The sequence below is a fragment of the Capricornis sumatraensis genome, chromosome 22 (assembly GCF_032405125.1).
Source record: "Capricornis sumatraensis isolate serow.1 chromosome 22, serow.2, whole genome shotgun sequence".
Lineage (NCBI taxonomy): Eukaryota > Metazoa > Chordata > Mammalia > Artiodactyla > Bovidae > Capricornis > Capricornis sumatraensis.
This window is the reverse complement of record NC_091090.1, coordinates 30,828,579-30,890,905: the sequence shown is the minus strand read 5'-3', so window position 1 is coordinate 30,890,905 and position 62,327 is coordinate 30,828,579. Positions and strand designations below refer to the sequence as shown.

At 47.2% G+C, this 62,327-nt stretch overlaps 2 protein-coding genes across 2 annotated transcripts; both read left to right on the top strand.

Moving 5' to 3' along the window:
• Nucleotides 1–23,675: 23,675 nt before the first annotated feature.
• LOC138097942 (butyrophilin-like protein 1) lies at nucleotides 23,676–39,012 on the top strand (the record flags this gene model as incomplete). The annotated part of the gene is made up of 7 exons (XM_068994164.1): nucleotides 23,676–24,045; nucleotides 25,401–25,682; nucleotides 25,798–25,998; nucleotides 26,269–26,289; nucleotides 26,382–26,408; nucleotides 27,440–27,466; nucleotides 38,971–39,012. Coding segments are annotated over 7 exons (963 nt in total), but the record flags the coding sequence as incomplete, so codon positions are not given.
• Nucleotides 39,013–41,884: 2,872 nt separating this feature from the next.
• On the top strand, nucleotides 41,885–58,897 carry LOC138097941 (butyrophilin-like protein 1). The gene is made up of 11 exons (XM_068994163.1): nucleotides 41,885–41,925; nucleotides 44,568–44,662; nucleotides 46,590–46,997; nucleotides 50,901–51,182; nucleotides 51,299–51,499; nucleotides 51,777–51,797; nucleotides 51,892–51,918; nucleotides 52,982–53,008; nucleotides 58,113–58,139; nucleotides 58,585–58,758; nucleotides 58,878–58,897. Exons 1-11 carry the CDS (start codon nucleotides 41,885–41,887, stop codon nucleotides 58,895–58,897), a joined length of 1,323 nt encoding a protein of 440 aa, XP_068850264.1.
• The last annotated feature ends 3,430 nt before the right edge of the window (nucleotides 58,898–62,327 follow it).

Sequence of the window (62,327 nt, the reverse complement as noted above, 5' to 3'; positions counted from 1 at the left end):
ACAGAACCCACAGGACCTCGGTCCTTGCTGGGAACTTCGTTTTCTCCTTCTGTGGAATGGGCAAGATGCTGGGCGGGTTTGGGGGGAACTCTTGGGCTTCTTTTGGAGGAGAATGTGTAAGATTGTCATCGATGATAAATGACTGCTGGCTCTACTAAACTTTGCAGTCTGGATTATCCAGAGCAAACACTGCATTTGGGTGAATTCTCCTACCTCCACAAAGCCCTCCCTCCACCCAGATGTCCCTGGGATGCAAGGAATGCCGGTGCCTGAATTAAAAGGTGGAATAAATAAAATCACAAAGGAGAATTCAGGGCCCTGACTCAGCCAGCCTTCTTGAGTCAACTCAGGATGGCTTTGGGTTCAGCCACACACCCAGTTCCTCTAGTAGCTCAGGGAACTGAGAGTCCAGGGTGGCCAGAGGTGTCATCCAGAGCTGTGCACAGCTCCTGTGTTAAGGCCCCATGGCCCAGACTGGCGCACCCTGAGTACCTTTCCTTGCCAATGAGTATACTTTCCCAGCATGGTTCTTTTTTTTTTTTTTTTTTTCAATTTTCTATTTTTTAAAACTCTTTATTTTGAAGTAATTTAAAACTCACAGAAGAGAGGCAAAAATACCACAAATTATCCCAAGATATTCTTCACTCAGATTCACCAGTTGATATAATTTGACCACATTTATTGTTATTTCTCTAATTACACGTTAGTGTTTTTTTTTCTGAAGCCTTTGAGAGTAAGTCATATATATATATAATATGGGCTTTCCTGGAGGATCAGACGATAGAGCGTCCTCCTGCAACACAGGTGACCTGAGTTTGATCCCTGTCTTGGGAAGATTCCCTGGAGAAGGGAATGACAACCCACTCCAGTATTCTTGCCTCATGAATTCCATGGACAGAGGAGTCTGATGGGCTAGAGTCCATGAGGTCACAGAGTCAGATATGACTGAGCAACTAACACTTTCACTGGGAATAATATATCCTTTTCCTCATAAACACATTGGTGTGAATTTCTTTAGAACAAGAACCTTCTTTTACAAAACCATGATACAGCTATCAAAAGCAGGAAACTTAAATTGATATACTACTATTATCTAATCTATAGTCCATGTCCAAAATTTGCCACTTGCCCCATAATGTCCTTTACAAAGTTTATTTTTTCTTAGTCCAGGATCTAGTCTAAGATCATGCACTGCATTTATTTGTCATATCTTTTTGGTCTCCTTTATTTTAATAGGATAAAAAGATACAGTTTATTTTTCTTTTTATTAATTATAGTTGATTTACAATGTTGTATCAGTTTCATGTGTATAGCAAAGTGATTCAGGCATCTGTTCAGTTCAGTCGCTCAGTATGCCCAACTTTTTGCTACCCCATGGAGTGCAGCACACCAGGCTTCCCTGTCCACCAACGACCGGAGCTTATTCAACCTCATGTCCATTGAGTCAGTGATGCCCTCCAACCATCTCATCCTCTGTCATCCCCTTCTCCTCCTGCCTTCAGTCTTTCCCAGCATTAGGATCTTTTCCAGTGAGTCAGTTTTTCACATCAGGTGGCCAAATTTTCAGGCCAAAGATTCAGGTATATGTATATATATATAATTTTTCAGATTCTGTTCCCTTATAGATTATTACAAAGTATGGAGCATAGTTCTTCATACTACACAATAGGTCCTTGTTGGTTATCTATTTTATATTGAGTTGTGTGTATGTGTTAATCCCCAACTCCTAATTAATCTCTCCCCGCTTTCCTCTTTGGAAACTATAAATATGTTTTCTATGTCTGTGGACCTATTTCTGTTTGGTATGTAAATTCATTGAGTTGGGAAGATCCCCTGGAGAAGGAAATGGCAACCCACTCCAGTATTCTTGCCTGGGAAGTCCCATGGACAGAGGAGCCTGCTGGGCTACAGTCCATGGGGCCACAGAGTAAGTAGGACACGACTGAGTGATGCAACAAAACTCACATTAAAAACACAGTTCCTTAGGCGTTGTCTTTTATTATACTGATACTTTTGAAGAATACAGATCAGTTATTTTGCAGACTGTTCCTAAGTTTTGGTCTGTCTAGTATTTCTTCAGTTTATGCATTTTTGACCAGGAATCCCACAGAAGTGATGGTGTGTCCTCAGAGTGCATCACACCAGGGGACGCATGAGCCAGCATCATTCTTAATGGTTGCCTAGCATTTCACTGTTTGGGAACCCTGGTTCACTGAAACCAGTTTCCTATTGTAGGGCATTTATGTGGCTCTCAATCTTTAAAACTACGAGAAACCATGCTGTAATACACGTTCTTGAACATATGTCTTAGAATGGTTGTCTAAATATTTCCTTAGGCTAAATTCCTAGAAGAGAAACTACCGAGTCGAAGGGTCAAAGGGTGGACTTAAAAAATATTGTTTGGCTTTGAGAAGAATTAGGACATATATTTAGTTGTAAGTCCCCTTCCTTTTTCAATATGACATATTTTAAACACTCACTGAGCGCCGAAGAATTGATGCTTTTGAACTGTGGTGTTGGAGCAGACTCTTGAGAGTCTCTTGGGCTGCAAGGAGACCCAACCAGTCCATTCTGAAGGAGATCAGCCATGGGATTTCTTTGGAAGGAATGATGCTAAAGCTGAAACTCCAGTACTTTGGCCACCTCATGCGAAGAGTTGACTCATTGGACAAAACTCTGATGCTGGGAGGGATTGGGGGCAGGAGAAGGGGATGACAGAGGATGAGATGGCTGGATGGCATCACCGACTCGATGGACGTGAGTCTGAGTGAACTCTGGGAGTTGGTGATGGACAGGGAGGCCTGACATGCTGCGATTCATGGGGTCACAAAGAGTTGGACACAACTGAGCGACTGAACTGAACTGAACTGAGGTTAAATAGTGTCCGGCACTAGTCACATCTTTCTAAAACAAGCCTTTCATGACCACGCACAGGACAGATGTGCACCCCCAGTACTATTATTTCTTGTGTATATTTTAAAGATCTTTCCCCATTTTGAACTTAGATTTTAAAGGGGATCTTTTTCTGTCTGGTTATAAATAGAGAATAGCCATAAAGAGCTTCACTGAAAACAAAACAATGTTAGTAAGTTTTAGATTGCTTATATTCCACTTATATCTACTTATATATATATAAGTAGACTTTGTTTTAAAGTTTTTTGTACTTAAGGGTCATTCTTTAGAAAGCAGTACAGGACTTTATACTATCTTTCTTTTTTTTGGACGGGGTACCCCACGTGGCTTGTGGGATCTCAGTTCCCCAGTCAGGGATTGAACCCACCCAGGCCACAGCAGTCCTAACCACTAGGCTACAGGGAAATCCTAGGACTTCATACTTGGCAGTAATGTCTGCATATGTCCTTACTTTCACCAACCCTGGGAGTCAGAATCCATGCCACCTTGGTAGATCAAATAATATCTCATTGTACAAACTATTATGTATAAAATAATCTACAGAGGATATATTGTACAACACAGGAGATAGAGCTAATATTTATAACAGCTATAAATGGAGTATAACATGTAAAAATTGTGAATCACTGTATTGTAGACCCTGAACCTGGGTCTCCGGCATTGCACACAGATTCTTTACTTTCTGAGCCACCAGGGAAGCCAATTTATATAATATTGTATGTCAATTATCAGTCAATAAAAAAAGGAAAAAAAATTATTTGTTGGTTTGTTTGTTTTGGCCATGTCACAGAGCTTGCAGAATCTTAGTTCCCCGACCAAGGAATGAACTGGGCCATGGCAGTGAAAGTGCTGAGCCCTAACCACTGGACTGTCAAGGAAGTCCTTTATTGTTGTTTTAAATTGCATTTTGTGGTAGGTTAACATTATTTTCATCTGTTTAATGGCTGTTCATGGTTCTTCTTTCATGAGTTGCCTGTCCTCTATTCTGTCCCGCTGTTCTATGCATGCCATTTTCATTTTCCCATCACTTTTCTTGGTTGAGGAGACAGCTGTGGGTGTAGAGACCTCAAGCAGAAGAAATCTAGTATGAAAAGTTCCTGCTTTTGCGCTGTCTGGGTTGCTGACTTGGACTGAAGAGTAGATTTTAATCACAAGACGGGAAAGGAAAATAAGAAGACACCAAGCTTCTCATGCAAACGGAAGAAGACCTGAGTGGAAAGAGCTTAAACTCTCCATTTTTGCCATCTTCTTGACCTCACACTTTTTGTGGAAACTAGTCTGGGGCATTAGGCTGGAACTTGAGAGAAAAAAGAGGAAATGGTAACAGAGTCAGAGAAAGAGTGGTTAGGTAGAAGGGGAACCTATAGTGCGGTGGGCAGAAGCTAAGTTTAAGGACAATGTCAAGCAGGTGCACAACCCACTTCTTGCTTATCTGTGCCTAAGATCTTGGGTTAGACAATGATGTTTTTACATATGACACCAAATGTACACGCAACAGAATAAAATACTAACACTGATCTTCATCAAAATTAAAAACTTTTGTGTTCCAAATGGCACCTTGAGAAAGTGAAAAGACAAGCAACAGAATGGGAGCAAATGTCTAACATCATATATCAGATAGCATCACTGACTCAATGGATATGAATTTAAACAAACTCTGGGAGATAATGGAGGACAGAGGAGCCTGGTGTGCTCCAGTCCATGGGTCACAAAGAGTCAGACATGCCTTAGAGACCAAGCAACAACAATTCAGATAAAGGACTTGTATCTGGAATATGTAAAGAAACTCTTATGAGTCAATAATGAAAGTTTAAAAATGGGCAGGGAATTCCATGGTGGTCTAGTGGTTAGAACTCTGGGCTTTCACTGCTGAGGGCCTGGCTTCGGTCCCAGGTTGAACCTAGCAAGCTATCTAACCACTCCTCTGCCTCTGTCCCAGCTCACCAACAGGGGAATAAACCTTCCTAAAGAGATCAAATTGCCAACATCCGCTGGATCATGGAAAAAGCAAGAGAGTTCCAGAAAAACATCTATTTCTGCTTTGTTGACTATGCCAAAGCCTTTGTGTGGATCACAATAAACTGTGGAAAATTCTGAAAGAGATGGGAATACCAGACCACCTGACCTGCCTCTTGAGAAACCTATATGCACGTCAGGAAGCAACAGTTACAACTGGACGTTTAACAACAGACTGGTTCCAAATAGGAAAAGGAGTACGTCAAGGCTGTATATTGTCACCCTGCTTATTTAACTTCTATGCAGAGTACATCATGAGAAACGCTGGGCTGGAAGAAACACAAGCTGGAATCAACATTGCCAGGAGAAATATCAATAACCTCAGATATGCAGATGACACCACCCTTATGGCAGAAAGTGAAGAGGAACTCAAAAGCCTCTTGATGAAAGTGAAAGAGGAGAGTGAAAAAGTTGGCTTAAAGCTCAACATTCAGAAAACTAAGATCATGGCATCTGGCCCCATCCCTTCATGGGAAATAGATGGGGAAAGAGTGGAAACAATGTCAGACTTTATTTTTGGGGGCCCCAAAATCACTGCAGATGGTGATTGCAGCCATGAAATTAAAAGACGCTTACTCCTTGGAAGGAAAGTTATGACCAACCTAGATAGCATATTCAAAAGCAGAGACATTACTTTGCTGACTAAGGTCCGTCTAGTCAAGGCTATGGTTTTTCCAGTGGTCATGTATGGAGGTGAGAGTTGGACTGTGAAGAAAGCTGAGTGCTGAAGAATTGATACTTTTGAACTGTGGTGTTGGAGAAGACTCTTGAGAGTCCCTTGGACTGCAAGGAGATCCAACTAGTCCATTCTTAAGGAGATCAGTCCTGGGTGTTCTTTGGAAGGAATGATGCTAAAGCTGAAACTCCAATACTTTGGCCACCTCATGCGAAGTGTTGACGCATTGGAAAAGACTCTGATGCTGGGAGGCATTGGGGGCAAGAGGAGAAGGGGATGACAGAGGATGAGATGGCTGGATGGCATCACTGACTCGATGGACGTGAGTCTGAGTGAACTCCGGGAGTTGGTGATGGACAGGGAGGCCTGGCATGCTGCGATTCATGGGGTCTCAAAGAGTCGGACACGACTGAGTGACTGAACTGAAAGGAGGTCAAAGACCTGTACATGGAAAACCATAAGACTGATGAGAGTAGTTGAAGATGACACAAACAAATGGAAAGATATATTGTGCTCATGGATTAGAAGGATTAATGTTGCATTTTTGTTTTGTTTTTCTGTCTCTTTTAAAATTAAAAATAATTGGAATGTAATTGCTTTACAATGTTCTGTTCATTTCTGCTGTACAACAACGTGAATCAGCCATAAATATACATATATCTCCTCCTTCCTAAACCTCCCTGCCACCTCTGCTCCCCCATCCCACCTCTCTAAGTCATCACAGAATATAGAGCTGCATCCCTGTGTTATACAGCAGCCTCCCGCTGGCTATCTATTTCACACATGGTAATGTACATATCAGAGAAGGCAATGGCACCCCACTCCAGTATTCTTGCCTGGAAAATCCCATAGGTGGAGGAGCCTGGTAGGCTGCAGTCCATGGGGTAGCTAAGTTGGACATGACTGAGCAACTTCACTTTCACTTTTCACTTTCATGCATTGGAGAAGGAAATGGCAACCCACTCCAGTGTTCTTGCCTGGAGAATCCCAGGGACGGGGGAGCCTGGTGGGCTGCCGTCTATGGGGTCACACAGAGTCGGACACGACTGAAGCAACTTAGCAGCAGCAGCAGTGTACATATGTCAATGCTGCTCTCTCAACGCGGCCCACCCTTTCCTTCCCTCACCGTGTCCACAAGTTCATTCTCTACGTCTCCATCTCTAAAGAATTAACTGTTACAATGGCCATACTACTCAAAGCAATCCACAGATTCAATGCAATCCCTATCAAAATACCAATGCCATTTTTCACAGAACTAGATCATATAACTATGAAATTTGCGTGGAAACAAAAGATCTTGAATATTCAAAACAATCTTGAGAAGGAAGAACAAGCTGGAGGTCTCACACTTTCTGATTTCAAACCATACTACAAAACTACAGTAATCAAAACATAATGGTTGGTTCAGTTCAGTCACTTAGGCATGTCTGACTCTTTGTGACCCCATGGACTGCAGCATGTCAGGCTTCCCTGTCCACCACCAACTCCCACAGCTTGCTCAAACTCATGTCCATCGAGTTGGTGATGCCATCCAACCATCTCATCCTCTGTCATCCTTCTCCTCCTGCCTTCAGTCTTTCCCAGTGTCAGGGTCTTTTCCAACAAGTCAGTTCTTTGCATCCGGTGGCCAAAGTGTTGGAGCTTCAGCTTCAACATCAACATCAGTCCTTCCAATGAATATTGAGGACTGATTTCCTTTAGGATTGACTGGTTTGATATCCTTGCAGTCCAAGGGACTCTCAAGAGTCTTCTCCAATACCACAGTTCAAAAACATCAGTTCTTTGGTGCTCAGCTTTCTTTATGGTCCAACTTTCACATCCATACATGACTATTGGAAAAACCATAGCTTTGACTAGACAGACCTTTGTCAACAAAGTAACATCTATGCTTTTATGCTTTTAATATGTTGTTTAGGTTGGTCATAGGTTTTCTTCCAAGGAGCAAGTGTTTTTAATTTCATGGCTGCTGTCACCATCTGCAATGATTTGGAGCTTCTTGGACTTTTGCCTAAGATCAAGTGTAAATATAATGGTATTGGCACAAAACAGATACTTAGATCGATGGAAAGGGATAGATAGTCAGGAAATAAACCCACAATTATGTGATCAATAAATCTATGCCTTCTTTAGGCAAGAAAGTGCAATGGGAAAAAAGCAGTTTTTTCAATGAACACAAGAGTATTAATACTGTGATTATGGGGTTGAATTTATTTCAGAAAATGTTACTATTTTTTAGAATAGCACACTGAAATTTGTGGGGGTAAAATGACAAAATGACCAGGATTTGCTTCAAAATAGTTCAGGGAAAATTAAGGGATGGATGAGGTAAAAGAGAGAAAGCTGAAAATTCTAGAATATGGGTATGAAGAGTTCATTATATTGTTTTTACCTATTTTATGTTTAAAAATTTTCATAATTATGAAAAAGAGCCAGATTAGAGCCCAACTACTTAAAATGTAGTTTTCAAACTAGGAGCATTGACATCACCTGGGAGTAGAGATGTCAGACTTAGCCAATAGCAATATAAGATACTCAATAAAATTTGAACTTTAGATAAACAATAAATAATATTTTAGAATAAGTAGGTTTCATGCAATGTTTTATTTATACTAAAAATTATTTGTGAAAATAGCTTGGCAGGGTCTTGTTCTGTTTTAAAATAAAACTAAACATATAATTTCTTGGCTTGGCTAAGAAATTAAAAGACACTTACTCCTTGAAAGGAAAGTTATGATCAACATAGACAGCATATTAAAAAGCAGAGACATTACTTTGCCTATAAAAGTCTGTCTAGTCAAGGCTATTGTTTTTCCAGTAGTTGTGTATGGATGTGAGAGTTGAACTATAAAGAAAGCTGAATGCCAAAGAATTGATGCTTTTAAACTGTGGTTTTGGAGAAGACTTTTGAAAGTCCCTTGGACTGCAAGGAGATCCAACCAGTCCATCCTAAAGGAGATCAGTCCTGAGTATTCATTGAAAGGACTGATGTTGAAGCTGAAACTCCAATACTTTGGCCACCTGATATGAAGAACTGACTCATTTGAAAAGACCCTGATGCTGGGAAAGATTGAAGGCAGGAGGAGAAGGGGACGATAGAGGATGAAATGGCTGGATGGCATCACCAACTCAATGGACATGAGTTTGGGTAAACTCTGGGAGTTGGTGATGGACAGGGAGGCCTAGCATGCTGCAGTCCACGGGGTTGGAAAGAGTCGGACATGACTGAGCGACTGAACTGAACTGAACTGAAACATGTAATTACTTTATAACCCAGAAATTGCATTCTTAGGCATTCATTCCAGAGAAATGGAGACTTATGCTTACACAAAAACTTGTACAAGAATGTTTATAGCAACTTTATTCCTAACAACCCCAAACTGGAAACAACCCAAATGACCTGCAAAGGGTGAACGGTTAAACAAACTGTGTGTCTCCATACCACAGAAGCAATATAGTGTCTAGGATATTTTAGACATTATATTATTTCTATGATAAATATTTTATTTATTTATTTTTTAATTGGAAGCTAATTACTTTACAATATTGTGGTGGTTTTTGCCATGCAGTCACATGAATCAGCCATGGGTGTACATGTGTTCCCCATCCTGAACCTCCCTCCCCATCCCATCACTCAGGGTCATCCCAGTGCATCAGCCCTTATCACCCTGTCTCATGCATCAAACCTGGAGTGGTGATCTATTTCACATATGATAATGTACATGTTTCAACGTTATTCTCCCAAATCATCCCACCCTCTCCCATAGAGTCCAAAAATCTGTTCTTTACGTCTGTGTCTCTTTTGCTGTCTTGCATATAGGGTCATCATTACCATCTTTCTATATTCCATATATATGTGTTACTATACTGTATTGGAGTTTTTCTTTCTGACTTACTTTGCACTGTATAATAGGCTTCAGTTTCATCTACCTCATTAGAACTGATTCAAATGTATTCTTTTAATGGCTGAATAATGCTCCATTGTATATATGTATCACAGCTTTCTTATCCATTCACCTGCTGATGGACATCTAGGTTGCTTCCTATTTCTATGATAAATATTTTAGTATCTTTTAAGGATAAGGGCCCTTAAATATATCCACAGGACTTCCATGATGGTCTAGTGGTTAAGAATCCACCTGCCAGCACATAAGGGACATGGGTTTGATCTCTGGTCTGGGAAGATTCCACATGCTGTGGGGTAACTAAGCCTGTGGGATAACTACTGAGCCTGGGAGCTGCAACTACCGAAGCCTGCGAGCCCGTGAGCTGGTGCTCCTCAACAATAGAAGCCACCGCAGTGAGAAGCCCGTGAGCTGGTGCTCCTCAACAATAGAAGCCACCGCAGTGAGAAGCCCATGAGCTGGTGCTCCTCAACAACAGAAGCCACCGCAGTGAGAAGCCCGTGAGCTGGTGCTCCTCAACAATAGAAGCCACCGCAGTGAGTAGCCCGTGAGCTGGTGCTCCTCAACAATAGAAGCCACCGCAGTGAGAAGCCCGTGCACCGCAGCTAGAGAATAGCCCTGACTCACCACAACTAGAGAAAGCCCGTGCATAGCAGCAAAGATCTATCACAGCCAAACGAAAACAAAAAATCCATATCCATAGTGTTATTATGATGTCTATCAATTTTCAATAATTCTTTAATATCCTAAAATGTGCAATGTTGAAGTTTCCCAAATTTTCTAATAAATACATATGCAGTTTGTTTGGTTGAATCAGGGTCAAAACAAGATCCACTCATTGCCTTTGGTTGGTGTGTCTCTTTAGTCTCTCTGTCTTCTAAGAACTGTTTTTAAGAACAGTTTTAGTTTCATAGAAAATTGAAGTCATAGTATAGAGTCAAGGACCCTGCAGCGTGTTCACTATTATTAACATCTTATGAGTAAAGTACATTTGTTATAATTAATGAATCAATATTGATAGATTATCATTAAAGTTCATAGTTGCTTTGGATTTTCTTAGTTTTTACTTATTGCTCTTTATCTGTGCCAGGATTGCATCCCAGATATCACATTACATGTAATTGTCCTATATCCTTGGGCCCTTCTTGGCTGTGACAGTTTTGCAGACTTTTCTGTGTTTGATGATCTTGACAGTTTTGAAGAGTAGTGGTTAAATATTTTGTAGGATGCCCCTCTTTTAATATTAGTTTGGTGTTTTTCTCATGGTTAGATTGGAAGCTTAAGTATCCTTTAATCTTTCTTTCCTTGGCATTTATTTGTTGAAGAAATGGCTTGTTTCCTGTAGAATTTTTCACATTCTAAAATCTGCTAATTGTAACCCTGTGCCATTTACCATTTTCCTCTGCCTCCCTCGTTTTTTCCCTGTAAGCTGGTAGTAAAATTTAAAGGCTTGATATGATTCAGAATCTATTTTTAGGCACGGATACATCATAGGTAGTGTTTGTGCTGTGTTTTTCCACTAGGAGGCATATAATTCTAGTTGGCAGTCATTGATAGGCATTGCCCGGGTCCATGGTTTTATTAGGGGTTGTAAACTGGTGATATTCTAATTCTATCACTTTGTCTCTGTTATTTTATTTATACAGAGAAATTATGCCTCAATTACTCTTTCAGTATGATTTATTTGGGAAAGGCATTTACTTTACTCTTCATTTTACCACGTTTCAGAATAATGAGTTCATTCCCTAGTATTCTCCAAAGGTAACAAATGAGTTTTTATTTAGTATCATTATGAATAAATCCATTTAATGTGTGTTAATCCCTCTCAGTGATTATTTTGACTGATGCTTAACTTGTCCCATATTTGGTGAGTTTGAGCCTCAAGTTGACAAGATTCTAATACCTTTGATAGCCTTCTTGCCATCAAGATCATCTCATACATATATGGCTATATATATTGTTTTAGTGGAAATGGTACAAAAGATTTCAATTTGGGTGCAAGGGAAGGTTTTTACTTATTTATTTTTTAAGATAGGAAGTATAACATGTTTGGTAATGGGTATGATTCCCCGCAGAGGTAAAGGTGAAGGTGTGGGAGATGGATTTTTGCTGAAAGAATATCTTTGAGTAGGTGAGAGGGGATGGGTCCAGTGCCTGAGTGGAGGGTTGGTTATCAGTTGAAAGTGAAGAGGAGGGAGGGTGTGTAATGAAGAAAAAGGAAATGTGAAATAATTGCCTTGTCAGTGTGCGATCGAGTGGCCAAGAAAATGGCCAACTTGAGGTTTGTGATGATAAATACCCCTTGTTTTTATCCAACCACTTCAACTGCTTGGGTGCAGGGATGGAGGAGGTGGGAAGTTAGATTCAGCCAGAACTGGGCTGTTGCCAGGCTGGTATGATGTGGGAGAGTGAGGGAGACTGAGCTTGCAAGGTGGCCATTATAGCAATGGGTCATTAAATTTAAGAGGGGTAAGATTGGAACAGGGCAGTATCTCATATCAGGGGCAAAGGGGTGGGAAGTCTGGAGAGTAGAATAATTGTTGGCGAGAGGGCCCACGAGAAAGTGACTTGCAAAGAACAGGGGTTTTGAGCATAGGGTGGGAGGCTTAAAGCTGAGATTATGGAGAGGTTAATTACTGGTCCAGGTAATGAGAAGACCAAGGGATGACCATGGGGCGGGGGCTGCAGCACAGGGGGGACAGCATCAGTGGAGGTGAGGAGACACAGGGGTCAGCGTGTGAGGCCGGGGTGCTGGGTGGATTGCCTTGGTTGATGAGAAATCACCAAGAATGGGAGAAAGAGTGGGATGAGGAAAAGACAATGACCCAGAGGCTGAACTGTTCAGTGACGGTGGAGGAAAGGCGGTCACATCCGGAAGGCTGCTAACTGCTGGCAACTGGAGCAGCTGAGGGTGGTCTAGAAAGGCTGCAGCGGAGGGCCCCAAGATGTGTGGTGTGGGCAGGGAGTGGTCTGCCTGCAACCTGTGATGGAGGCAGCTGGAGGTGTTAAGACCACCAGGCTGGCCTGGTCTGCTCATAACCCGCCATTCCTGGCTGTTTGGGGTAGTAGGTAAATTCTCTAGTTCACGGCTTGTGCTGACCTTGAGGTTGGCAGTGACTCCTTTGTGTCCCGGGCCCCAGACTGGTGCAGTTGAGGGTCAAGGGCTGCCCACCCATGGCCCACATTCCTCATGGGGTCTCTGAGCCTGACCCAACTCTGGGTGGTAGGAGAGAATCTGTCTGCACTCAAGGATCTCTGGCCTCCCATGCTTTACCTTCCAGAGGTTCCCCATCCAGGTGGGAGATTCTGACAGTTACAAGTAGAGCCCTGTGTGTGATGGGAAGTGGTGTGAACATTAGCGGTGGAAGCCCTGGGGAGAAGCCCTGTGGCTCTCTATCCCACAGCTCTGGCTACCATCAGATGGTCCTGGAGCCCACAATGATGTCTCCAGCCCAGATCTCAAGGTCTACACGTTCAATTGCGTCCTCCACATCTTCTTGCTGGGATGTCTAGTAAGGAAGTCCACAGAATCGCGTCTAAATCCAAACTCTTGCTTCCCTGCTCCAGCAGCTTTCCCTGCACCACCCTCCACCCTCCAGCACCCATCCTGACAAAGCTGTTATCTTATTGCTCAGGCCAGATAGCTGGCAATCATCCTCTTTCTCTCACATTTCATATCCAGTTCACCAGCCAATCCAGTCACCTTTGCCTTCAAATTAATCCCCTCCTGACCCCTTTTTATGCCCATTTCGAACATGGCACAACTGGTCAGAGCAGTGGGGCCCAAATGGGACTGGCAGAGGCTCTGCCCCTCCCTGGTCTTGCCTGGGTCTTTGCTGTGGCCTTCCTGCTGCTCTCCTGCTTCCAACCTTCTGAGTCTCTTCTCCAAATATTAACTGAGTGATGCTATCAAAGAGGAAGCCTTGTTTTTCCTGGGGTATGAAATGCCAGGAAACAGACATGTTGGTAGATGAAATGATATGAGTCCTGAGATTTGCTTCACAATAATCCAGTAGGAGGGGGAAGTGGGTGGGAGTAAACATGGCTGAGGCTAGGAGGTGGGCATTTATTATACTGTCATCTTTATACTGTTCGGTCTACTTTTCATAAGTTTAAAACATTTTATAATAAAGGTAAAGGCTGATGGAGGCCGTCTTGAAGCACAAGCCGACTGAAGGAAGTGCAGGTCTGGGGTCCACAGAGCCCGAGACAGTCCAGGGCCGTGGCCTTGAGCCCTCTGCTCCCATCACAGTCATTGTGCATGGTGGGGCCGGTGGGGCTGACTGGCCTGTGCTCTCTTCAGAGAAGGAGGCAGGGGTGCCCAGAACTGCGGTGGGTTTGGGGTCCCCACGCCTGCATGCTGGAAAGGAGCGTCTTCTGCCCTGTGAAGATTTATAGGGTGCTGATAAGCCTCCTCAGGGTGATGGCTCTCTGTGTGTGTGTGTCTGTTAATCTGAAATCCTGCAACCTTGCCAGTTCACATTAGTCCTTGGAGCTTTTTTGTTTTAAGAATAGTTTATTTATTCTATTTTTGGCTGACTAGTTCTTTGTTTCTGCCTGCGGGGCTTTTTCTAGCAGGGGTCACTCTCTGTTGCAGTGTGCGGGCTTCTCACCGCCGTGGCTTCTCTTCTTGCGGAGCGCAGGCTCTAGGCCTGCAGGCGTCAGTAGTGGTGACACCCAGCTTATTGCCCCCTGGCATGCGGGATCTTCCTGGACCAGCGATTGAACCCGTGAGGGAGTGAGGGAGGGGGAATTTGCTTGTAGCTTCTCATTGGGTTTGGCCAATGGTAGGCACTAGGGGGAGACTCATTGTGAGAAGGAGAGAGGATGGGGTATTTCTCTCACATTGTGTCCCTGTCAGTGTCCAGGCTCCTCCGTTTGTCCTCTCACGTGTGTGTGTGTGTGTGTGTGTGTGTGTGCACGTGGGATGGGGGCTATAAAGCTTCCCAGTGCCTCAGACTCCCCTTTGTTCCCTTCGCCCAGCCCTCACTCATAAACAGCCTCTTCTTTACAGCTGTGTCCTTGAACTTCTCAGTGGAGCTCTGCTTCCCGCTGAGACCCTTCGTCTCTCATTCTTCTCCCTCCTGTCCTCAGAGGGGCTGGACCAGGACTGAGTTCCCCCGGGCAGGGCTGGGGGTGGTGGGGTGGTGGGGAAAACACTCCCTTCTCACTCTGGACTGTGCTCTTTCTCAGCAGAACCTGGAGGGTAGAGTTCGCAGCTTCATCTTCACCTCCCTGCCTTCTGGGATTCAGCCTTTAACTTCTCCCTCTGCCCAGCAATCTGAGTCTTTTCAGCAAGAAAGATGTCTCTTCTGAGAGGTCAGGCTCTGATCAGCCATTTTCAGCTTGAAAGTGAAAGTGAAATTCGCTCAGTCATGTCTGACTCTTTGCGAACCCATGGATTACACAGTCCATGGAATTTTCCAGGCCAACATACTGGAGTGGATAGCCTTTCCCTTCTCCAGGGCATCTTCCCAACCCAGGGATTGAACCCAGGTCTCTTGCATTGCAGGCAGATTCTTTACCAGCTGAGCCACAAGGGAAGCCCAAGAACCCTGGAGTGGGTAGTCTATCCCTTCTCTGGAGGATTTCTCCACTCAAGAATCGCATTGGTGTCTCCTGCTTGGCAGGCAGATTCTTTACCAACTGAGCTATCAGGGAAGCCCAATTTTCAGCTTAGTTCCAGGATTTTGGAGTTTGGGAATCAAAGCTGAAACAGAGCACTTCTTCAGCAACTCTGCCCAGGGCCTCCGTTGGGTGTATCTTATGTTTGGTGTACCCGAAGGTTCTCTTGTTTTGTGATTTTGTCCACTTCACCATGAGTCCTGTCAGATGGCCAGGGTGTGAGGCTGCCTGGGCCTGCCTTTTTGCCTTCCCCAGATGCCTGCCGTGGCTGTCAACAAATGCCCAGTGAGCCAGTGATTGTGGGGAGTGTGTCCTGAAGTTTCTATCAGGGATGCCGGGAGAGGGAAAGGGGAGGGGGCAGGTGAAGGAAGAAAGAATTCTGTTTGGAGGAAATGGCAGACCCAAGGCTGGGCCTTTGCAGAGTCAGGGTGTGTGTGTATGCGTGCGTGGTCTCATGAACATGTATTTAGGAGGGGTTTGGCGGAGGGGTCCATGAAGGGGGAGATCCTCCCTTCTCAGACTTCAGGGGAACAGTAAGGCTGGGGAGCCTTGGGGTATAGACTGATGAGTGGGGATTGGGGTGGACAGAGATGCTGATGTCGTGACACTGTCCTGTGGGAACTCAGTTTTGTTCTTAAAACAATGCTATTTTATTAAAAATAACCAAATAAAATAAAAGTAATAAATAAATAAGAGCTAACTCTTCAGTAAGTCAATAAGTATTTGAATTAATTCTCCCCACCCCAGGACTCTCCCTCAGGTCCCTAACTCTAAACTCTGCAGCAAGCCAGGGACCCCCTCATCTTACTTCTGTGACAGACACACTTTGCGCATTATTTAACTTCATATGCGAGGAGCTCTGTAGCCTGCAGTCTTTTGTGTCTGGTTTCCTGTGTCCGTGTCCGTTTCTCTAACATTCCTGTCTGCGTCTCCTTTCCTACTCTCCCTCAGCGTCCTTCGCCAGAGAAGCCCTTTCTCAGTCCACCGCATTGGCCACAAGGGGGCAGCAGAACCCGGCGGAACTTGGGCTGACCCAGAGGAGCAGCCTGGCTCTCGGCCCCGGGTTTCTCCTCCCACCCAGGTAGCGTCCTCTTTCTGGGCTGCCTCTCAGGCAGCTGCTACAGGGTGGTGCTGCTGCCTCCCTCTCTGAATGAAACCTGCTGCTTTAGAGAGGATTTCTGGAGCGAAATTTTGGAGCTTGGGTCTCTAGACTTTCTAGATCATGCACTCCTTTCAGTAACGTGTTTTAAACATATGCCTAACATAGACAAGTGTACAGATTATAAAAACCAACACAAATAACGTATTAAAAGAGATCAATTAGAGCATTTATAGTAGAACTTCTAACATTTCTTCTGCCTCTCTTCTTGCCCCCAGATTCCTAGGGCACCCCTGGGGCGGGTTTGCCCCTTACTGAGAGCTCCCGTTGAGGTTTAGGGGGGCCTGGAACCTGTGGGTTTGACACACAAAGGCACGACCCTGGGCAGGTCCCTTTCTGAGTCTTTCATCTCAGCTGTAAAATGAAGAAAATAAGACTTTCCTCTGAGGATTATAATAAAGTATGCGCTGTTCAGAGTAAAATTGGCACTGGGTGAACAGTGTGCCTGAGTATTTGGTGACATCATTAGACGGCAGGGCCTGGCCTCAGGGCTTTAGCCCACAACTCAGCCTGTGGAGATGCCATGAAGGAACAGGGTGGGCATCCTAGGGACTGTTAGAACCAGCCTCTCAGGGTTTGGTCAGGCCTCTTCCGCCTCTATTGCCCCAGACCTCTCTCCTCGGATTCTCTCAGGGACGGAGGCCAAAGGGCCAGGACTTCAGTCCTTTCTCAGAAGTTGGTACTCAAATGCCTCCAAGCAGGACTTGCCTGATTTACCCTTGGCCATGGATGGGCTTGACCTATGGGATTGGGAGAGTGAGTAAATACTTCCCAGGTCACTGAGTGAGTCACGCATGTGGGCAGTGCAGTAACTCATCTCTGCAAACTGAACTGAAGTCGCTCAGTCGTGTCCGACTCTTTGCGACCCCATGGACTGTAGCCTACCAGGCTGCTCAGTCCATGGGATTTTCCAGGCAAGAATACTGGAGTGGGGTGCCATTTCCTTCTCCAGGGAAGGAAATTTTGCATCTCTGCAAAATTCACTGGCATCTCAGTGACTGGGGAACGTGCTTGACACACTCTGGGCAGACCTGCCAGGGCTGAATGCCAGGGGGATCCTACCCCTACCTTTTTGCTTCTTCCCTCCCGGCCTCCCTCCCTCTCTTGCACTATCTTTTTCTGGTTCCTTTCCTTCTAATCTTTTATTTTCTTTTGTTATTCATCGAAGTAATAAAACTTATAACATTTTCTATAAGACTGTCTCCCTTCTTTACTTTTACACATCTCAGGGCTTGAGTGGGAGATACGTCCCCTGGAAGGAATCTCAGACTTTGGAATCAGAGTGCGTTGTCTACTCAGAGGGTGGTGGGGTTGGTGCTGTGGGCCAGGTGGGCTCTGCAGCTGATCTCTGGTGGGCTGGGCAGCGCTCACTCTCAGGAAGGACTGAGGGGCCTAAGGGTGTCCTGAGCTGCCTTTGCTGGATATTCTAGTTCTGGAGATGACAGCCTGTTTTGGGAGGGGCTGTTTTTACTCAGAGGAGGGGCAGAAGTTCAGGTTCAGAGGAAGGTCTTGGCCCCAGCTGTGCCCTTGTGCTCTGCCCAGCAGACTTCCAGGGCAAAGCCTACTCACCAGCCAGGATCACTGTGCTGAGAGAAGAAAGGAAAAACCGTAAAGTCAAAACAACCCATCACTTAGTGTGTGCTTGTGTTTGTGTGTCTTTAAGTAAATAAGCAGAAAACAGTTCTTCAGCTTTTTCCTGCAATACAGTGAACTTTTCACCTTAACACTGTCAATTAATTTATTAATCATCTCTTTAAGAAAAGGGATTTAATCCTTTTTATAAACTGTCACGTTTAAAAATTACAATTCATTTTACATTCACATTTGTTTTATGGGTTAGATCCGTTATGTGTGTTAAAAAGGAAAGTAAAATATTAATCCCACTAACATTAGTATAATTTGTAATTTGAAAAAAGGGCTTCCCCATAGCTCAGTTGGTAAAGAATCTGCCTGCAGTGCAGGAGACCCTGGTTTGATTTCTGGGTTGAGAAGATCTGCTGGAGAAGGGATAGACTACCCATTCCAGTATTCTTGGGCTTCCCTTGTGGCTCAGCTGGTAAAGAATCTGCCTGCACTGTGGGAGAGCTGGATTCGATTCCTGGGTTGGGGAGATCCTCTGGAGAAGGGAAAGGTTACCCACTCCAGTATTTTGGCCTGGAGAATTCCATGGACTGTACAGTCCACTAACATTAGGATAACTTGTAATTTGAATATAATTAGGACAACCCCACTAACATTAGGATAATTTATAATTTGAAAAAGAAAAATCATTGGTGGCCAGTGAGCAGTCTTTTTGTTAAAGCAGCTGGCACAGGACCCTGATGCCTTGGCGGGAGCGGGGGTGGGGGGGTTGGCAGTGAAGGTGGCCGCTTTTGTCCATCTTGCCACTGTGTTCAAGTGTCCTTGCAGTGTGCTAAACATTCCCTCCACTTTGTCATTCCCGCCCATTCCCCCTCCCAACATGGACTCAAAGGGCTGGTGAGATAAGCTTTCTGGTCAGAAAACCTTGGGACATTTCTGAGTCCAAGGTCCCTGCTTGCTCCTGCTTCCTGTGAAGTTGTGTGGAGCTGGGGGTGGGCCGGGCTGGCTTTGAAGGCTGGGGGAGGACGTGGGGGGGGGCAGTCTCCCTGCAGCTCTAACCCCTCCCTCCTCTGTGAGGGGTCTGGACTAAGTGTCCTCAGTGACAGGACTTACTAATAATAAGAGGTTCATGACCTTGGCAGGAAAATGAACTGGAGGGGGTGGGGCTGGAGATGGGGTGGGAGACCCGCGAGGAGATTACTCCTCGAGACTGTGGAGAATTGACAGCGGTCTGGAAGTATGTCCTGGCCATTGACGTGAATTTGTGAAAAATCTTAAACATTTTGGAAGCACACTGGGTGGGAGAGTGGGGTGTGAAATACGCCCCTCAAGTTTCTGGCAGAGAAAACTGAGTGAACACAGGTGCCCTTTACCAGGTAAGGAAAATGTAGGATGGGATGAGCTGGAGAGGAAGAGCCAGTCTCCTTGGGTTCGTTTGTTTTTTTGTGAGACCAGAGGGTCAGGCCTTGCCTGGTATTCACTGGGACTGGGCCAAGAGGGGGTCTGGATGGCTGCACCCAGGCCATGGGTGATACACAATCTTAACAAGCCTTAGGGCACTGTCTGTTCAGCCTGAAGCTGGTCCTGGAAGCTCCTGATATCTGAGGTTAACCCATGGGGGGCCAGGTTGTGAGAGCTCCTGGGTCTTCTGTTGGGGAAGAAAAATCAGCCAGGCTGGGGGCCATTCCCTGCACAGTTTACCAGCTGACATGGAATCGTTTCAGTGGTGCAAACAGACCAGGCAGGGGCTAGATGTTAGTCTTGGCTGGCAGGTTAGAAGCCTGTCAACCTGGAGTGGAGCGCTTGTCGAGAACGGTTATCGAGTCTGTGGGTCTCTGTGTCCCCCTCAGGGTTCTTCAGCTTTACTTGAATCCACTCTCTTGTTGCTGCTCCGATCATGCTGTTTCCTTCTTGATAACCGGGTGACTGTCCAGAGGGCAGGGCAGAGTCTGCGGGGACTGCTTTTTCCAGGTTTCACTTTCCAATAGTGAAGGAACCAGAGAAGGGCGGACTGAGGTGTCTGGGATTGTCTCTGAGGGTCCCACGGTCTGGTCTCTGCAGACACCCCGGGCCGGGCTCTGCTGCTTCTCCACTCTCCTGGGACCACCTGCCCCCAGACACGAGGAACTCAGACTTGGATCTGGACCAGGATTGGGGCTCTGAGTGACTAACTTCAGCTGCGAATTCTGAGGGCAGATTTGGGGTCTGCCAGGGTCCCTGAACCTTCTCATGCTGCTGAGTTTAGAGACACTTCTGAAGTCCCGGCCTTTCAGAGCAGGTAAGTGGGTTTTGAAGACACTTGTGGGCAAGAAGAGCAAGCAGGGAGCAGCAGGGCTGAGGAAGAGGCTGAGCAGGTGGCGGGGCTGGGGGCAGGGTGGGTGGTGCTGGATGGTGGAGGGGCTCTAGGGAGACCCAGGACCACCACAGTGAGGGGTGTGCCTTCACTCATTTGCTTCAGTGTTACTGCTATAGCACTTACTAGTAATAGGTTGTTTTCTAATTCCATGTAGTGACTATAAATATAAATTCATGTGATTCTCATGAAAACCTTGAGATGGAAATGCCGTTAATATCTTCATTTTGCAGAAGAGGAATAACACGAAGATGGTTGAGAAACTTGGCAGACAGGGGCCCAGTCTTGGGTGGAGGACTCAGCGCTTAGCCCCTAGTATCTGTCCTTCCCAGGACCCTAAGCTGCCTCCTCCCCTGCCTCAAACATTCAGTGTTTTGGGGTCTTTTCTCTGATGAGGACTCATTTTTTCTCTTTGGGTGCTCTGTTTCCATAGGGTCTCCAACCCCAATGCAGAAATCTTTAAATTCAGTGCAGATGAGGATTAAGCTGTCTGTGGGGACTGACTGGGCACCTGGGTGCAGGCCTTGTCCTTGGTCCCTGCAGGAAAGGGCTGGGTGGGGTTGAAATGCAGGTGAACTAACCCAGCAGCAGAGGCAGCACACAGTGCCTCTGAAGGACCCACAGTCCCCTTGAGGAGGGTGTTTGTGGGGCCCCAAGTGGGAGCTGGCCTGTACTTCACATTGAGGAGCTGAACCTGGGTCTCTGTACATAACTGAGATGGGGAGATGCAGGATGGTCCCAGCTTGGGGCCCCTGGTGCTGGGAAAGGAAGCACCTGGTGTTCTGGGCAGAGTGGGCTGGGCTGCAGGTGTCATTGGGGTGGGAAGGGAAGGAGGGCGTTTTTCCTAAGCAAACCTTGTGGTTGTTTAGCCCCACAGAGGCTTCCATGGGGCTGGGAGGAGCCCAGGCTCAGTGCTTTCTGGGTGGCAGAGTTGTCAGGAGCCCAGCACCTCATCAGCCCAGGGATCCAGTGGCGGGCTCTGCTCCTGCAGGACTGTTTCTGGCCCTGAGCCCTCCTCCCCACCGGGGTCCCTGAGCTCTGGGCCAGCCCTGGGTCTGCCTCCTGCCCTGTGTCTCCCCAGCTCTGAGGAGATGGAGGACTTCTCCCGCGACTCTGGGCTCTGCCACCTCACCATCCTACTCCTCCTCCTCCCGCTGCCCACTGGGGGGTCCACAGGTGAGTGTGTCCCCACTCCCTTCCTGTGTGGGTCCCCAGGAGCTAGGCTGGCTCTCTCCACCCACAGTGGGTGGGCATTTGAGGAACCCCTTCTCTAGAATAATTATGATGCTTCCCTAGGTAGTAATTGTAATTATATAATTGAGAAGAGTCTCTAAACCATAAAATAAGGGACCTTGACAGTTTCTAATGTGAAGATTATGATGTTTTCAAAAGTCAACTATCAGGACTTGCCTGGGGGTCTAGTGTTTAAGACATCATGCTTCCATTGCAGAGGCATAAGTTTGTAGCTGGTTAGGATGCCTGGTCATGCATGCCTTGCAGCAAAAAAGGCAACTATGAAAAATGTTACCACGGGAGAATGGATACACATATGTGTATAGCTGAGTCCCTTTGCTGTCCACCTGAAACCATCACAACATTGTTAAATGTCTATGTGTTGTGTGCTAAGTTGCTTCAGTCATGTCCAACTCTTTGCAACAGCATGGACTGGGCTCCTCAGCCAGGCTCCTCTGATCACGGGGATCCTCCAGGCAAGAATGCTGGAGTGGGTTGCCATGATCTCCTCCAGGAGACCTTCCCAACTCAGGGATCAAACTGAGGTCTCCTGAATTGCAGGCGGATCCTTTACTGACTGAGCCACTAGCTATCCTCCAATATAAAATAAAAAGAACAAAAATGTGACAGTAAGAAAGTGAAAGTGTTAGTCACTTGGTCATGTCGGACTCTGCGACCCTGTGGACTGGGGGCCGCCAGGCTCCTGTGACTGCGTGGATTCTCCAGGCAAGAATACTGGAATGGGTTACCATGCCTTCCTGCAGGGGATCTTCCCAATCCAGGGATTGAACCTGGGTCTCCAACACTGCAGGCAGATTCTTTACCGTCTGAGCCACCAGGGAAGTCCATTAGGTGCTGTACTTGAACAAAACAGACAGATCCTATCTTTATAGCACTTACAATGTAGAAGGAGGCTGTGAGTAAGAAATGCACAGAAGACTGTAATTGACAGTTTGTTGTAAGAGATGAGAGGAGGGGCAGTGGAGTAGTGAGGGTGGAGGGAGGCAGCCAGGGGTGGGGAGGTGGGAAGCAGGAGCCAGCATGTTCAGTGAGAAGAGAACAAAGACCTGGAGGAGGGGGTGAGTCTGTGACCGTTCAGTAGAAGGATGGTTTCTGCAGGAGAGAACAGCCGGTGCAAAGCTGCCTGCGTGCCTGTAATGCTCAAAGGACTGTGGAGGCAAGTCTTGGCTGGAGCAGAGTGTGTGAGAGGGAGAAAGCAGGAGTAGGAGTCAGGGAGGCCCCGGGGGTCAACCCCAGCAGGCCTGAGGTCCACTGAGGGGACCAAGGAGCCATGGCAAGGCTTTGAGCCGAGCAGGGACAAGGTGTACAGCTGTTAAGAGTGGCCTGTCCTTCATGGTGAGGGGCTGATCGTGGGCTCTCACCCCATGGGAGTGGGGAGAGGAGACCCAGGGAGCCCAGTGTACCATTGTCCTCCAGGTGAGAGACGATGGTGACTCAGGCCAACTCTGAGCAGCTGAAATCTTTCTTCAGAGATCCGGCAGGGCTGTCTCGCACAGGGGTCATGTTGTGACCCATCCACCAGGTCTCAGAAGGACAAAGGCTCTAGGAAGATGTTAGTGGGGTAAATACGGGTTCCTGTGGGTGATGAGAAGAAAGGCAGCTTTTTAACGAAAACAGCATTTGGATCTGGGTTTTAGTGCACATTTGAGCTGAGGAGAAAGTCTTGAACACACATGATAAAGTTAGGGCTTGAATAGAGTAGCTCCTGGGTGTGGCTGATGATCAAGAATTTCTGACCTAGACCCCGGGTATGTACTTTGTTCAGGGTTCAGTCCTGCCCAAGGAGTGTGGGGCAGGATAGAGCTGTGGTTCTCCAAGTGTGGTCCATGGAGCAGCAGTATCAGCCTCCCAGTGACTGTTTACAAAGGCATTTCCTTGGGTCTACCCCAGACCTGCTATATCAGAAGGTGTCCTGGGGGTGAAGGGGGTCCCTGCCAGTTGTGATTCCCTTGATCTCATGACGATTCTGTTGCATATTCACGCTGAGGGCCTTCACAGAACGGCCTGGGGCCAGGAGAACAGGAGGGTGAGGGATTCTCCTTGAAACTGTTTCTCTGTCGCAAAAATGTGACCAGAGTTGTTGCCCAGATTCAGTCATCAAGCTCAATCCATCAGTCCCGTGGTCATCTCATCCGAGCCTGGGGCCTTCCCACCTGATGCTGTGCGTCCCCTGCCCTCGGTCTGCCTCTCTCTCTCTCTGCTGTCTCTGTGTCCACAGACACGTTCCGGGTGATTGGCCCTTTGCACCCCATTGTGGCAGTGCTGGGAGGAGAAGCTGTACTGCCATGCTCCCTATTTCCAGCTGTGAGTGCAGAGGACATGGAGCTGAGGTGGTTCCGCTCCAAGCTTTTGGAAGCCGTGTTCGTCTATCAGAACCGACAGGAGCAGAAGGAGGAGCAGATGGCTCTTTATGCAGGGCGGACCTCGCTGGTGGGGGACCTCCTCAGCCAGGGATATGCTGCCGTGCGCATCCAGAGGGTCCAGGCTTCTGACAATGGGCTGTACACCTGCGTCTTCAGAAAAGGACACTTCTATGAAAAGGCTGGTTTGGAGCTGAAGGTGGCAGGTTGGTGACTTGGGTAACTAGATTAGAGTTTTGGGGTGTTGGAACTGGGAGGGATCTGAAAGATATAACTCAGCCCCTTATTTATCACAGGAGGAAGGGAGGCTCTTTGATCCATTCATTCATTAAATGCAAATATATATAGTCCCTCCTACGTGTCTGGGCTTCTCAGGTGGCTCAGTGGTAAAGAATCCACCTGCAACATTCTATCCCTGGGTCGGGAAGATCCCCTGGAGGAGGAAATGGCAACCCACTTCAATATGCTTGCCTGGAGGATCCTATGGACAGGGGAGCCTGGAGGGCTACAGTCCATATGGTCGCAAAGAATTGGATCTGACTGAAGTGACTGAGGTTGCACATACTGTGTTTGGTCCTGTTCTAAGCACCTTGGATGCATCAGAGAACCTAACAAATATCCCCATTGTAATGAGTTTATATTCTCAAGTGGATGATCAAGCAGTCACAATGAAGAAACAGATTATAGGTGATGTTAGAATGTGGTAAGTGCTGAGGAGGAGGAGCCGAGTGGAACAGGGGAAGGGGATCAGGACCGGCGTTGGGAGTGAGGCCAGGCTGCAGTGTCACACAGTGGCGCAGGCTGGTCCTGATGGAGGATGTGTTTCTGAACATAGACTGGAAGGAGGGATTCAGCGTCTTGGACATCTGGGGGTTGCAAGTTCTAAGGGGAGGGAACACCACCCTTAATGCCCTGAGGAGGCTGTGCGTGGCTGGTGTGTTCTAGGGACACCTGGGGTCCTCATGGCTGGTGGGAGTGAGTGAGGGGGCAGGCTGTTCAGAGGGGACCAGAGCGAGGCAGACAGGGCTCTGGATATAAAGATGAGTGGAGATGTGGGAATATTTTCATAATCAAGCCATCAGAGATGGGGCCAAATCACATATTAGTTCTGGAATTAGGAGTTTGAAGTACATGTGAGGAGTCCATGTGGAGGTAAACCTGAGGATAGAAGGAAGCGGAGTTCAGGGCACAGGGGTGTCAGCTGACCTAACTTTCCTGGTGATTTACAAAGATAGGCAGTGGGTGTGGAAGCAGACGCCCTGGGAGAGTGTGAGGTGAGGAGAGTCCAGGATAAGGGTGGACCTGGGACCACATTCCTCCCCCTGTTCACACGGCATCAGCCTTTCCACCTGCACGACTGGGGAGAAGGGCCCCAGCCCTCTGAAACCCTGGGGATCCCTATGCTTCTTCCTTCTGTTCGCCGAGGCAAGGCCACCTCCTTGTTCCCTGTGGGACCAGGCTGCCCCCAGAGCCCCCAGAATGCCAAGTGCAGGGCACCCCCTGGAGTTGTGCACACGTAGGCACTGCTGGGTCCCTGGGCTCTGCATCTTGTCTCCCGCAGGTGTGGGCTCTGCCCCTCAGGTGCGCATCACAGGGCCTGAGGAAGATGGGGTTCGCGTGGTGTGCATGGCCTCGGGGTGGTTCCCGAAGCCTCAGGTGCAGTGGAGAGACCTCAGCGGAGAGAAGTTCCTGGCGTTCTCCGAGGCCCACACCCAGGATGCTGAAGGGCTGTTCAGCGTGGAGGCGGCGCTGGTGGTGCGAGACAGCTCTGTGGGGAACGTGACCTGCTCCATCCTCAACCCTGTCCTGGGCCAGGAGAAGGCCATGGCCATTTTCATCCCAGGTCAGAGGGGCTCCTGGCTTCCAGCAGGCTGGAGGAGGGGACCGGGTGTTCCTGGGTGTTCCGGGCTGGGCTGTCCTTGGCGGGGGTCCTGACGGGGTGTCTGGCTGGGCTGCAGAGCCCTTCTTCCCCCAGGCCTCTCCCTGGAAGGTGGCTTTCTCGGTGAGCCTGACTGTGCTGGTGATCTTGCTCCTTGGGGCTGGATGTTACACCAAGAAAGAACATTCCATGAAGGTGCAGGAGATGCGAGAAAAGGAGACTCTGTGCCAGACTAGAGAGCAGGACTGTCGGACAAAGGAGGAAGTGCTGAAGGACGCAGGTAAGGCAGGACAGGGGTCAAGGCTGGTGAATGTGGCAGCTGGTGCTGAGAGGGAGGAACTGACCACAGGGCCTGAGTCCAGGGCTCTGGGGAAATCTCAGTCCAGAGCAGGTGGCTGGGGAGACCTGGGCAGACAGCTGGAGCCGTGGAGGCTCCGATGGGTCTGCAGTTGGAACGTCTTCGCCAGGGGTTACACACAGAGAGGTGGTGTTTGTGAATCTTTTTCTTAGGGAGTGGAGTTCATGGTTTTTTGTTTTCACTTTCTTTCAGCTAAACTTCAGGAAGAACTAGGTAAGCTGTACTTTTCCTCTTGAGCTCTCTGCATCCCCTTCACAGGAGACAGTCTGGTTCTTAGCTCACCTATTTCCTGTGTTGCTTTTCAGAGAGGAGGAAATCCACTTACCTGGCTGGTGAGTGACTCTCCAGATGTCCTTGGGTCTGTCTTACCTGTGCCAAGGTGTCCCTTTCCTTGTTTGTGTCTAGACATGTGGACCCCCTTTTGTGGGGTGGAAGTGGAGGCTGGGGGAGGCAGAACCCGGCTCCTAGGCCTCTCCCAGACCTGGGCTGGCAGGAAGCTTGGGTCTGATGGTGACCTCAGAGTTTCTCACGCCCCCTGGGTGGTATTCTAACTGTGATCAACCCGAAAATTACTGATAGCTTTGTAGCCTGAATGCATCTGGTTTTTGATCAGCTCCTGAGGGCCAAAACCACATGCCCTGAGATTTCACTGAAGGAGCTACACAAACAAACGGTGATTAAGTTTGTGTGTGGCCTCCTTCCTCTATCCCAGCACACCATCCAGGGAGAGTCTCTTCTCTCCAGTTCCTCAAGATGGTGATCAGAAAGTGATTGAGGGGATGCCTAGGCTGACGATGCATGGAAAAGTCATGGGCTGCCCAGAAAAATGACATGTATCTCTAGAATGATTTCCTCTGGGAATGCTTGGCCAGTTTTACCTTGGAGTTGACCTTGTGTCTATGTTCTTTTAAAATTCCTGCTTCATGTCAATTTTTCATATATATTTTTTCCAGAAAATACTGATGCAATAATTAATTGTTAAAATTGTGGAGTAATGTATACTTTTTTCCGCTAAAATATATTCAAACAAGCAGCTTCTGAGCCTGAGTAGCAACATGGAGTAGCAGGTGAGACAGGAGTTTTGAAGGATTTTGAGGGAGGAGCAACTAGGTGAACTAGCCAAATGTCACACAGCAGTGGGACAGCGGTGGAAGTCAGTCCAGAGTGCCGCAGGCTTCTGACCTGTGCTCCAGGGGATTCCCCACCACAACCGCTGTCTACACGTGGCTGGAGGTCACCTCCTCTCCAGCCGCTCCCCCACTGTGCTTAGTCTCACCTGCAGAGCAGAGGGGAGGCAACGGCCAGTGGATTCCTGAACAGGTTTCTTCTGGCTGAGGTCTCACCAGAGTGTGTTCCCTTTCAGCCTGGAGGAAGGCCTGGCTGTATGCGGGTAAGTGGCGCTGAGTTCCTGCGGCCTCCCCTCCCAGCCTAGACTCTGCCCCCTTCTCCCAAAGGGGACCCCACAGCAGGATGGGGTAGTGTCCCTGGTCTTCTTGTCACCTTCGTAGCCTCCACCTGGAGACTGCAGGGACTCCTCAGAACACAGATGTGCCTCCATCCTGCCCGTGCTCTGCTGCAGGCACTGTCAGGGTTAGCAGCACCCTCCCCAAACGCCTGTTGCAACTGGGACTTCCGGTGACAGTGACAGAGGAGGGGTCAGTGGTGAGGAGGGACGGCAGCAGGGAATGACCGTGTGGACCAGGGATCGCTCATCTCTGGAAGATTTCAGAAGTCATGCTCGCTTGCTTATGGGACCCTTGGTTTGAATCCTTCTCTCTTTGGCTCTAGTTTTAGTTTCCCCGTTTCTCCCTGGTCCTCTGGAATATTGGTCTTCTCTCTGCTTCCTCATGCTCTGACCCCATGTCCAGGCTGGCTTTCATCCTCCAAGCCTCCTTGGTTGATGAGGAGCAGGTGTTCTGACTCTGGGGTCCACCACCTCTGGGATATTTATGAACTCCAGGGATGAGCATGTGAAATATCTAAAATTATATGGAAAATCCCAAGTGCATTTTTTTTGCCATAAAACCAAAAGTGTAACATATGATGGATTATTCACGACATCATCTTCCATTTTAGGAGAATATTTGTCTGAAGGGCTCAGGCCTCTCCTCCCTTTTTCGGGGTTAATGTAGAAGATTGGAAAAGGAGGCCGTGAGAGAGGTTAAATTGCTTATTGGAGAACGGGTAGGGGAACGAATCTCGGAAGAAAGATCAGGAGGAGGAGAGGAGATGTGAAGGAAGTATAGGAGCGTGTGGGGGAAATGCCCTGTAGAGGTTTTGAGTGGACAGAGTGACTGAAGAGAGGCCAAAGATCACAAGTTCAAAAGTCACAGCCACGTGGTGTGAATCTGAGAAGTGCACTGAGAGTTTGCAAGGTTCATGACATGAAATGTGATGGACTCCTTGAGTCCTCTTTAAAATATTTCAGAGAAACTTGTATTCCTAAGCCCTTTTTAGGTAACCATATAATGAGTTTGGCTCTGATCATGAGACCATCTGCACCTCCCAGAGGAGCTGGGGCAGGTGTGTGGTTGCAGGGATGCCCGTGCAGTGAGGGTGGTCTCAAGGACCCTTAGCAGTGGGGTGAGTGAAGGCTCTGTGCCCTCTGAGCCTATGTCATAGGCCCTGTTCCTGCTTGGAATGCTCCTGTTTAGGGTCAGGAATACAGACTGTGAGAGACAGTGGGGAACCCAGGGGGTGAAGGAGGCCTGGGCACCAGATGGATGAGAACCACCACCAACATCTTACTGATTCTTGCAGGGATTTCTTTCTAAACAATGACGATTGTGTAGTCTTCTTTTACCATCCTCACCTTCTCTGCCAAGTTTAAGTCGTGTGTATTTTAATGTATATCTATTTTAATGTATACCTTTTATTCTATACCTTTCATTAAAAAAAAGAAACTGTACCATGAAACTAGAATCAGCATTTTTTAGTATTTTCACCATATGCCGTGTCTATAGGGATGGTTTTGTTCCTACAGAAATGGAAGGAGAAGTTATTCGTGTTTCTTCTTTCCAGCGCATGTCGTGCTTCCTTATTTGAACGTCTCTCTCCCTCTCTGGAAACCTGTGCATGGTCTTCTACCTGGGTCAGATGTCTCCAGTGCTGTGCGCTGAGCTCTCTTCTCTCCTGGCACATAGTCATGGTCCCAGTTCAGCTTAGCCACTTGTATTCTCTCTACCCGTGGCTCAGAGACCACCTGCAAGCTCAGCCCGATCTGTTCTTCACTAGTGAAAAAAATTTTATCTCCCTAATTCTTTCTCTAGAAAACCTATCTTTCATTATAGATATGTGGCTAGGGCCTTGAGAAAGAATAATTTGATAGGCAAATATGGCAAAGATCTTTCTGTTCAGGTCAGTCTCCAGCTTCTCAATCCTTGAGTATTAAGGTTTATGGCTAGGTCTTCAGCAAAAGGTTGCAAAATGATCATTCTATGTGTGTATAAAAGAGCAATAAATGTATCAAGTGAATGTTTCCAAACATTTTCCCTACAAATCCTTCATTAGCAGCTCCAGTACCCACCCCAGGTACCCACCCCAATGTGTGTTGTACAGTCTTGCGAACCCCTGAACACACGTTTCATATCAACCCCCTGATATGAAACGTGTGTTTTCCTTGTAGATTGGCGGAAGGAGGAGTTCCAGGAATGTGAGTGACTTTGTGTATTTTCTCGATTTTCCTACTGCTGTCCCCGTGTGGCCTCTCCTTCAGTTCTCAGTGGTGATATAGATGCTGGCACCATCAATAATGTGGGTTGGGATGTGGTGGTGATAGTCACACACAGGTGGGGCTGATGACTTTGGCTGATATTGAATACTAAATAGACATCCTTCAGCCCTTGGAGAGCAGGCTGGTGGTCAAGGGCTCTGTGACATATCACACCCTGAAATCAGTCTCGTAGGTCCTAATTCCTGCTTGGAGGCTCATAGACTTGAATCACAAGTTCCTACTGTCAGGGTGCTTAGCCTTCCTCCCATGCAGCTGGGATTCCTGGTTGAGGGGTGGTTGTGTGTCCTTGGGGCTTCCCTGGTGGCTCAGAGGTTAAAGCGTCTGCCTGCAATGCGAGAGACCTGGGTTTGATCCCTGGGTTGGGAAGATCCCTGGAGAAGGAAATGGCAACCCACTCCAGTATTCTTGCCTGGAGAATCCCATGGACAGAGGAGCCTAGTGGGGTACAGTCCATGGGGTCGCAAAGAGTCGGACATGATTGAGCGACTGTGTTCTTGGGGAGGGAAAGACCTTGAATGATAGATAACTTTCTCTGCAGGGCCTGTCACTCTGGATCCAGGATCTGCCCATTCAGACCTTGTCATCTCTCATGAAAAGACAAGTGTGACCTTGAAGGCCTCCTGTGTGACCTCTGGAGATACCTGCAGTGTACTGGGCTTTGAGGGCATCACATCAGGGCGCTGTTACTGGGAGGTGGAGATCAGGGATGGAGACCAAAGCGAGTGGGCCCTGGGGGTCTGTAGGGAAGGTGTGAACAGGAAATGCTGGTACGTAGAGTCCTCAGATAAGGGGTTCTGGGTTGTGGGGAGAAATGAAAGAGGATATTGTGCCCTTACTGTACCTCAGACTCTGCTATCCTTCATGCAGGCTCCCCACCCCCTTAGGGTGGGGGTGTTCCTGGACCACCAGGAAGGGGACGTCTCCTTCTACAACATGACTGATGGCTCCCACATTTTCTCCTTCCCTCAGGCTTCCTTCTCTGGGACTCTCTTCCCATACTTCATGATTAGGTCAGGAGACGTGTCCCTGACTGTCTGCTCCAAGATGGGAGGGTCTGAGGGGCTCCCTGTTGCCCTTAGCAATCCTTCTCTGGAGGAGTCTGTGAGCCTCCCAGGGGCAGGGTTCAGCTCAGGCTCTGGTGCTGATAGTCCTCCAGGGGCCGAGTCTCCATTGCTCCCCTGCAACCCCGAGGCTGTGTCCCCATAGGGCTGGTCACTCTCCTGGACCCTCACTGTGGCTCTTCCTGGAGCTTCAGACCCCTTGTGACAGAGGCCCCTGAGGTGCAGCCTGGATGGCTGGGGGGTCTCGTCCCACTGCTCTGGAGACAGACTCCTGGGCCTGTGGTTATAACAATTGTCAGTTCATGCCATGGACTCAGGTTTGAGAAGCTAGTCGTGGACTGTTTCTGAAGTAGTTTTGATTAGGCTGTAGTTTGCCATGGGAAGTCAATTTTCTGGTGGCAATAAACAAGTTTTTTAGTGCTTTTTAGAAAAAATTTGTTATTTTTTTTATTTGGCTGCACCAGGTCTTGGTTGTGGCATGTGACCTCTTAGTTGGGGCATGTAGGATCTGGTTCCCTGACCAAGGATCGAACCCAGACCCCTTGCATGGGGAACACAGAGTCTTAGCTACTGGATCACCAGGGAGGTCCCTTTTATGGTGTTTATACACCATTTGGTTATTAAAGGGCGTGAGGGCTGAATCACTCTGCAGAATAAAATGGAGTTATTTTATTGAATCAATGCAGAGGAACCCAGAACCGAAGGTGGGTCTCCAGTTGTATTTATGAGGATCCAGAGTCTGACCAGAAGCATTGGCCATCCAGAATCTTGCAGGGAAATGGATGGCTGATGAATTTTAGAGGAGTTAGCATTCTACTTTATATACTTCCTATTCTGAGGTGGATGAAACTCATCTATTTTTATCAACCTCAGTAGATTTCTGTTTCTTGTAAAAGCTTGTGCTGTTTGTTTCAGGAAAGGAGAAGGATCTGGGTTTTTCTGTAGTGTCTGCATCAGGAGGAAAGAAAAGAACTGTTACCAGCATTAAGGTGTGAGTGAAGACGAGAGTTTTCAAAGGCAGGTGAATTGCAGAAAGCTTCGACCGTGAGCACGATACTAGTAATCAGTGTATTGCCTCTTAGTCCTTCCAAGTCCTATGGTAAAGGGCAGAAAAGGAAGCAGCACTCTGAGGGACCCAGACCTTTGGGGATTTGCTCAAGCTCCTTGAATTTCACAGATGCCTGGAGAGTAAGCCCGCAGGCTGTGGCTCTGCTTCACTGAAGATGTAGAATGGCTGCTGTGGGTCCTAGTTGGATAGGCACTACCCAGTTTCTGACTGTTTGTGTGTGTGTGCACAAACTACTTTATTCAACTCATTTAAAGGGGGAACAGTAGCTGTTACAACCTGTTCAAAGAATTCAAAATACTACCTATTGATAGATTAAAGTGTGCTTAAATTTGCTTACAAATAGATGCAAAACTGGTCAATATTTAAGAAGGTATAGCTGGACTCCATTGAATGCAATTTTGAATTCTATGGAATTGTTCTGATAGTTTCTAAAATGCTTATTTTTAAAGAAACCATCTTTTATTACCCACTCCTCTATCATTCTTGAAATCTTTTCCTTGTATTGCAAAAATATATAATTATTTAAAACCTGGAAATATTCACTTTGCTGAATATATGTAGAAGCATATCACATTTTAAATCAACTATACTTTAAAATATTAATTAAAAAAATCCTGGAAATAGACAAAATGTAAGGTGTCATGTTGGAGTAGGAAATTGCAACCCACTCCAGTATTCTTGCCTGGGAAATCCCTTGGACAGAGGAGCCTGGAGGGCTACAGTCCATGGGATCGCAGAGAGTCAGACACGACTGAGTGGCTGAGCACAGCACAGCACGGTACAGGACATTAACCACTTTCCCCCCCAACTCAGCATATTTATTTCTCACTGCTTTTCCTGGTGAGACAATAATTAAGCTATCCTTCAAAATGCTCTTTGAACCAGCTTTATAATTGTAGCAGTTCCATAACAGATTATTTCTCTGAATAAATTCTTTGACTTCTCTACTTGTCTGAGAGGCATGTATATGACTTTATGAAAATTATGTATTTTTATAATTTAAAAATTATAAAAGGGGCGGAAGGAGGAGGGAGGAAGAAGGTGAGAGGGAGGGACGAGGAGGGGAAGACGGAAGGAAAGAAGGGGGAAAGGAGAAAAGGAAGCTTTCAAAAATGGGCCCAGCCAGTTGCAGCACAGCAAAGACTTATCTCTATGCAGTACTTTGATTTCAAATTATTTTTAGCGTGGCTTTTATTGTACTCATTGTTACATACATAAATCTTTAAAGTAATACGTTTTGTAAGAAATGGTCATAAAAATTTACAGCCAGTAACTTTTCCCCTGTCCCTTACAATGATATTCTACTAAAACCATTAAATGGTTCTCATTAATGCCCTTTTAAAAAAAAAATTAATGAAAAATTTTATGTTAAATATAAGCAAAACCCTTTTAATACAGATAATTTTAGGGATAAGTACATTGCAAAAATCCTATGTTATTAACATAAAAATAGGAAACAGTGTAATAGCAGGTATAATTTACCTAAGTATTCTTCCCCCACAGATTCAGAGAAGCCTGAAAAGACACACAGACTTTTCTAGATCCCCCAGAGAAGGCTGGCGTTTGGATCTTTATTCTAAATCGAAAGCTTCTTCTATTCATGGATCCCTTTCTCATTATTTATTTATTGGCTGTGCTGGGACTTCCTTTTTGTGTGAGGGCTTTCTCTAGTTGCAACAAGTAGGGGCTGCTCTTTAGTTGTGGTACACAGGCTTCTCATTGTGGTGGCTTCTTTTACTGTGGAGCATGGCCTCTAGGGCACACGGGCGTTAGAAGGGGCAGCATGTGGGCTCAGTAGTTGCGGCTCCTGGGCTCTAGAGCACAGGCTCAGTAGCTGTAGAGCATGGGCTTAGTTGCTCTGGGGCATGTGGGATCTTCCTGGATCAGGGGTCAAACCCATGTCGCCTTTGCCAGTTCAGTTCAGTTTAGTCACTCAGTCGTGTCCGACTCTCTGTGACCCCATGGACTGCAACAAACTAGGCTTCCCTGTCCATCACCAACTCCTGGAATTTACTCAAACTCATGTCCATTGAGTTGGTGATGCCATCCAACCATCTCATCCTCTGTCGTCTCCTTCTCCTCCCACCTTCAATCTTTCCCAGCATCAGGGTCTTTTCCAATGAGTCAGTTCTTCGCATCAGGTGGCCAAAGTATTGGGGTTTCAGCTTCAGCATCAGTCCTTCCAATGAATTTTCATGACTGATCTCCTTTAGGATGGACTGGTTGGATCTCCTTGCACCTTTGTAGCCTTTGTAGGGAGGTGGATTCTTTACCACTGAACCACCAGGGAAGCCCTTGATTCTTTTCAAGTGCTGAGGTGATTTTTAAAGTTTGAAGATGCATTTTTTGGTTTATCATAAATCTGTGTATAATATTATATGTTTTACTGTACATTTTACATGTTTATGTTTCCCTTATGCACAAGTATGGGGCAGTACTTTATGAGCAACGTAACCAATTTTCAAGGGTTATTTTTTTCATATAGAAGACTTGCCTGCCCAAGAATCAAGTTTCTTGTGTAAGATGGGACTCCACTCCCTTGACATTTCCATGGAGAAACAGATTAATTTTTTTGGTTTATTTCCCCTGAAGTCTATTTCTGCTTCATTGCTACACATCCAGTTGAAACTCAGGCTGTCTCTCCAGTCTCAGTGGAGTATCTTCACTGTTTGGTTTCATAGAATCTTGTTCCTTAGACAAGGTTCCTAACAGATCTCATCACATCCATCACAGCCGGCCCTGTGCTAAACAGACATTTCTCCAAAGAAGACATACAGATGGCCAACAAACACATGAAAATATGCTCACCATCACTCATTATCAGAGAAATGAAAAAGCACAATCAAAACCACAATGAGGTACCATTTCACGCCAGTCAGAATGGCTGCGATCCAAAAGTCTACAAGCAATAAATGCTGGAGAGGGTGTGGAGAAAAGGGAACCCTCTTACACTGTTGGTGGGAATGCAAACTAGTACAGCCATTGTGGAGAACAGTGTGGAGGTTCCTTAAAACACTGGAAATAGAACTGCCTTATGACCCAGCAATCCCACTACTGGGCATACATACCGAAGAAACCAGAATTGAAAGAGACACTGCCGGGAGCCAGCGTGAGGAATTGCACCCATGACAAGGTCATGGGGCAGAGCTCTGATGGCAAGGCTAATCAGACCTCAGGTTTTCCCCCTGGAATTTCCTGAGCATCCACCCCTGCAAAATAAGAATCTGCCTGCTTTTCCATTCTTCTAATATTCTCTGGAAAAAGTCAAATCAGGGCCCTCTGATAACTCTCTAGCTTGCCTAACAGGTTACCCGGACCTCTTACAGCTTGTAAATTGCTTATACCCCCCCCTCCCCCCCAACCACGAGAGGCACAAAGCTTAAAGCATCTTAAAGATACAAAGCCTTTTCTAAAGAGTTAAAAATTATATTGATAGACGGTTTTCACTGTTGACTCAATGACTGCTGCCAGGCCTCCATATTCTTTATCTTTTAGGCACCTGGGAGGATGTTAATCAATGTAGACGGGATATGGAAAAAGATATATAATAGTTTTGATGTTAGCAACTCTAGACTTTTGAGTTAATTACTTTTCTCTTTGTTTATATCACTGCATTCCTCTTGTGTCCTTGCTATGTAAGAATGTGACTTTATTTAGTGCTTTCTGAGACTGGCACCAGACTTGGGGAAGATCAACACAAATAAGTCTTCTGGTCCAAATGTCACATACCTCCTCCCCAGAAGTTTCTGTTTTTGTTTTAGTTGAGAGGCAGAAAGAAGGAGGCATAGGGGAGCAAAAGATAATAATCGAATGGAATAAAGGGCACTGATGTCCAGTGTGCAGTGTGATGAAGTTTTTTCGTATGCACACAGCTGAGTAACCACGCCCAGGTTGTATCTGATAGCTCCCTGGTGTCCCTCTCTAAGTGTCCCCTCAAGCTTCCAGGACCTCCTCATCTGACTTCTGCCACCACTGACGCATTTTGCCTGTGCTGTAACTTCATATATGAGGAATCCTGTAGCCTGCAGTCTTTTGTGTGTGGTTTCCTGTGTCCACGCCCATTTTTCGAACATTCCTTGTCTGCCTCTCCTTTCCCTCCCTCCGTGTCCTCCTGCAGGAAAGCCGTTTTTTCAGTCCACAGCGCTGGCCACAAGGGGGCAGCAGAACCCGGTGGAACCTGGGCTGATCCGGCAGAGCAGCCCTTCTCTTGGCCCCCGGGTTTCTCCTATCCCTGTAGCACCCTGTTTCTGGGCTGCCTCCCAAGCAGTTGCTGCAGGTTGATCCTGCTGCCTCCCTCTCTGATACCTGCTGCTCTAGAGAGGATTTCTGGAGTGGAAGACTGGAGCTTGGCCTCTAATTCTGGATCATGCACTCCTTTCAGTAATGTATTTTCAACAAGCATCTATCAAGTATGTGGAAATGTTGTACAGATTCTAAAAACGAACACAAATAGCACATTAAAAACCAGTTAAGATGAAAGGTATTCTAACATTTCTTCTGCCTGCCCTCCTGCCCCCAGATCCCTGGAGCACCTCTGGAGCTGGTTCGCCCCTACCTGGTGGCCCCTGTTTAGGGCTCAACTGAGCTTTAGTGGGGCCTGGAGCCTGTGGGTTTGACACACATAACTCTGGGCAGGCCTCTTCATGTTGCTGAACCTCTGACTCTCAGCTGTAAAATGAAGAAAGTAAGACTTTCCTCTGAGGGTTATAATAAAGTATGTGATGTTCAGAGTAAAATGGCACTGGGTGAACGGTGTGCCCGAGTGTTTGGTGACATCATGAGGGATCAGGGCCTGGCCTCAGGGCTTCAGCCCACAACTCAGCCTGTGGAGACAAGTCTCCTGACATGAAGGAACAGGGTGGGCATCCTAGCGACTGTTAGAACTGTTGCAGGAAGGGCGACCCCTTCCAGGGCCCGAAAATGGGCTCTTGTCTAACACTCGGAAATGAATTGTCTGAGGAAACACACGTGCTGACAAAGCAAGAGATTTTATTGGAAAAGGGCGCCCTGGCGGAGAGCAGTAGGGCAAGGGAACCCAGGAGAACTGCTCCGCAGTCTTGGGCTTTATGGTGATGGGATTAGTTTCCTGGTTGTCTTTGGCCAATTATCCTGATTCAGAGCAGGCATTGCTCAGCCAAGATGGATGCACTGCTCAGCCAGCGAGAAGGATTCTGGGAGGTAGTTGGACACGTGTGTCAACTTTTGACCTTTCCTGAACTCTTCCGGTTGCTGGTGGCTTATTAATTCCATGTTCCTTACCAGGACTTCCTGTTACAAAACAACTCATACAAATGGTTTCTAACGTGCCTGGCCAGAGTGGGTGGCTTTCAGGCATTGTGCTGAAGAACCTAAGCTACTCCATTTTGTTAAAAGAAAAACTCCATTTTGTTAGGTTCTGGGAAAAGAGCCTTTGGAAATCCCTTGACCTCACCCCACCACCCAGGAGCCAATTGAACCCCAGACCAGAATCTCCTGACTTAACGTTCAGGAACTTGTGGTCCCCCTAGATAATAGGGACCAATCAAAAACCAACACACAACCCTTCGAAAGAAAGTGACCAATCAGACGTCCCCCTACCTATAAATTCTTTTTTTCATGAACACTCCCTATCTAAACAATGTAATCCAAAACCCTGGGCTCCTCCCTATAGCTGCTGTGTCGGTAACGGTGGGAGCCCCAGGTCGAGCTTGGTGATAAAGACTCTCTTGCTTTTGCATCGGATATCGGCTCCCTGGTGATCATTGGGAGATTTCGCGACTTGGGCATAACAGTGCTTCCCCAGATAGAGCCAGCCTCTCAGGCCTTGCCTGCCTCTCCTGCCCCAGACCTCTCTTCTCTGATTCTCCCAGGGACGGAGGCCAACGTGTCAGAACTTCAAGGGGTTCTCGGACGTTGATACTCAAATCCCTCTGAGCAGAACTTGCCTGACTAACCCTTGGCCATGGGTGGGCCTGATCTATGGGATTGGGAGAGTGAGTAAAGACTTCCCAGGTTACTGAGTGGGCGTACACTCAGGTCCTGTACTCAGGGCAGGTACACAGGTCGCTTCCATGTGGGCAGTACAAACACTCACATTGTAAACAGTACCCTGACATCTCAGTGACTGAGGACATGCATGAGACACCCTGGGCAGACGTGTCCATTCTGGAGTCTGGTCCCACATGTGCCAGGGTAAATGCAGGGGGATCCTACCCCTTCCCTTTTGTCCTTTTCTTCTCTCCCTTTCTCCTTCCCTCCCTCCCTTTTCCCTTCCTTTCTCCCTGCTCTTTCCTTTCCTACACCCTCTTTCTGTCTGCCTTCTTTCCCTTTAGAACCTTACTGTTGAAGCTGAATCTGGCCTCTGTACCCTGACACCATATTAAAGCTTAGAAACAGAGTGTTGGGTGAAGTAGAAAATAGCAGCCTTATTGCTTTGTTACCCAAAGGCGGCCACAGTGGACTAATGCCCTCAAAACCGTGTGATCCTCCCTGAAGAGGGTAGTGAGGAGTTCTATAGTAATGTTTTCAAAAAAAGCATGATCAGCTCGCGGACATTCTTCTGATGGGTTGGTAGTGAGCTGAGTGGGAGTTAGCATTACCAACCTTCTGGTTCCAACTCATCTGGGGTCTCTGTGCTTGTGGTCAGTATACCATCCTTGTTAAACGTTAACTTCTCCCCCGTGGTGGTTTCAGTATCTCTGAAATAACTCAAAGATATTTTTGTGTGTTTCCTTTGATGGGGAATCAGACCTTGCCCCAAGGCTGCACTACTGTATCTCTTGACTGTTCTCTCTTATCTCACATCCCCACCCTCACCCCCCCCTTCCTTAATTAGCAACCACTTGAACCTGCCTGTTGGACTCAGGGAAGGTCTTGGAGGTTGAATGAATCCTATTTTCTGTAATCAGAGAAATTCGGGGCACAGAAAGGCTTTTGTGCCCAAGAGTCCCACGGGGTCTTGCTTGGTATCATAATCTTTTATTGCTAAAATGAAACATATTATATTTTCTGTAAGCCTGTCTGACTCCTCAGTGTCCCTCCTTTACCTTTAGACATTGCACAGAGTCGGACACAACTTAGGGACTGAACAACAACAACAATCTGAGGGCTTGGGTGGGAGCGATGCCTTTTCATGTTCCGGGAAGGAATCTCAGACTTCAGAATCAGAGTGGATTGTCTACTCAGAGGATGGTGGAGTCAGCGCCATGGACCAACTGGACTCTGGGTGGGCTGGGAAGCACACACTCCTGGGAAGGACTGAGTGACCTAAGCACGTCCTGAGCCGCCTTTGCTGGATATTCCAGTTTTGGAGATGACAGCCTCTGGTGGGATGGCCTCTCCTTCCTCAGCAGAGGGACAGAAGTGCAGGTTCAGAGGAAGGTCATGGCCCCCAGTGTGCCCTTGGGCTCCACGCAGCAGGCTTCCAGGGTAGACCTTGCCCACCAGCCAGGATATCATGGTTAGAGAACAAAAGAAACCTTTTAAGATTGAAATAAAATCATTGCCTCTGGAGTGTGTGTGTATGTGTCTTTCTAAAAATAGCTATCAAAGGAATTGTTTAAACTTTGCCTACTGTATAAATTAATCTAGTGAACAACTCAACTTAACAATGTGAAGGACAATAAGGTTTCCAGATTGTATATTGTTTAAAATAGGAGTTTAATATTTTTCATCTACTGTAGCATTTTAAAAATCACAATTCATTTTATATCACTATGGTTTTATGCATTAGAAGTTTTTCTGAAACTGTTTTGAAAGCTCCTGAAGCAAATTAAAGATAAGGGATACTGTGACTGTTAAATATTAACCCTGTTAGCATTAGGATAATTTATATTTTGAGAAAGAAAAGTCTTTTGTGGCGAGTGAGCAAGAAGCAGCTGGCACACGACCCTGCTGCCTACGGTGGCGGGGGAGGTCGGTGAAGTTGACTACTTTTGTCCACCTTGCCAGTGTGTTCCAATGTCCTTCCAGTGTACTTCCAGAAAAATCTTTCCTGTACTTTGTCATTCCCGCCCCTCTCTCCTCCCAGTATGGACTCAAAGGGCTGGCATTCAGGGTGAGATAAGCTTTCTGGTCAGATCATCTTGGGGCGTGTCTGAGTCCAAGGTCCTTGCTTGTTCCTGCTTCCTGTGAAGTTGTATGGAGCTGGGGGTGGGTTGGGCTGGGTTTGAGGGCTGGGGGAGGATTGAGGAGGCACTCTCCCTGCAGCTCTAACCCCTCCCTCCTCTGTGAGGGTTTTGGACTAAGTGTCCTCGATGCCAGCACTCATGTCTTACTTCATGTCTGTCTGCACGTGTGAGAATGAAGTAGCATAAATGGAATCTGTGTGGCTTGGTTCTTGGCACATAGGAAGTATTCAATAAAATATGGTTGTTATAAAATTCCTCTAATGTCTCTGAGACCTTAAAAAGTCTCCTTGTGGTGAAGGGATTGGTGGTGTAAGTGGGGGATAGAGATTAGGGGGGCCCTGGAAGCTAAATTTTGAACTTGTCTCATTAGATCTCCTGCGGTTAATATAAATAGTCCAAATATTCCTGAGTCCAGGTGGATATTAGAGGGAGTCGACCTTTTGGGGAAGACAAAGTGGGATGTGTTCAGGTATACCCTGATGGTCTGGGTTTGTCCAGAGCTATAACACCTCAGACCAGACTTCTGGGCACTAATCAACAGTTCGTGGTTTTGTGGGTCCACTGGTCCTTACTCTGTGGAGACAAATATAATGGGTCGTTCAGAACAACCCAGAGTGAACACAGGCTGAGAGAGATTTGCTGAGTGTGTGGCTGTGAATCTGTGAGATTTGGTTTTCTCATCTGTAGAATGAAGATAACAGTGACAACCACGAGGCAGAGGTGAGGAGGGAGAGACACGAGCCCAAGTCGCTTCAGACCTGAACCACTGACACTGGGACACTGGGCAGGCTGGAGGGAGCACTGTGCTTGTGTGTGCTTAGCCGCTCAGTTGTGACTGACTCTGTGACCCCATGGGCTGTGGCCTGCCAGGCTCCTCTGTCCATGGGATTCTCGAGGCAAGAATACTGCAGTGCGTTGCCATGCTCTCCTTCAGGGGATCTGAACATCCTGACTCCCACCCTGCAGGCAGACTCTTTACGGTCTGGGTTACCAGGGAAGCGCTGAGGGAGCATTCGTGGTGGTTGAACCTGGTGTTGCCAATCCATGGCTGCAACTAGTGAAGTCTTTATGTCTGGGGTAGACAGGAAAGCTGGAGAGGGCAGTGGCGCCCCACTCCAGCACTCTTGCCTGGAAAATCCCATGGACAGAGGAGCCTGGTAGGCTGCAGCCCACGGGGTTGTGAAGAGTCAGACACGACTGAGTGACTTCACTTTCACTTTTCACTTTCAGGCATTGGAGAAGGAAATGGCAACCCACTCCAGCGTTCTTGACTGAAGAATCCCAGGGATGGCAGAGCCTGGTGGGCTGCCGTTGGTGGGGTTGCACAGAGTCGGCCACGACTTAAGTGACTTAGCAGCAGCAGCAGCAGACAGGAAAGCAGAGATGGGCAGATGGTGGGGCTGTTGTGGCCTTCCAGAGGCTGACTCCATTAGTTCAGAGTTAGCAGTCTTCCTGTTTCTCTGTGGACTAGAGTGTTCTGTGAAATTGGATGAGGTTTAGTAGCCCATGTGCTAATGAAGAGACTCCTGCCAGTCAGCTCAACCAATGTTTATGGAGTGTTTCCTATCTGCCGGGAAAGAGTGCCTCCTCTCCTGGATTCCCTCGACATTCCTCAGGTGAACACAGGTCAGGGCTGTGGAGGAGACAGGGTGCCACCCAAACCGCAAAAGGCTTGTGTATGGATCTCATAATTGGGATCAGGAGGTCAGCAAAGCGTGCCTTGAGCAAGGTCATTTGAGGTGAGAGCTGTACAGTGGACCGTGATGAATGTGGGGGAGGAGAAGGATCATCCAGTGGCTGATGAGACCAGTAAGGGGGCAGCTGGGAGAAGCACGGCATGAGGTCAGACAGGAAGCTGGAGGCCTCGGAGCCGCGGAGGTGAGGTTGAAGCAGAGGGGTCCCTTGAAGGGTGAGGCATAAAGTTGACATAAACTGACCTGTGAGTGTCATGACATTGGAAGGAAAATAACCTGGAGGGAGTGAGGCCGGAGGTGGGTCGGGAGACCCATGAAGAAAACTCTGTGTCAGCAGAGAAATGAGAGTATGTAATGGCTGTTAGCATGAATTTGTGAAAATCTTGAATGTGTTGGAAGCACATTTCATGGGAGAGTGGGATGTGAAAGATGCCGTTCAAGTTTCCGGCAGAGGAAACTGGGTGAACACAGGTGTCCTTCACTAGATAAGGAAAGTTCAGGGAGGGATGAGCTGGAGAGGAAGAGGCAGTCCCATTGGTTCTTTTTTGGAGACCACAGAATCAGGCCTTTCCTGGTGTTCACTGGGCCTGGCAGAAAAGGGGTCTGAATGGCTGTGCCCAGGCCATGGGTGATACACAATCTTAACAAGCCTTAGGGCACTGTCCATTCAGCCAAGATTCTGAATTTGGTCCTGGAAACGTGTGAAGCCTGGGGGTTAGCCCCTGGGGGGCCAGGTTGGGGGAGTTCCTGGGTCATCTGCTGGGGAAGAAAAGGAAGCAGCCACGCTGGGGGCTGTGCCTTGTGTACTTTCTAGCCGACATGGAGTCAGGCGGGGGTAGGTGTTATTCTACGCAGGCTGTGTGCTGCGTACAGTCCCCACTTCCGCGGTTAGAATGCTGCCATCCTGGAGTATGTCTTCTCAGGTGACAAATTAGTAAAGAATCTGCCTGCCAATGCAGGAGACCCAAGTGATGTGGGTTTGATTGCATGGTTGGGAAGATCTCCTGGTGCAGGAAATGGCACTCATTCCAGTATTCTTGCCTGGAAAATTCCAGGCTGGACAGAAGAGCCTGACAGGCTCAGTCCATGGGATCACAAAGAGTGAAACACAACTGAGGGAGTGAGCAAACGTGCACAGCCTGGAGCGGAGCGCTTGTCGAGAACGGTTATCGAGTCTGTGTGTCTCTGTGTCCCCCTCAGGGTTCTTCAGCTTTACTTGAATCCACTCTCTTGTTGCTGCTCCGATCGTGCTGTTTCCTTCTTGTTAACCGGGTGACTGTCCAGAGGGCAGGGCAGAGTCTCTGCTGGGACTGCTTTTTCCAGGTTTCACTTTCCAATAGTGAAGGAACCAGAGAAGGGCGGACTGAGCTGACCGGGATCGTTTCCGAGGGTCCGAGGGTCCCACGGTCTGGTCTCTGCAGACACCCCTGGGCCGGGCTCTGCTGCTTCTCCACTCTCCTGGGACCACCTGCCCCCAGACACGAGGAGCTCAGACTTGGATCTGGACCAGGATTGGGGCTCTGAGTGACTAACTTCAGCTGCGAATTCTGAGGGCAGATTTGGGGTCTGCCAGGGTCCCTGAACCTTCTCATGCTGCTGAGCTTAGAGACACTCCTAAAGTCCCGGCCTTTCAGAGCAGGTAAGTGGGTTTTGAAGACACTGTGGGCAAGAAGAGCAGGCAGGGAGCAGCAAGGTTGAGGAGGAGGCTGAGCAGGTGGCGGGGCTGGGGGCAGGGTGGGTGGTGCTGGATGGTGGAGGGGCTCTAGGGAGACCCAGGACCACCATAGTGAGGGGTGTGCCTTCACTCATTTGCTTCAGTGTTACTGCTATAGCACTTACTAGTAATAGGTTGTTTTCTAATTCCATGTAGTGACTATAAATATAAATTCATGTGATTCTCATGAAAACCTTGAGATGGAAATGCCGTTAATATCTTCATTTTGCAGAAGAGGAATAACACGAAGATGGTTGAGAAACTTGGCAGACAGGGGCCCAGTCTTGGGTGGAGGACTCAGCGCTTAGCCCCTAGTATCTGTCCTTCCCAGGACCCTAAGCTACCTCCTCCCCTGCCTCAAACATTCAGTGTTTTGAGGTCTCTTCTCTGACGAGGACTCATTTTTTCTCTTTGGGTGCTCTGTTTCCACTGGGATCTCCAACCTCAATGCAGAAATCTTCTTTAAATTCAGTGTGGATGAGGATTAAGCTGTCTGTGGGGACTGACTGGGCACCTGGATACGGGCCTTGTCCTTGGTCCCTGCAGGAAAGGGCTGGGTGGGGTTGAAATGCAGGTGAACTAACCCAGCAGCGGAGGCAGCACACAGTGCCTCTGAAGGACCCACAGTCCCCTTGAGGAGGGTGTTTGTGGGGCCCCAAGTGGGAGCTGGCCTGTACTTCACATTGAGGAGCTGAACCTGGGTCTCTGTCCCTAACTGGTAGACAGGAGTTGCTGGTGGTTGTGAATAATGGGGAGATGCAGGATGGTCCCAGCTCAGGGCCCCCGGTGCTGGGAAAGGAAGCACCTGGTGTTCTGGGCAGAGTGGGCTGGGCTGCAGGTGTCATTGGGGTGGGAAGGGAAGGAGGGCGTTTTTCCCAAGCAAACCTTGTGGTTGTTTAGCCCCACAGAGGCTTCCACGGGGCTGGGAGGAGCCCAGGCTCAGTGCTTTCTGGGTGTCAGAGTTGTGGGGAGCCCAGGACCTCATCAGCCCAGGGATCCAGTGGCGGGCTCTGCTCCTGCAGGACTGTTTCTGGCCCTGAGCCCTCCTCCCCACCGGGGTCCCTGAGCTCTGGGCCAGCCCTGGGTCTGCCTCCTGCCCTGTGTCTCCCCAGCGCTGAGGAGATGGAGGACTTCTCCCGCGGCTCTGGGCTCTGCCACCTCATCTCTCTGCTCCTCTTCACACAGCTGCCCACTGGGAGTTTCGCACGTGAGTATACCCCACCCCTCTCCCTGTGTGGATTCCTGGGAGCTGGGTTGGTTCTCTCCATCAGGAGTGGGTTGCTGTTTCAAAAGTCTCTTCTCTAGAAAAATTATGATACTCCCCATACCAGTAATTGCCATTCAGTTTTTGAGAGTCTTTAAGCCTGGTAGCTCAGACGGTAAAGCGTCTGCTTATAATGTGGGAGATCTGGGTTCGATCCCTGGGTTGGGAAGATCCTCTGGAGAAGGAAATGGCAACTCACTCCAGTACTCTTGCTGGGGAAAATCCCATGGACAGTGGAGTATGGTAGGCTACAGTCCATGGGGTCGCAAAGAGTCAGACATGACTGAGCGACTTCACTAAGCCTCAGTAAAGACTATAAGCCTTATAAGTCTTTAAGCCTCAAGGCATATCAAAATGCCTTGATAGCTATCCAATGAGGTGTTTATCATGTTTTAAAAATTCAACTATGGCATATATGACAATATCTTTCACCTCATTTTTTTGTGTAGTATCTTTATTTTACATAACACATTCATTAATTAATTCTTTCCATTTCTCATATATTTACAGAGTATTGAACATGTGGTAGGTGCTTTTTATGAACAAACCAGGCAGATTCGTGTCTTTGTAAAACCTTACAATGTAGCAGGGAACCATGAACAATAAATGCATGAAAGCAGTGTAATGAATAGTTTTTTTATAAGCAATGAGAGGAGAAGCAGTGAAGCAGCATGGGGTAGAGGGCAGTCAGGCATGTGGAGGTGGGAAGTGGGCAGCAGTATTCAGAGAGGTGTTCAGTGGGACAGTGAGATAAGAATAAAACCTGGAGGAGGGGGTGAGCCTGTGAGGGTTCCAGTGGAAGCATGGCTTCTGCAAGAGAGAACAGCCAGTGCAAAGCTGCCTGTGGGCCTGGATTGTTCAAGGGACTGTGGAGGCAAGTCTTGGCTAGAGCAAAGTGAAGGAGAGGGCGAGAAGTAGGAGCTTGGGTCCAGAAGCCCTGGGTGTCATCCCCATCAGGCCTTTGGTCCACTGAAGAGACTGAGGAGAGTCGGCAAAGCTTTGGGTAGAGTGGGGACGTGGTTTACAGGCGGAAAGAGCTGCAGACTTGGGAGTGAGGAGAGGAGACCCAGGGAGGCCAGTGTACTGCCGCCCTCCAGGTGAGAGACCAAGGTGACTCAGATCAACTCTGAGCAGCTCAGGAGCTGAGGAGTCATTCTCTGTAGATCCAGCAGGGCTGTCCTGCACAAGGGTCAGGTTGTGGCCCATCCTCCAGGCCTCAGAAGGCCAAGGGCTCTGAGGAGATGTCAGTGGGGGTGAAAATGGGCACTTGTGGGTGAAAAAAGTGAAGGTAGGTTTTTAATGGAAACAGTATTTGTGTCTAGTTTTTAGTGCACATTTGAGCTGGGGAGAAAGTCATGAACAGAGATAAATTTAGCTCTGGAATAGAATAGTGTGGCTATACTAGGATGTGACTGAATGATCAAGGAGTTTTGGCCTTGACCACAGGTATTCTGTTTGGTCAGGGTTCAGTCCTGCCCAAGAAGGGCAGGATAGAGCCGTGCTTCTCAAAGTGAGGCCCCTGGAACATCAGTACCAGCATCTTGGAATAGTTTAGAAATGCACATCCTTGGGCCCACCCAAGACCTTACTGAATCTCTGAGGGTGTTGGCCACCACTGCGGTTTTATAAGCCCTCTTGCTGATTTTGCTGCATGCTGAAGGTGGAAACCATTGAGCTAGAATTTTCCATGGAAGGGTGTGAAGACAGCAATACAGATGGATGAGGGACTGTCTTTGACATCTTTTCTGGGTCACAAAATTATCATCAGTCTAGCTCAAATTTAGAATCATCACAGCTCAACCTATCAGGTCAGGGTTCATCCCACCCGACACCTGTCCCCAGCCTGCCCGGGGCTTTCCATCACACTGAGCGTGTGTTCCATGCTCCCTCTGTGTCTCCTCCTCTCTCACTCCTGTGTCTGTGTCCACAGAGGGGTTCACCGTGATCGCTCCCCCAGACCCCATTGTGGCAGTGCTGGGCGGGGAAGTCCAGCTACCCTGTCGTGTATCTCCAGCCATGAGTGCCGAAGACATGGAGCTGAGGTGGTTCCGCTCCAAGTTTTCAGAAGCCGTGTTCATCTATCAAGACCGACTCGAACAGAAAGAGGAGCAGATGGTTCCTTATGCAGGGCGGACCTCGCTGGTGAGGGACCTCCTCAATCAGGGAGAAGCTGCCGTGCGTATCCAGAATGTCCATGTTTATGATGATGGACTGTACACCTGCTTCTTCAAAAAGGGAGGCTTCTACGAAGAGGCCAATTTGGAGCTGAAGGTGGCAGGTTGGTGACTTATTTTTGATCCTGGAGTATTGGAGTTGGGAGGAACTTCAGGGATAATGGCAATCAATCCCTCATTTTATAGATATGGAACAGGAGGCTCATCCACTCATTCCATTTTTTGGTACAAACATATTGAAACCCTACTCTATGTCACATCCTGTTCTGGGCACCTGGGATGCATCAGTGAACCAAACAATGTTCCCTGTTCTGTGGAGTTTATATTCTAGAGGCAGTACATAAATACTTTGACAAATAGGTTATAGAGGAAATTAGGAGGTGGTAAGTATTCATACTTATGATAAAAGGGCAAATATAACAGTGGAAGGGGACCAGGATGGGGTAGGGTGGGCTTGTGTTATGTGGGGCTTCGGGTTGGGATTTTCTGACAATTTGAGCAGAGGCTCAAAGGAAGTAGGGATTTAGCCATGTAGATATCTGTGGGACCAGAGTTCCCAGCAGAGGAAACACCTGGTGTGAAACCCTGAGGCAGGAGTGTGGCTGGAGGAGTGTGACTGGAGGAGGAGTGGCTGGAGCAGGAAGCCCTTGTGGTTGATAAGATGAGTAAATGGAGGGTTGTAAGAGATGACAACAATTGAATAAAGATATGTTCTTGGCACGGGGTGCACAGATAAAGGATTGATTAATGCTCTCTCTGGTGGTCAGGAGAATTTTGCAGGTAATGTACACTGAAAGGGGCCCCTGAGTTCATTAGATCAGGCTGCAAAGAGCCCTTGAGGTTGATGCACTGGAATATGAGAAGTCAGGGGAGAGGAGAAGAAAGAAGAGAAAGAGAGAAGAGAGGAGATAGAGTGTGGTGATTGCAGTTGCTAGCAGTTAACCAGAGTCCTTGGTGCTGCAGTGTGTGGTCCCTGAGGGGCACAGACAGTGGAAGCTGGGGGGAAGAGGAGAGGAATTTGACGGGCCAGGTAGATGCTAGGTTGTAGAAGACTTTGCATGCTGTGCTATGGATGTTGATGCACCACTGAGGAAATTTTCAACAGGGCAGTTCCTGGGAGATTTCTTTGGTCAGCTGTGAATGAAAGATGAGCCAGGCTGAAGGCATGGATGTAGTTACGAGGTCCACAGGCTGACCCCCAGAAGAGGCAATGGGATCACATAGAGAGACGAGGGAATCAGACATCTGTGATGTTTAGAAAGTAGAGCAAGCTGATTGAGTGTATTTGTGGACAGAGTTTGGGGGGAAGAGGAGACTGCAGAAACTCTGAGGGTTTTGCATTGGCTGTTTGTTGTTTAGTGGTAAGAATATTGAAAATTATGTGTGTTGATTGAAGAAAAACACACAACTTAAGAACTGTGAGCTGTGTTTTATTCAGGGTCTTACTGAGGGGTATATAATCCAGGAAATAGCTTCTCAGTAGCTCTGAGAACCTGCTCCAATGAGGCAGGGGGAGAAGCCAGTTTATACAGGATTTTGGCTAGGGAACAAGTGCAGTCAAGCATGCTTAGTATGCTAAGTGGCTTCAGTCGTGTCCAACTCTGTGACCCCATGAACTTGTAGCCCACCAGACTCCTCTGGCCATGGGATTCTCCAGGTAAGAATACTGGAGTGGGCTGCCATTGCCTCCTCCAGGGGATCTTCCCAGCCCAGGGATCGAACCCATGTCTCCTGTTGCTCCTGCATTGTAGGTAGATTCTTTACTGCTGAGCCACTGGGGAAGCCCAGAAGTCAAGCATACACTTTGGTAAAATGTTACTGTTTGTTGCAAGGATCAGATATCTCAGTTAATAATATTAGCACTTTTCTAGGAAGATGCGGAGAAGGCAATGGCACCCCACTCCAGTACTCTTGCCTGGAAAATCCCATGGACGGAGGAGCCTGGTAGGCTGCAGTCCATGGGGTCTCGAAGAGTCGGACATGACTGAGCGACTTCTCTTACACTTTTCACTTTCATGCACTGGAGAAGGACATGGCAACCCACTCCAGTGTTCTTGCCTGGAGAATCCCAGGGACGGCGGAGCCTGGTGGGCTGCTGTCTATGGGGTCGCACAGAGTCGGCCACGACTGAAGCGACTTAGCAGCAGCAGCAGCAGCAGGAAGATGCAAGAATCTAGGTTCACTAAATATTTTTTTCCTGAGATATCTCTAAGTATCTAAGGGGCCTGTTTTTCCAAAGCACAGAGTGCCTTACCCTATTTTCACCCCGAATTCCTTTCAGAGTGTACTGTCAGTGAGTGATTGAGAGGTTAATGACTTGAATCTTGTAGAACTGGATGCTGGGCAAGATTCTTTGCTTTATGTATGTTAGTTATCTATTGTCAAGATAATGCTGTGTAATAAACAGTCACAAAGATCACAGTGGCATATAACAGTAACCATTTATTTAATTCAGGCATGAAGGGAGTGCAGCTAGTTTGGGCTGTATTTGATTAATCTTATCTGGGTTTATTCATACCTCTTTGGCCATGTCGGCTACAAAACAAAAAAAAATCTCCCAACCCAGAAATCATCTTCACAGTTAGTGGAGAAAGAACACAGTTTTATTACTGAATGGGCATTCAACCAGTATGTGATAGACATCACAGGCAATCGACTAAGAGATTGTAAAGACAGAAAGATATCTCCCCCCTTTTATAAAGCCAAGCAGATACAATCCATTACATACTTGTTTTTAAGAAGAACAATAACTATTCCTCATGTCGGAGGACTTGACAGCACCATCTGTCACACAGTTCACTCTAAATTTTCCTGGCAATTGAGCTGACCATCCATGTTAGCTAATTGGTTTAAGCCAGAGGAAAAACAAATTCTTATGTGTTTATGACAGGAGGTATTTTTACACCTTGTAACTTGGTGATGGCTGAAGTTGGGCTCCTACCCTCCCACAGGGAAGGGGAAAGTGGGGTGCTGTTTCCCTTGAACTTTATATATACGGATGGCTCCTAGGTCCTAGTGAAAGACATTCCTGGGTCAAAATTCTTATGTAGTTCTCAAAAAGGATTTATATACATTTAAAACTGGGGAGAAAATACCTACAATTACAGGTTTTCTCAAGTAAATATTCTAAGAAAAACAAGGGAAGGGGAATCTCTGCCCTTATTTTCAACAGGGAGAATGAGCCTGTTATTTTTAATTCGTGTTTGTCATTACAGTCAGCTGAGGAGGTCACATAAGAACCTTTGCTGGGTCTGTTCATGTGGATTTGTTCAACTGGCTATTGATTGATCTAGGAAAGTCTCAGCAGGAAAGGCTGTACTAGAGCAAACACGTCCTCCCCCTGGTGGAGAGCAGCCCAACAACACAAGGACTTTACAACCTAGTCATGTGACCTGATCTCTTAGTGGCTAGTTGAGTCACAGGACTGGCCCCGAGGCAGAGTGTGGAGGCACCAAAAACTCGCAGACAGGGAGCTGGATATAAAGGGGAGTGAAGAGTTGGCAATATTTTTATACAGAATCCATCACAGATGGGGCCAAACCACATATTCAGTTCTAGAATCATGAGTTGGAAGTATATGTGAGGAATCTGGGTAGAGGTAAACCTGTGGATAAGAGGAAGGGATGTTCAGGACATAGAGTTGTTAGATGACTTAATTTTGGTGGTGATTTACAAAGATAGGCAGTGGGTGTGGAAGCAGATGCCCTGGGAGAGTGTGAGGTGAGGAGAGTCCAGGATAAGGGTGGACCTGGGACCACATTCCTCCCCCTGTTCACACGGCATCAGCCTTTCCACCTGCACGACTGGGGAGAAGGGGCCCAGCCCTCTGAAACCCTGGGGGTCCCCATGCTCTTTCCTTCTGTTCACCGAGGCAAGGCCGCCTCCTTTTTCCCTGTGGGACCAGGCTGCCCCCAGAGCCCCCAGAATGCCAAGTGCAGGGCGCCCCCTGGAGCTGTGCACACGTAGGCACTGCTGGGTCCCTGGGCTCTGCATCTTGCCTCCCGCAGGTGTGGGCTCTGCCCCTCAGGTGCGCATCACAGGGCCTGAGGAAGATGGGGTCCGCGTGGTGTGCACGGCCTCGGGGTGGTTCCCGAAGCCTCAGGTGCAGTGGAGAGACGTCAGCGGAGAGAAGTTCCTGGCGTTCTCCGAGGCCCACACCCAGGATGCTGAAGGGCTGTTCAGTGTGGAGGCAGCGCTGGTGGTGCGAGACAGCTCTGTGGGGAATGTGACCTGCTCCATCCTCAACCCTGTCCTGGGCCAGGAGAAGGCCATGGCCATTTTCATCCCAGGTCAGATGGGCTCCTGGCTTCCAGCAGGGCTGGAGGAGGGGGCCGGGTGCTCCTGGGTGTTCCAGGCTGGGCTGTCCTGGGTGGGAGCCCTGACGGGGTGTCTGGCTGGGCTGCAGAGCCCTTCTTCCCCCAGGCCTCTCCCTGGAAGGTGGCTTTCTCGGTGAGCCTGACTGTGCTGGTGATCTTGCTCCTTGGGGCTGGGTGTTACACCAAGAGAGAACATTCCACAAAGGTTCAGGAGATGCGAGAAAAGGAGACTCTGTGCCAGACTAGAGAGCAGGACCGTCAGACAAAGGAGGAAGTGCTGAAGGACGCAGGTAAGGCAGGACAGGGGTCAAGGCTGGTGAATGTGGCAGCTGGTGCTGAGAGGGAGGAACTGACCACAGGGCCTGAGTCCAGGGCTCTGGGGAAATCTCAGTCCAGAGCAGGTGGCTGGGGAGAACTGGGTGGACAGCTGGAGCCTTGGAGGCTCCGATGGGTCTGTAGTTGGAACGTCTTCTTCAGAGGTTACAAACAGAGAGGTGGTATTTGTGGATTATTTTTTTTAGGGAGTAGAGTTCATGGTTTGTTTTTTTTTTTTTTACTCTCTTTCAGCTAAACTTCAGGAAGAACTTGGTAAGTTCTGCTTTTCCTCTTAAGCTCTCTGCATCCCCTTCATAGGAGACAGTCTGGTTCTTAGCTCACCTATTTCCTGTGTGTTGCCTTTCAGAGAGGAGGAAATCCGCTTATCTGGCTGGTGAGTGACTCTCCAGGTGTCCTTGGGTTTCCTGTCCTACCTGTGCCAAGGCATCCCTCTCTTCCATTCTGTCTAGGCATAGAAATGTGGACCTGCTTCCCTGGGACAGAAGTGGAAGCTTCTAGGAGGCAGAATCCATGCATGGGCTCTCCCAGATCTGGACTGCTGGTTCCCACCCATTTCTTGGGATCCTGGGTGTAATGATGACCCCAGAGTCTATCATGCACCCTGGGTCTTATTCCAACCCCGACTGACCCACCGTATTAATAGTTTACTATCCTTCTGTGCATCTTGTTTTCAGTCAGTACCCAGAAGCAAAAGTCATGTGCAGTGAGATTTCATTAAAGGAGCTATACAAATAACCAGCTTGATTAAGTTTAGGAGTTTGACCTCCTATCTCCATCCCAAAACACTGTCCAAGGAGTCCATTCCCTCCAGTTTCTTTGGGTGATGATCAAAAAGTTATGGGGCAGAACTGAAATGACCATGTACAGAATAGCCATGGAATGAACTGTCAGTACCCCTGAATAGTGTTTATCTCTAGCAATATTTCATCTGAGAAAGATTAGCCACTTTTACACAGAGCTCATCTCACTTCTTAAAGTAGTTCCCATATCAAGTTATTTCGCAAATTTATTTTTTCCAGGAAAAAAACTGAATATAATAATGCTTTCTTAAAATTATATAATAATTTCTATTTTACTCCTTAAAATATTTTCACACATAGTAGAATTTTTGACCCTTAGTAGCAAAAGTGAATGTAGATAGAATAAAAATTTTTGAGGGTTTTGAGGCAAGAACAGCTAAGTGACTTGCTAAACATCACACGCAGCAGTGGGACAGTGGTGGAAGTCAGTCCAGAGTGCCGCAGGCTTCTGACTTGTGCTCCAGGGGATTCCCCACCACACCGCTCTCTGCACATGGCTGGAGGTCACCTCCTTTCCAGCCGCTCCCCCACTGTGCTTAGTCTCACCTGCAGAGCAGAGGGGAGGCAAGGGCCAATAGTTTCACACTGAGCAGGTTTCTTCTGGCTGAGGTCTCACCAGAGTGTGTTCCCTTTCAGCCTGGAGGAAGGCCCAGCTGTATGCAGGTAAGTGGCGCTGAGTTCCTGTGGCCTCCTCTCCCCAACCTAGACTCTGCCCCCTTCTCCATGAGAGGACCCCACAGCAGGGTGGGGTAGGTGTCCTTGGTCTTCTTGTCACCTTCGTAGCCTCCACCTGGAGACTGCAGGGACTCCTCGGAACACAGATGTGCCTCCATCCTGCCCGTGCTCTGCTGCAGGCACTGTCAGGGTTAGCAGCACCCTCCCCAAACACCTGGTGCAACTGGGACTTCTTTTTGTGAAAGTGACATTGGAGGGGTCAGTGGTGAGGAGAGACGGCAGCAGGGAACGACTGTGTGGATCAGGAATTGCTCATCTCTGGAAGATTTCAGAAGTCATGCTTGCCTACTCAGGACTCAGTTCTTCTTATGGGGGCTCTTGGTTCCTGATCTGTCTTGCTTCAAAATTCCTTCCCTTTTTGGCTCTAGTTTTGTTTTTCCTATTTTCTCTTGGTCCTCTGAGATACTGATCCTCTCTCTACCTCCTCAGGCTCTGACTCTGTGTCCAGGCTGGGTTTCATCCTCCAAGCCTCTTGGTTGCTGAGGAATTAGTTGCTGTAGAGCAGGTGTTCTGAATCTGGGGTCCAAAAACCATGGGGTGTTTCTGGGCTCCTTGGGTAAGGGTCTACGGATGTTCTTAAGTTCTACTCAAAATCTTGTGTTTATGTTTGTGTGACAGGGACAAGAATGTAACAACCACGATCTTCCTTTTCAGAGAATTCTGTATTTGCTGATGGGTTCATTTTGGTTGGGTATATTAGGGGCCATGGACCAAGACTGGGAAAGAAGAAATGCAGAGGAGACAAAATCATTTCACAGAGAAATGGTGGGAAACAAATCAGGGATGACAAGACCAGAAGGAGGAAGAGAGGAGGAGATGAGGAGGAAGTGCCATGTCTGAGATTTGTCTTGTAGAGATGGAGTGTCTTGTAGTGGTGGAAGAGAGACCACAAGTCATAGCCGTTGTGGTTTGTTGGGGAGCACACAGACGGTGTGCAAGTTATTTAGGTGCATGAAGTGTGATCGAACCCATCTTGCAAAAATGGGCTCGATAAAGGACAGAAATGGTATGGACCTAACAGAAGCAGAAGATATTAAGAAGAGGTGGCAAGAATACACAGAAGAACTGTACAAAAAAGATCTACACGACCCGGATAATCACGATGGTGTGATCACTCATCTAGAGCCAGACATCCTGGAATGTGAAGTCAAGTGGGCCTTAGAAAGCATCACTATGAACAAAGCTAGTGGAGGGGATGGAATTCCAGTTGAGCTATTTCAAATCCTGGAAGATGATGCTGTGAAACTGCTACACTCAATATGCCAGCAAATTTGGAAAACTCAGCAGTGGCCACAGGACTGGAAAAGGTCAGTTTTCATTCCAATCCCAAAGAAAGGCAATGCAAAAGAATGCTCAGACTACTGCACAATTGCATTCATCTCACATGCTAGTAAAGTAATGCTCCAAATTCTCCAAGCCAGGCTTCAGCAATACATGAACTGTGAAATTCCTGATGTTCAGGCTGGTTTTAGAAAAGGCAGAGGAACCAGAGATCAAATTGCCAACATCTGCTGGATCATGGAAAAAGCAAGAGAGTTCCAGAAAAACATCTATTTCTGCTTTATTGACTATGCCAAAGCCTTTGACTGTGTGGATCACAACAAACTGGAAAATTCTTCAAGAGATGGGAATACCAGACCACCTGACCTGCCTCTTGAGAAATCTGTATGCAGGTCAGGAAGCAACAGTTAGATCTGGACATGGAACAACAGCCTGGTTCCAAATAGGAAAAGGAGTACGTCAAGGCTGTATATTGTCACCCTGCTTATTTAACTTCTATGCAGAGTACATCATGAGAAACGCTGGACTGGAAGAAACACAAACTGGAATCAAGATTGCCAGGAGAAATATCAATAACCTCAGATATGCAGATGACACCACCCTTATGGCAGAAAGTGAAGAGGAACTAAAAAGCCTCTTGATGAAAGTGAAAGAGGAGAGTGAAAAAGTTGGCTTAAAGCTCAACATTCAGAAAATGAAGATCATGGCATCTGGTCCCATCACTTCATGGGCAATAGATGGGGAAACAGTGGAAAGAGTGTCAGACTTTATTTTTTTGGGCTCCAAAATCACTGCAGATGGTGATTGCAGCCATGAAATTAAAAGACACTTACTCCTTGGAGGAAAAGTTATGACCAACCTAGATAGCATATTCAAAAGCAGAGACATTGCTTTGCCATCTAAGGTCCATCTAGTCAAGGCTATGGTTTTTCCAGTGGTCATGTATGGATGTGAGAGTTGGACTGTGAAGAGTGCTGAGCACTGAAGAATTGATGCTTTTGAACTGTGGTGTTGGAGAAGACTCTTGAGAGTCCCTTGGACTGCAAGGAGATCCAACCAGTCCATTCTGAAGGAGATCAGCCCTGGGATTTCTTTGGAAGGAATGATGCTAAAGCTGAAACTCCAGTACTTTGGCCACCTCATGTGAAGAGTTGACTCATTGGAAAAGACTCTGATGCTGGGAGGGATTGGGGGCAGGAGGAGAAGGGGACAACAGAGGATGAGATGGCTGGATGGCATCATGGACTCGATGGATGTGAGTCTGAGTGAACTCCAGGAGTTGGTGATGGACAGGGAGGCCTGGCGTGCTGCGATTCATGGGGTCGCAAAGAGTCGGACACAACTGAGCGACTGAACTGAACTGAAAGTGTGATCAACTCCTTGATATCTCTTAAGAAATTTCAATAAAGGCATATTTGTTTTTAAGCCATTTTAAGGTAACCATGTCGGAGAAGTCAATGGCACCCCACTCCAGTACTCTTGCCTGGAAAATCCCATGGACGGAGGAGCCTGGTGGGCTGCAGTCCATGGGGTTGCGAAGAGTTGGACACAACTGAGCGACTTCCCTTTCACTTTTCACTTTCATGCAATGGCAACCCACTCCAGTGTTCTTCCCTGGAGAATCCCAGGGACAGGGGAGCCTGGTGGGCTGCTGTCTATGGGGTCACACAGAGTTGTACATGACTGAAGTGACTTAGCTGCAGTAACAAAGTAACCATGTAATTCAGTCTGCCTCTGATATTGAGACCATCTCAACCTTCCTGTAGTGGTTAGGGCAGGAGTGTGGTATGGGGCATCCTAATGTAATGTAAGGTTGTTCCGAGAACCCTTTAACTTTGATCTGTACCCTGTAAACCCATGCAGCATACCCTTTCCCTGATTGGAATGTTTCTGTTTACAGACAGGAATATAGATCGTGAGAGACAGAGAAGGGTAAGCCGAGGGTGAAAATGCCTGGGAGCCAGATGCGTGAGGATTTAGGGTCCCACCTGAGGGATTCTTACTGATTCACCCTGGGATTTATGTTAAATATGAGGATCAGATAGTTCTCCTTTACTATCTTTCCCTTACCTACTAGATTAAAAAGCATGTGTTTTAATACATACCTTGTGTAATCTTTTGTTTTGTAAGGATAAACCCCATTAAGCTAGAATCAGTTTTTATATTGACAAGTGTCAAGTGGGAGGTGGTCAAATGTCAGATTGCTTTTTATTCATAAAATTGGAAAAAACTGTATTAATGATTTGCTGTAGAAATTAAGTGAAGAATAGCATCACACTTGATACATGTGGAGTCTCACAATTAAATGCCAACTCTCTTTTTCCTTCCTCCCTCTTTTTCTTGTTATTAATCTCTATCATTTGTGGCATAGATAGCTAAGGATCAACTAGTGTCTTGGTGAAGAACAAATAAATTAGAGTTCATTTTTTTCTCAAAGGGTCACATGGGTTAGGCTGCTTTATGTGATCTTATTTCCATCAGGCAAATAAAAGGAATGTCAATTTCATCATGAACCTGTATTAAGTAGGAATGGTGTAATAACTTTATACCTCAAAATGGCTAAAAAAAAAAGAGCCATTTACTAATTTCCATAAATGTTCTAATCTTGTTCCTGATTCTCCACCCTGTTGGAGGCAACAGCTCTGTGCAGACATTTCAGCGTCTTATGACATATAGGGTTTGCTTTGCTTTGGTTGTTGAGCTTCCTTTCTTTTTTCCAAAAGCGAGTATGGAAGTTGGAAGGAATTATTTGGCTGTGGGCCAGTTGGGAAAGGGATCCTTATGTTCTTCTTTAGTCATATCAGGCCATTGCCCGGGGGACACTAGTCTGATCTGGTCCTTAAGATTCTTGGTTTGGAGCTGGCCGAGGATCAGCAGGTCTTGGCTAGGTATTTGGGTTATCGCCCCCTGACCCTTGGTCACATTGTAAGGGTCTTAATCGCATCTGTAAAGTTCCCTTTACCACAGTGTATTCACACAGTCCGAGGTTTAGAACATGGACATCTTTGGGGTCCTCTTGTTGTGGTTCTCCTGGAAGCTTACAACCTTTCTGGGCAGTTATAGGGGGAAGCAGACGACTAGGTCCAATGTTTTGGGTTTTCCTTCATAGGTAGAACTGTTCTTGTTCCACTAACCCTACAAAAAGCAGAAGAGAATTCATGAGTGTCTTTCCTCTCATTGCGTGTCTGTCTTTCTCACTTCAAACATCCCTCTCCTTTCCTTGAAATCTCTCCATTGTCTCCTAACTGAGCAAGATTTCTCTGATGCCGTATCCCAAATTCTCTTCACTAATGACTTATAGTCATTCTCTGAGTTTGGTTCAGCTAAGTTATATTCTACCACTGACTTGGAGGTAACCTGCATGCTCAATTCAATTAGCTCTTCATAATTGCTTAAGAACCTTGGAAATTTTGATCTCCCTAATTCTGTCTCCAGAAAACTTAGTTTTAAGGATGTCCGGCTAAGGACTGGAGAAAATGTTATTTTATAGTGAAGTTTGGGCAATTTGTTTAGATTGATATCAAGCCTCTTAACCCCTCAGTATTAAGATTTATGGCTTTGCCTTCATGGTAAGGTTGCAACATGATGGTTCTCTGTGTGTTTATGAAAAGAAATACATGCATCAGTTGAATATTTCCAAAACATTTTCCCCTATAACTCTCTCAAAAGTATGCTTCATGATACTAAGCACTGACCTTGATATGTACAGTCTCTACAAACCCCTGATATGAAACGTGTGTTTTCCTTGTAGATTGGCGGAAGGAAGAGTTCCAGGAATGTGAGTGACTTTGTATTTTTTTCTGGATTTTCCTACTGCTGTCCCTGTGGCCTCGCCTTCAGTTTTCAGTGGTGACACAGATGCTGTCACCATCAATAGTGTGGGGTGGGATGTGGTGGTGATAGTCACACACAGGTGGGGCTGATGACTTTGGCGGATATTGAACGCTAAATAGACATCCTTCAGCCCTTGGAGAGCAGGCTGGTCCTCAAGGGCTCTGTGACATATTGCACCCTGAAATCAGTCTCGTGGGTCCTATTCCTGCTTGGAGGCCCATAGACTTGAATCACAAGTACCTATTGTCAGGGTGCTTAGCCTTCCTTCCATGCAGCTGAGATTCTGGGTTGAGGGGTGGTTGAGTGTTCTTGGGGAGGGGAGGATCTTGACTGATAGATAACTTTCTCTGCAGGGCCTGCCACTCTGGATCCAGGATCTGCCCATTCAGACCTTGTCATCTCTCATGAAAAGACAAGTGTGACCTTGAAGGCCTCCTGTGTGAACGCTGTAGATAAATTCAGTGTACTGGGCTTTGAGGGCATCACATCAGGGCGCTGTTACTGGGAGGTGGAGATCAGGGATGGAGACCAAAGCGAGTGGGCCCTGGGGGTCTGTAGGGAAGGTGTGAACAGGAAAGGCTGGTACATGGAGTCCTCAGATAGAGGGTTCTGGGTTGTGGGGAGATATGAAAGAGGATATTGTGCCCTTACTGTACCTGAGACTCCGCTATCCCTCATGCAGGCTCCCCACCCCAGGCTTAGGGTGGGGGTGTTCCTGGACCACCAGGAAGGGGACGTCTCCTTCTACAACATGACTGATGGCTCCCACATTTTCTCCTTCCCTCAGGCTTCCTTCTCTGGGACCCTCTTTCCATACTTCATGATTAGGTTAGGAGACGTGTCCCTGACTGTCTACTCCAAGGTGGGAGGGTCTGAGGGGCTCCCTGTTGCCCTTAGCAATCCTTCTCTGGAGGAGTCTGTGAGCCTTCCAGGGGCGGGGTTCAGCTCAGGCTCTGGTGCTGATAGCCCTCCAGGGGCCGAGTCTCCATTGCTCCCTTGCAACCCTGAGGCTGTGTCCCCATAGGGCTGGTCACTCTCCTGGACCCTCACTGTGCCTCTTCCTGGAGCTGCAGACTCCCTGTGACAGAGGCCCCTGAGGGGCAGCCTGGATGGCTGAGGGTCTCGTCCCCCTGCTCTGGAGACAGGCTCTTGGGCTTATGGTTTTGAGAATTTTCAGTTCATGCCATATGCTCAGGTGACAGATTACAAAAGTTGACTCTCTGAGCTGGTTTGGGGGTAGCCTGAAGTTTACTATGGGACACTGTTTTTCTTTTAGTAATGAAAAATATTTCATGAAGTGCCGGAGTCCAGCCCCGGTGGATCCAGGGAATTCGAAGGGTGGACGGCGTTGCCGTGGAAAGACTTGTTTATTTATTAATATAAGATTAGATTAAGAAACTATAGTGCAGTAGGAAGATTAAGTGGAGAAAGAGGGCTGAATAGCTTGGTTTACGCGGAAGACCAATAAAATTCCAGACAAGGAATTTGCACCATCTACGTTGGGCCACCGGTGTCCGCTTGAATATCTAAGGGTGCCTCGCCTTAAGCTCCCTTTCGCGCGGATCTTAATAACCAGGGCAAATAAGTAGACCTGGCGAGCCTCCGCGCCCTAGATGGAAATTCAGCCTGAAATTAAAGTAAAGAGCAGAGGGAAGAAAAGGGAGAGAAAAAGAGAGAGAGAGAGAGACACGGGGGGAGCCAGATTCCCAAGAAACCAGGCCGAGACTAGTCCGAGAGACTGGTCCGAGAATCTGGTCCCGTCCTTTATTGTTCAGAAGGTCTTTTATACTTTTGATAAAACATGGAGATCAATGGGTAACACAAAGTTATGCAGCGTTAGCAGTCCAGACTCTTATCAAAACCAGGCTTTTCTCTCTGCATACCTAATTGTATACACAAGTCTTAGGTAATTTACATCATCTTCCAACCAAAAGGGCCAATTAACATTTTACAGCCTTTTTTCTGATAAGGGTTTGTCAACCACAAGACTTATTTGTGTTGATCTTCCCAAGGTCTGGTGCCACTCTCAGAAAGCACTAAATAAAGTTACATTCTTACACAGCAAGGATACAGCAACTTATAACAAGTAGAGGGAGTACAGTGATTTACAGCAAAAGAGAAGCAATTAACTCAAAAGTCTAGTGTTGCTCACATCAAAACTACTATGTATCTTTTTCTACATCCTGCTTACATTAACATCTTTTCAGGTGCCTAAAAGATAAAGAATATGGAGGTCTGGCAGCAATCCTTGAGTCAACAGTGAAAACCCTCTACCAATATAGCTTTTAACTCTTTAGAAAAGGCTCTGTATTTTTAAGATGATTTTAAGCTTTGTGCCTCCCACGGTTGGGGGGCTGTAAGCAATTCACAAGCTGCAAGAGGTCTGGGGAACCTGTTAGGCAGGCTAGAGAGCTATCAGAGAGGTTTAACTGAAACATCCCTTTCAAATGCAGAAGACTAAAACCCTGAATTGACTTTTTCCCAGAGAATATCAGAAAAGCAGAAAAGCAGAGCACAAAAGCCGGCAGATTTTTGTTGGGGTACATGCTTAGGAATTTCCAGAGGGGTCCCTGAAGTCTGAGCACGCCTTGCGTATGTCAGCTTCCTTCCTCATGACCTTGTCACGGGCGGGATTGCTCACACTGGCTCCCGGCAATGAAGCTTTTATACTGTTTGGATATGCTAAGTGATGAGAGGTTGAATTACTCTGCAGACTAATGTTTTTGTTGTTGTTTAGTTGCTAAGTTGTGTCTGACTCTTTTGTGACCCCATGGACTAAAGCCCACCAGGCTCCTCTGTTCACGGGATTTCCCAGGCAAAAATACTGGAGTGAGTTGCCATTTGCTTCTCCAGGAGATCTCCCTGCCCCAATGATTGAACTCAGGTTTCCTCCACTGGCAGGTGGATTCTTTAAGGCTGAGCCACCAGGGAAGCCTGATGGTGTTACTTTATCCAATTTGAGTTTGTTAAATAGAACCCAGAGAGTGATGGTTGGTCCCCAGTTTTTTTTTTGGAGGATGGACACTATCAAACCAGAAAAGCTGGCCATACAAAAATTTTCAGGGAAATGGTTGGCTGATGGAGTCTTAAGGAGTCAAATATTTTACTTTTTGTATTTTCTGTTGTGGAATGGATAAAACGCATGCACCAGTTTCCCCTTAATTTCAGTAAATTTTTGTTACCTGTAAAAAACCTGTGTTGTGTTCACTTAAAGAGTTAAGGAGATGGATCTAGGTTTTTCATTTCTGTTAACATCAGCTAGAAATAAGAGAACTGCTATCTGAATTAAGATGTAAATGAAGAAGAGAATTTTCGGAGGCAGGGTGAATTGCAAAAAGCTTTGATCAATTGCACTCATCTCACACGCTAGTAAAGTAATGCTCAAAATTCTCCAAGCCAGGCTTCAGCAATACGTGAACCGTGAACTCCCTGATGTTCAAGCTGGTTTTAGAAAAGGCAGAGGAACCAGAGATCAAATTGCCAACATCCGCTGGATCATGGAAAAAGCAAGAGAGTTCCAGAAAAACATCTAATTCTGCTTTATTGACGATGCCAAAGCCTTTGACTGTGTGGATCACAACAAACTGGAAAATTCTAAGATGGGAATACCAGATGACCTGACCTGCCTCTTGAGAAATCTGTATGCAGGTCAGGAAGGAACAGTTAGAAGTGGACATGGAAGAACTTTGGGAACAACTTCCTAAATAGGGAAAGGAGTACATCAAGGCTGTATATTATCACCCTGCTTATTTAACTTACATGCAGAGTACATCATGAGAAACGACTGGCTGGATGAAGCACAAGGTGGAATTAAGATTGCCGGGAGAAATATCAATAACCTCAGATATGCCGATGACCCCACCCTTATGGCAGAAAGTGAAGAGGAACTAAAAAGCCTCTTGATGAAAGTGAAAGAGGAGAGCGAAAAAGTTGGCTTAAAGCTCAACATTCAGAAAACGAAGATCATGGCATCCGGTCCCATCTCATCATGGCAAATAGATGGGGAAACAATGCAAACAGTGACGGACTTTATTTGTTTTGGGGCTCCAAAATCACTGCAGGTGGTGACTGCAGCCATGAAATTGAGAAACACTTGCTCCTTGGAAGAAAAGCTATGACCAACCTAGAGAGC

Coding starts and splice junctions, on each gene's coding strand:
- LOC138097941 (XM_068994163.1), top strand. CDS start 41,885: ATGAGGTCAGACAGGAAGCTGGAGGCCTCGGAGCCGCGGAG. Junction 51,183..51,298: donor CATGGCCATTTTCATCCCAG/GTCAGATGGGCT, acceptor GCTGGGCTGCAG/AGCCCTTCTTCCCCCAGGCC. Junction 51,919..52,981: donor GAAATCCGCTTATCTGGCTG/GTGAGTGACTCT, acceptor GTTCCCTTTCAG/CCTGGAGGAAGGCCCAGCTG.